A 72,089-nucleotide genomic window follows, 5' to 3' on the forward strand; every position below is an offset into this window, starting at 1 on the left:
CCATACACCTATCCTCACCACAGCAGCGCGATCGTCATGGTATACACTCATCAACCGCAAGACAGTCAACCGCCAACGATTGTACGACATTCGCATGATAGATTCCCCGCTCTGCCTTATATGTGGCATGCAGGACACCGACGAACGTTCTCTGCAGTGCGGTGAGCAAAGGATGTTTGGCGGCTGACGCAACGCATTATGGCCATCCTCCGACGCACCGACGAATCAACGATCACGCCGGACGCTTTATTTTTCCCTGACGCTGTCTTTTTCCCCTCACAAAAAACTTCGGCAATCCGATGGATTGGAGGACACGCATCGCACTACGTGCTCTCGCGGACCTTGATATCGGGCATGGACTATTGGCATTATCTACTAGAACAACACGAAATCATCCGACGCCACTCTAAATATAAAACGCATTTTGAGAAATTTCTAGGCAGCATGTTTCATAACTCCCCGAAGCGTTGGGGAGTCCCAGGTTTACGTTGTTTCGAGGGATAGGATGTACTCCCAGTGAAGTGACGAGGATGTCACTTCAGCCCTATATTTCTTTCCCTTCTTTTATATATATGATTTTTCTTTTGGGACATTAAAATTAAATGAATAAATAAAATATTATTGTTACTAACACAGAAATTACAATGTACAATGTTTCCTTCCTGTTGCCTCTCCCTTATTTATCCTGTCAGGAGACGGGGACACCGTGGCCAGGCCTCCAAGTACGACCTCTGCCCACTCTGTCCCCTGACTGTCATTCTGTCATTAACTTAAAAAAAAAAAAAGTTGGTAGAGCACTTGCCCGCGAAAGGCGAAGGTCCCGAGTTCGAGTCTCGGTCCGGCACACAGTTTTAATCTGTCAGGAAGTTTCAAACGCTATACCACTGTAACTGTCTTCTCAAAAGCTATCGAATGCATTTATAAAACATATACTTTTCATTTTAAGAAAAGGTACTTACTTAAATAACTCAGTTGATATCAGAGCTAAAAAAAATTAACCAAACAAAAACGTACGTGCCCCTCGACGCTCTAACATTTGTCTAAAACCACGTTCCGATATGTGGAATCGTTCATGAACTAAAAGGGGTGTTACGCCTTACGTGACTAACTCCACGTATTACATAGAACAAAAGCAATCCCCTAACACTTCCCTGGGTCACTTCTGTCGATACTCTTCCCTCTACCGTCCACGACAACGTACTGCGACCCAACAAGATGGCACAGTGGTCGGCAAACACTAATCGCATTCAGGAAGACGACGGCTCAAATCCTCGCCCCGCCATCGATATTCTGTTTTTCTGTGATTTCCCTAAATAGCTCCAGTCAAATACCGCGATGGTCCCTTCGAAAAGGTACGGCTAATTTCATTTCCTATCCTTTCGAAAACCCGAGTCTGTGCTCCGTCTTTAAAGAGCAAGCTGTGGAAGAGACGGAAACTCTAATCTTTCTTCCTTTTTCAAAGACGTGCTGGGCCCTATTACTGAAGAAGTCTTTCAACGCCGGCCGCGGTGGTCTCGCGGTTCTAGGCGCGCAGTCCGGAACCGTGCGACTGCTACGGTCGCAGGTTCGAATCCTGCCTCGGGCATGGATGTGTGTGATGTCCTTAGGTTAGTTAGGTTTAAGTAGTTCTAAGTTCTAGGGGACATATGACCACAGCAGTTGAGTCCCATAGTGCTCAGAGCCATTTGAACCAAGTCTTTCAACCACTCATATATCTGGGAACCTATTTCCTGTGATCATACTTCTGTTAAGTGCCTGAAGTGGGGCACTATGTCAAACACTTTCCGGAAATCTAGGAATATGGAATCTGCCTGTTGCGCTTCGTCTATGTTGGCACCGTATCGTGCGAAAAGAGAGCAAGCTGATCTGTAACTTCTTCCATAGCCTTCTTCCTTTGTCTTTCCTCCTAGTATCTAGTAATTCAGGCAGGGACGGCAAAGGACTTAAAATGTCAATTGAAAAGAATGGATAATGTCTTGAAAAGACGTAGGATGTAGTCAGTTCATCTTGGGGAATTAAATTAGGAGAGAAAGAAGTTTATGGGTAAATTTGGAGAGGATATGGAGGCTAACAGGAACGGGAAGCAACTCTTGGACTTCTGTGCCAGTATGGGCATAGTAATCACAAACTCCTTTTTTAAACATAAGAACATTCACCGGTATACTTGGGAAAGCAGGGGAACCAGATCTGTCATTGACTATATAATAACAGATCAGGAATTCAGGAAGGCTGTGAGGGACACACGTGTATTCAGGGAATTCTTTGATGACACTGATCATTATTTAATCTGTAGTGAAATTGGGATTGTGAGGCCGAAAGTGCAGGAGGTCAGGTCCATATGTAGGAGGATAAGAGTGGAGAAACTTCAGGATAAGGAAATCAGGCACAAGTACATAACAGCGATCTCAGAAAGGTACCAGTTAGTTGAATGTAGTCAATTACAGTCATTGGAGAAGGAATGGACAAGGTACAAGGACACAGTACTAGAAGTGGCTAAAGAATGTCTTGGAACAGTAGTGTGTAAAAGTAGGAGGAAGCAAACAGCTTGGTGGAATGACACAGTCAAGGCAGCCTGTAAAAGGAAAAAGAAGGCGTATCAAAAATGGCTACATACTAGAACTCAGGTAGACAGAGAAAGTTATGTTGAAGAAAGAAACAAAGCCAAACAGATAATTGCAGCATCCAAGAAGAAATCTTGGGAAGACTTTGGAAACAGGTTGGAGACATTGGGTCAAGCTGCTGGAAAACCATTCTGGAGTGTAATTAGCAGTCTTCGAAAGGGAGGTAAGAAGGAAATGACAAGTATTTTGGACAGGTCAGGAAAACTGCTGGTGAATCCTGTGGATGCCTTGGGCACATGGAGGGAATATTTTGAAGAGTTGCTCAATGTAGGTGAAAATACGATCAGTAATGTTTCAGATTTCGAGGTAGAATGGGATAGGAATGATGATGGAAATAGGATCACGTTTGAGGAAGTGGAGAAAATTGTCAATAGATTGCAGTGCAATAAAGCAGCTGGGGTGGATGAAATTAAGTCGGAACTCATCAAATACAGTGGAATGTCAGGTCTTAAATGGCTACACAGGATAATTGAAATGGCCTGGGTGTCGGGACAGGTTCCATCAGACTGGACAAAAGCAGTAATCACATCAATCTTTAAACATGGAAACAGAAAAGATTGTAACAACTACAGAGGTATCTCTTTAATCAGCGTTGTGGGTAAAATCTTCTCAGGTATTGTTGAAAGGAAAGTGCGAGTATTGGTTGAGGAGCAATTGGATGAAAATCAGTGTGGGTTTAGGCCTCTTAGAGGTTGTCAGGACCAGATCTTTAGCTTAAGACAAATAATAGAGAAGTGTTATGAGTGGAACAGGGAATTGTATCTATGCTTTATAGATCTAGAAAAGGCATATGACCGGGTTCCTAGGAGGAAGTTATTGTCTGTTCTACGAGATTATGGAATAGGAGGCAAACTTTTGCAAGCAATTAAAGGTCTTTACATGGATAGTCAGGCAGCAGTTAGAGTTGACGGTAAACTGAGTTCATGGTTCAGAGTAGTTTCAGGGGTAAGACAAGGCTGCAACCTGTCTCCACTGTTGTTCATATTATTTATGGATCATATGTTGAAAACAATAGACTGGCTGGGTGAGATTAAGATATGTGAACACAAAATAAGCAGTCTTGCATATGCGGATGACTTAGTTGTGATGGCAGATTCGATTGAAAGTTTGCAGAGTAATATTTCAGAGCTAGATCAGAAATGTAAGGACTATGGTATGAAGATTAGCATCTCCAAAACGAAAGTAATGTCAGTGGGAAAGAAATATAAACGGATTGAGTGCCAAATAGGAGGAACAAAGTTAGAACAGGTGGACGGTTTCAAGTACTTAGGATGCATATTCTCACAGGATGGCAACATAGTGAAAGAACTGGAAGCGAGGTGTAGCAAAGCTAATGCAGTGAGTGCTCAGCTACGATCTACTCTCTTCTGCAAGAAGGAAGTCAGTACCGAGACTAAGTTATCTGTGCACCGTTCAATCTTTCGACCAACTTTGTTGTATGGGAGCGAAAGCTGGGTGGATTCAGGTTACCTTATCAATAAGGTTGAGGTTACGGATATGAAAGTAGCTAGGATGATTGCAGGTACTAGTAGATGGGAACAATGGCAGGAGGGTGTCCACAATGAGGAAATCAAAGAAAAACTGGGAATGAACTCTATAGATGTAGCAGTCAGGGCGAACAGGCATGGGAGAAGCAAGGTTACCCAAGAGACTCATGGGTTCAGCAGTAGAGGGTAGGAGGAGTCGGGGCAGACCAAGGAGAAGGTACCTGGATTCGGTTAAGAATGATTTTGAAGTAATAGGTTTAACATCAGAAGAGGCACCAATGTTAGCACTGAATAGGGGATCATGGAGGAATTTTATAAGGGGGGCTATGCTCCAGACTGAACGCTGAAAGGCACAATCAGTCTTAAATGATGATGATGAGAAAGAAGGTTGGACTTTAACCTCTCGTCGACAGCGCGGTCATTAGAGACTGAGCACTAGTTCGAATTAAGAAACGACGGGGAAGGAACTCCGCTGTGCCCTTTTCACAGGAACCACCACGGAATTTGGCTGTAGCTATTTAGAAAAATCATGGAAAATCTAAATCTTGGTGGTCGGACGGGAATTCGAACCGTCGTCCATCCGAGTGCGAGTCCAGTGTGCCACCTTGCCAGGTTCAAATTAGGAAATTAAACGCTGAAAGTTGTAGACCGGCTTTTCTATCTGGATAGCAAAATAAGAGACGATGGGAGAAGTAAAGGGGATTAAAGTGCAGAATGATAATACAGTAGCAAGAAAGCTCTTCGGAAAAAAGATATTTTAGCAGTGAACGTAAGTCTAAGTGCTGAAAAGTGCTCTCAGAAATTATTTGCCTCGAGCGTAGTCTTATATGGAAGTGAAACGTGGAAGGTAAACAGTACAGACAAGAAGAGGATAGAGCCATTTGCTACAGAAGATTACTGAAGGTGTGATGGGTAGAGCGAGTAACTAATGACGAGGTACTAAATCGATTCGGGAACAGTTTTATGGCACGATTTGACTAAAGGAAGAGATAACGATTCCGAGAATTCAAGGAATAGTTCATTTGGTCTTGCAGAAAGCAGGTCGAAATGTGTGCAGTTTGCAGTAGTTATGGAGAGATGATGTGTCTTCCTTAGGATAGACTACCGTATAAAGAGGCATCAAAGCAACTCTCAGACTGAAAATTATAACAACAACAATGACGAGGGTGACGACGACGACAACAACCTCTTTATTTGCCACTTTGTGTCATGACTTACTTTTTAGTACTCTCCTTAGTAACACATTTTCTATAGGTTCAGTTTCTTCTTCTCCAGTTTTCCATAAACCACCATTCAGTTCTGTGAAAAAAGGTGTTACTAACACACTGCTTCAGTAACTTCTTCCTTAACCCTTGGTGTACCAGCAGTTGCTGCTGGAAACCACCAGTTTATTAATTTCAATAGGAATTCAACCTTTCAGTCCTATACAAATTCCATTACTTAATACAGCTATTCTTTTAGCCTCGAGGGTAACTGTAACATGACCGCACCACCCAGTGCCTCTTGCGTGAAACCATCGATGCTATTGCAGCAGAGAGACATCTAGTGTTACACTGAGGCACTTCTGCGAATGTAGTGCATTGTAGCAGTGACGTCGTTTAAAGCAACAAGCGGCGCGGTGGCTGCGCTGCGTGGTTGCAGCAGATTGAGCCAGCCACGTGTTTTTTTTTTTTTTTTTTTTTTTTTAATGTGACCATACTGAGGAGATCACCAACAGTGAAAGTGAGTATATTTAAAGCTATTGTAACGTAAATTGGAGCTCGTACTACTGGTGTGGGTGGTTTCGAAATGAAGCCACCGTACTTTAAATATAAATGCATTAAATATTAGGCCCATTCTTGCTTGTTATTTAGGATTATAATTTGTTTTAGGCATAGTGAGTGCATGGAAGTTTCGAGATGCTGCTCTGTGTCTAGGGAAAATGCGAAATTGCTGTCAAATACATCTCATGAAATAAAGGGTGATAGAAAATTGTATACCCCAGTGGTTACAAAGTGAATTCACAATTTTAAAACAATTGATAGTTTGCTTTTTTCCGATAATAAGGGTTGATTTTGCGAAAAATTTTAAAATTGTATTCCAAAGTGAAACGACCTCGTTAAGTAATTGTTTAAATGTTGCCATTTTCTTGTGTGTGTGAATTCGGAAGAGACCAAACTGCTGAGATCATCGATCCCAAGACTTACACACTACTTAAACTAAATTGTACTAAGAACAACACACACACCCATACCCGAGGGAGGACTCGAACCACCGGCGGGAGGGGCCTCGCAGTCCGTGACATGGCGCCTCAAACAGCGCGGCCACTCCGCGCGGCCACCATTTTTCTTCCTGTATTCGTTGCTTATATGATGAAGGAGCTCAGTTCTGTGAAAAAATATTAAATTAAAATGTTTATTTTTACGTTGTTAGGACTCAAAGCATTAATTCCACGTCAAAATTTGATACAGTTGCAGGTTCACAACTTCACCTTTACTGACTTGCATTCATCACGTCCTTGTTTTGTCCTCCATGTTCTATTTGGACAAGAAGTACACAATTATCCTCCATGGTCTATTTGGACAAGAAGGACACAATTATCCTCTGATCTGTGCGTAGGTGGAAGCACGAAGAAGTGCAAGTTTGAAAGCAGACTTGAGAATTCGAATAAAATAATGTATAATATTTACGACAGAAAGAAAGTAGTATAAAGGAACAATCAAGTCGAAGGACACACTGATTAGTTTTTGTGTTTAAGAAATCTAAAGACAACGATGCTATTCAATCTGTATATTGAGCAAGCAGTAAAGGAAACAAAAGAAAAATTCGGAGTAGGAATTAAAATCCATGGAGAAGAAATAAAAACTTTGAGCTTCGCCGATGACATTGTAATTCTGTCAGAGACAGCAAAGGACTTGGAAGAGCAATTGAACGGAATGGATAGTGTCTTGAAAGGAGGGTATAAGTTGAACATCAACAAAAGCAAAACGAGGATAATGGAATGTATTCGTATTAAGTCGCGTGATGCTGAGGGAATTAGATTAGGAAATGAGGCACTTAAAGTAGTAAAGAAGTTTTGCTATTTGGGGAGCAAAATAACTGATGATGGTCGAAGTAGAGAGGATATAAAATGAAGACTGGCAATGGCAAGGAAATCGTTTCTGAAGAAGAGAAATTTGTTAACATCGAATATTGATTTAAGTGTCAGGAAGTGGTTTCTGAAAGTATTTGTATGGAGTGTAGCCATGTATGGAAGTGAAACATGGACGATAAATAGTTTAGACAAGAAGAGAATAGAAGCTTTCGAAATGTGGTGCTACAGAAGAATGCTGAAGATTAGATCGGTAGATCACATAACTAATGAGGAGGTATTGAATAGGATTGGGGAGAAGAGGAGTTTGTGGCACAACTTGACTAGAAGAAGGGATCGGTTGGTAGGACATGTTCTGAGGCATCAAGGGATCACAAACTTAGCATTGGAGGGCAGCGTGGAGGGTAAAAATCGTAGAGGGAGACCAAGAGATGAATACACTAAGCAGATTCAGAACGATGTAGGCTGCAGTAGGTACTGGGAGATGAAGAAGCTTGCACAGCATAGAGTAGCATGGAGAGCTGCATCAAACCAGTCTCAGGACTGAAGACCACAACAACAACAACAACATAGACAACGGTTGGTAGGACAGGAAAAGATTTAACCAGAAGAATAAACGTAGCTTGAAGTATCTTTGGTAAACCAAACGAAGGCTCCACTATGTCTGAAGCCAAATGTTTGCAATGAAGTGTCGTATCATGGCAATAAGATAAGGACTTTTATTTATAAAATATTTAGAAACCGAAGGTTGATCTGTGAGCGATATAGAAGTGATGCACGATGAGTATTACATGAAGAGACAGATAAACAACCAAACGATTCAAGTAACCACTTTCAAATGTCCGTTGTTAAAAAAACCATGAACACATCGTTAAAATATATAATGGCGTAGGCTTCCGCTGCCAGCGTCGGTTAACACAAAAATATCCAGAGTATCGCGTCATAATGTAAAAAACGTCACTGAAGAAACCAATATTTCGAACTGTTGGTTTCTACAATAAAGATTTTTGTTTACATTATGATGAAATACGATTCTCAGAAAACTTTTATATCATCCACATCTTTCAGTTTCCCTGCCATTCGGCAGTAGGGCGAAGGTGAGTTTTTCTAAGTGGCATCCCCAGAAGAGAAAGCCAATTGGGAGTCAATCCAGAGTTAAGCGGCGCCACAATCCCTGTGAAATCATTTCCCCATGAAAATACTGATCTAATAAAGTACCGGTGTTTTCTGAGTGACCAGTAGCATAGTCCCGCTGACAGCACTTGTTCAAGTGCAGTGTTTACAAAATGTTGCACCATCTGTATGTGTCGCTCACTGCTCACAGTTCCACGAAAGAATGTGACAAAAATTCGCCTACGTGACATTGCACAATAGAGACCTACTTTTTTTACGTGCGGAGGGCGTCGTGCAACTGATGTGGAATTTCCCCCACGTGTGAATTCTGCGCAGTCACATATAGATCGAGATGGAAACACGCCTCGTCAGTTCAAAAGCAACTGCTGAGTTCTTTCCCATAGGTGTAGGGACCACGTGGAGCGTTCGCAGTAGCAAAGTGTGACGCTGACGTCACAGCCACCCTGTCACGGCTCAGGACACCACCACTACTATAACGTGCTTAGGTGTCATTGCACTATTGAGTGACTCCAAGGCTGAAACTAAAAAAAACGTACGATTCGATTTCTGTTGCTAATTCTTGTGTGTGCTCAACAAATTTCGCTGATTCAGATCATGAAAAGGATTTTAAAAGTGAACTGTTGGAACTTCCTCCGAAACGCAAATTGAAGTTTGATGTTGCTCCAGCTCTCTATCTCCCACTATAACAGTTGACTTAAGGAATTCTAATGAGCCTAATAATGAGAGACATTTTCTGACACGAAAACGAAATTAGCGTAAAGAACTAGATTTTACAGGTACAGTTATTGAACTACGTGAAATAAAACCGTCGTAACTTCTGTATGCTTTGCGTTAGTGTGTTTAAACAACTTGGTTGGCCGCGGGGCGTGGTGGGAATTAGTATGCGCATGTGCATGAGCCTTGTTCTTGTCGGCCAGTTGCACGTGAAAATGTCACGTGAACGTATAGCGCTTGCGAAGGCCAACTTTCCGAGCAATAAAAGCCCAACTGCGGCTCAAAGGAAGTTTGCGACCGAGTTCAAGTTGAAAACCGGTCCAAGTGTGCTAACAATCAAGAATTTGATTCACAATTTTGGGAGTACGGGTAGTGTTCGTGATGACAGCATTGGCAATTTCGGTCTTCCAAAAAAAAGTGAAAACGCCTGAAAACATCGAGAAGACACGAGCTGTCTTCAAACCAGACAGAGGAAATCGATGAGACGAGCTGCATAGCAGGAGAGAATCAACCGAGAGACACAGCGACAAATTGTTGGGGAAGACCTGCATCTCTTCCCATACAAAATTCAAACCCATCAGCCATTAGTCCCCACGGTCATGGGACAGCGATTGTGTTTCGCATGCACCATTGTCCACAGAACAGACGAACAGGACTTTGATATGAATATGGTTTGGTTAGCAACGAAGCCCGCTTTCATTTGGATAAGTTCGCCGGTAAGCAAAATTGACGCATTTCGGGAACTGAGAATCCGCATCTCGCGGCAGAGAAATCTCTTCACACTCAACGGGTGACTGTGTGGTGTGCAATGCCCAGTCACGAAATAATCCGTGTGATATTTTTTGAAGGCATGGTGATTACCGAACAGTACGTGTTGGCTTTGGAAGATGATTTCATCCCCATTATCCAAAATGACCCTGATCTGGTGGTGTGCAGCAGTAACCCGAAGACCACTGATGAGCTGAAAACAGCCATTCAGAAAGTCATCGACAGCGTCATGTTCTGACACTTCAGCGGGTCATGTTGAATTTCGCTATTTGTCTACGCCACATCATCGCCAACGATGGCAGGCATATCGAATACGTCATATCCTAAATCTGAATAACTGCAGTGACTGTTACATGTTGAATAAAGTGTGTGAACGCCGTAGTTTGCAACTAATTTACGTTTCTTTCATATAGTTCAATAGTTGTCACCCTGTACGTACAACGAAGGAGGAACATTGTTCCATACAATCTTCGTTGATGCGTTATGGACCATGCGACAACGGCTGCCATGTACTTCTTGATTCAATAATTTACCAACAGCCGTATGTATTGCAGAAATTTATTTTATAAACTTCTTATGTGCTAGCAGTTTCGGCATTACAAAATGGCTCAAATGGTTCTGAGCACTATGGGACTTAACATCTATGGTCATCAGTCCCCTAGAACTTAGAACTACTTAAACCTAACTAACCTAAGGACATCACACAACCCAGTCATCACGAGGCAGAGAAAATCCCTGACCCCGCCGGGAATCGAACCCGGGAACCCGGGCGTGGGAAGCGAGAACGCTACCACACGACCACGAGCTGCGGACTTGGCATTACATTGATGCCCATCCTCAGGCGCCACATCATAGTCGTAAAATCGCTATACACGATGTTTGCTAACCGCCCCAGTCTGTGTCGCCTGGCCACGATGTTATGCAGGTATACCACTTTCTTTAGCTCTTCAGTGTACATTACAGTTGCATAACTCTTATTTTTTGTGTATTGTCATGACTAATATGTGGAATTAATTTCATCGCAGTCAGGTGTCACCTTCTTGGTGTCGCAGTATCACAAACATGGTGTACTTACCTCGTACTCGTTTGTTTCCTAGGGTTGCAGGTCCACGGTTTCGTATGTTGATTGTACGTATTCAGCTTTATATGTATATGGTTCCGCATCAGGTGTAGAATGTATGCTGTTGCATAGCGATTTGATTCACGGATCCAGTTATATAGCTCCGTCCGTGTATAGCGATTTTACGGCTATGTCGTGTGAGGCCTGAAGATGGCATCAATGTAATGCCGAAACTGGTAGCACATAACAAGTTCATAAAATAAATTTCTACAATACATACGGTTGTTGGTAAATTATTGCATCAAGAAAAATATTGTTCTATACGGTTGCGATACATTTACAAAACGCTATATTTGTGTTCTGTTTCACTTCTTACGATTTTAAAAAAGAACGCCCGTTTTCATAGATTATCTGTGGGAAATGTCCCACGATACTGTGAGCTAATAATAGGATGTTTACTCTGTGCCAGGGGCTGCAACGCTTGGGTATGACAGCGCGTAATTGAAATTGCCCTTACTACTCAATTTCTCCGGCAGTGGTTGAATGGGCCTGGAGGGTGGGAAAGGGGCCCGCAGTAACGTTGTGCGCAGCCCTCCTCATTATCTTGACCCTCTGCGCCACAGGGAGTCAGCCAGAAGAGTCCATTCAAGAGGGGCGCGTACACGGTTTCAAAGGGAGGGAGGCAGGGCCGACTTCTATGGCACACAGCGAAACGATCGCGACTGCCCAAGTCCTTCGCCTCGTGTCGAAACACGTGGTACTACTGTGCAGCGTTTTGGCATGCGACAAACATGTGATATTTTCCTGTCGTGTATTGTAAGTGGTAAATATTGGAGCTCCCCTTAATAATGTAGATTCCCAAATCCACAGCTCTCACGGATATACCCTGTGTAAGGTGTCAGGCAAATCCAACACCCTCCATGAAAACCCTGACATGATAAGCAAATCCAGTAGTATGTCACATACCTCCGAATAAATCGTGACATTAAATTAACCAAAGTAATACGAGTAACGAGTGAGCAAATGGAATACCACAGACTAACACAAGAATGCCTAAATGCATGTCATACCTTCCCACCGTGGGACAGACGCAGTTCCGAGGGTAGAAACGAGAAGCCGAGAGCAGAACCGTGTTAAGCTGGAAGGCCCTACGATAAGGGACGGACGGACACCCACGTCGCCAGCTAACCGCTAGGACCACACCACCCGCAAGTTTTAGCGTGAGACTTTTCCGCGTCTCTGTTACGTTAGGACCACCCCCCAGCCCATGTTAGAAGATAGAGCCCTCCAAAATAACAGTATAGATGTTACGATAACACTAAAGGACCACACCAGCTGCAAGTTTTAGCGTGAGACTTTTTCGCGTCTCTGTTACGTTGCAAACTTTAAAAACATTGCCCCACCACGAAAAGTATAACGTTTCTCATTGGATAGACAGAATTTTTGTAGGCGGAGCTTAAGGTTAACATTGAGACCCTGATTGGTCAGATGAAAACACAGCCAGATAGTTTTTTTAAACCAACTTCGGTAAATTGTAGTAAGGAGAGGTTAGAGAGGAGAGTGGCTTCCGAGACGGAGAGGTGAGCGGAGCTGCGATGTCCGCCGTCCCCTGACGAACACCAACAAGGTAATGAACGCACGCGATGCCGCATAACAGCGCATAAAGCTTCACTCAGAACTGCAGAAGTCTCATCTGTTACACCCCCTTTTAGCGTAATTCTAGTGTCGATCGTCAATTAAAGCTCATGGTGTTCACATTTGCCACTTGAAGTAAAAATCTGAAACGCGATGATTTTTCTGTTATATAGTTATTGAGAAGCCACATCAGCCAAATTTACGACAAGTTAGATAAGTAACTAAAGATAATTGAGGGTCACTGTAGACCATTTTGATAGTTTTCTCTTTTGTGAAACTTAATTTAAACCTAGATTATAGATGTGATATGGCATAGGTCATCCTTCGATTCATTGTAGAACTTGGAAACCCATTCAGGGAATATTCGTTCACATTTTTGTTGAACGCAGTTGGTTTTTACCATCCTGTATCAAAACATTTCCTTTTATAAATAGTGCAATTTATAAACAATGTTTTGTGAGTAGAATAAAATTTCCAATGGTAAACTTAACTGCTTTTTCGACGTTATTTTACCACCTAACTAAAAATAGGGAAGCCTTGAACCCCTTCCACTAAATTTAGTTAGTATTAAGATTCTTTTACAGGGAGTGCAGTGGAGCTGACGCTGAAATCATTAAGTATTTCGTTATATCATCGCTAGTCTCACTGAACTCTTCTGAATTCTACATGTCATGTGTGGTCTGGCGTCTCCTTACCAGCAACAGGTCCCAGGTCCAAACTAGTCAATTCCCTAAAAAACACGCTCAGAGCGTCGTTGCGCGAAAGTGGTAGGGAGACACGATATAGAACAAACAGACACCACGCAGAATGTTTAGACCTGCTGTTTGTGAAAATTGCAGCACCCAGTAGGAAAGGTATGAATTACTCCAAAATCGAAGGATGCGTAGCCGGCCGAAGTGGCCGTGCGGTTAAAGGCGCTGCAGTCTGGAACCGCAAGACCGCTACGGTCGCAGGTTCGAATCCTGCCTCGGGCATGGATGTTTGTGATGTCCTTAGGTTAGTTAGGTTTAACTAGTTCTAAGTTCTAGGGGACTAATGACCTCAGCAGTTGAGTCCCATAGTGCTCAGAGCCATTTGAACCATTTTTGAAGGATGCGTAGAACAGTAGAACCATAATAAGTGATCAACATCAATTTATGATTATCTTTTGCATGGACGAGGGACTTCAAATCATGACATATGCGAGAAAAAGTACCACCATAGCTGTAACTTAAGAATATCTTTACTCCATCACGCGACTAGTTTCGGCGGCACATTACCGCCATCCTCAGGCCCCTCACTGCCAAAAGAGTGTTTGATTTCCTTGGCGCATTTATTGTGGGAACCTTGTTACCAGCCACTGGCGCTGGGAACAACACGGTGTGCAGTATAGACCCCTGATGAAAACTAGCCCACGGGTACTAGTGACAAGGACCCCGCAGTAAATGCACCGAGGAAATCAAATACTCTTTCGGCAATGGTCGGGCCTGAGGATGGTGGTAATGTGCCGCCGAAACCATTTGTGTGATGGAATAAAGCTATTCTCAAGATACAGCTGTAGTGGCACTTTTTCTCATATGATTAAGAGGGTAGAGGGACGGCGTGCACATAGGCTCAGCAGCGTCTTCTTTTGAGAGCCCGGATCATTCATTGTTATGCCACACTCAGTCGGTGAACACCCACCAAATTGAGGGTAAACGAGCAAGCAAGTGCCAGCCAGTGTACCTGATCGACGCCAGAGAGCGTAAAATCAGCATTTGAGTGCGTTTGAAAGACTGACCGGGACGGTCTCGCCGGTATGGCAGTGATGCTTGTGTGGAACTAGTGGGTGGAAAAGGATCGCACACAGTCACGATGTAAGCGTACTGTCATATCGCTGGCTTAGTTGTGGAGTATCTTTGCGGGCAGCCGCGTCTGTAAAGAGTCGCGCACGGGACACAGAACTGTTATCTTGTGTTATGTGTAGCTCTGCATGTGAGAGGCATTGTTAGCATGGAAGTTGAAGTGTTGCTACAAGTGTTATTGCAGTAAAGTGATAAAATATGCAAGTGATTCAGAGGAAAGTGCGTCAAGAAGTAATTTAAAAATGAACAGTGCTGCTGATAACGTACTTGTGTATCCTCTCATTGCGTGTCGTGCCCTACAGTATCAATCATACGCGCCGTGTTCGGTCTCTCAGAATGAACAAACGTGAATCAACAAAAATTAGTTACCATAAAAGAATGCAAACAAGTGCCAGTGTCTTGTAGCGAGCGTGAGAACGTGCGTTCGGCCACCGCGTTTCCGCATCATCAACAATCAGCCGCGCCGCGACGCTTACGCGCACGCTCGTACAACTGAGAACTGCGAACTGTAAATTTAACTTTACAAACAGTGCCATATCATTACTAGTGTCAAGGAAGACTGGTACCAAATACCTGTGTTAAAAAAAAATGGTTCAAATGGCTCTGAGCACTATGCGACTTAACTTCTGAGGTCATCAGTCGCCTAGAACTTAGAACTAATTAAACCTAACTAACCTAAGGACATCACTCACATCCATGCCCGAGGCAGGATTCGAACCTGCGACCGTAGCGGTCGCTCGGTTGCAGACTGTAGCGCCTAGAACCGCACGGCCACTCCGGCCGGCCCGAATGTCTGTGTATGCGTGACGAGCGTAAGAACTTTCGTGCGATCATTAGGCTTCCGCATCATCAACAATCACCCGCATCGTGTCGGTTACGCGTACGCTCGTCCAAGTGATATTGTGGACTGGTAATCATCTATTATTTGGGATAAACAGTTATGAATTAGACTGTAAACAGTGCAACCTGCGATTTTCTTTAATCGTCTCAGAATATCGTTGTTCATACCAGACGTCGAACAGTGTTGTGTTTTAACGTTGAGTGGCTTCCCTAAACGCGCTTGCATATTTCGATAGATAATTTCAGGCAAGCCAACAGAAATGTGGAGCAGGACAATGCAACCGCCGCTGGAATATCAGGTACGTGGTGTGGACAGGGTGCACGGTCAAGGAACCCCACCCATTTGCACTCCCGGGCTTGTTACAACGAGAGTGAATCCTTGGCCACGAGATGTGACCACAGGACGGGATGACCGCCATCTTGTCTGCATTGCCGTCACCGCTAGAACAGTACCGTCCGATCCGACGTTGGAGTGCTTGTAACGTTCCCTGGCATTTTCACAGTTTATTTGTGCCATATACGCCGCTCTGGGCAAGTTGTATATACATCGTAATTATTCAACAAAAATATTACTGAATGTGGTATAAAATACGTTTGTTATTTTCATTATGTTTTATTGTAATATTTCTCTGTATTTAGGATAGGAATTTTTCTGAATTTAATATGTGAATGTAAAATGTGTCAGTATTTGCGGTATCAGAGATATAAAAATTTGCCAGAAAGGAATAATTTACAAAGAAATGTTAATAGTCGGGAAATGCTATATAAGGACTAAACATTATGTATTCTTTGGTCGTCTCTGATCAGACGCTGTCGAGGTAGGTCGCTGTGAAGAAGCTTTTAACGAATGTGTAGACTTCTTTTGTCTCTGTCTGGACTTAGCCGCCATTAGACGATGCGTTACGAATTAATGTGAGTTGAATTGTTGTTTGAGATAAATATATCAGTATTTATCAAAAGTGTGAATTATTTATGTAAATTAGCTTGCCCACGTCATCTATAAAATTTCTTTAAGAATTTTTCAGCATTTTTTAGCGGTGTTGCTGGGCTGTGCCGCGACCAACAATCGCAGATCTGAAGAGGCGGCACATTTAAAAAATTATCAAACCCGTAAATCGGGAACAGATGCATAAAAATCAATAGTGAATTAAGAAATTGTTCTTCCTTTTCAGTGATCCTGTAGCTGATAAGAATTGAATTAATTATACGTTTGTGCATTCGTAGGCGGATAGTTAACGTTAGTTAACATTGAAATTTAAACAGTTTGGTTCTTTAAAATAACTCAAATGCGTAGTGAAGTAGGTTTGATCAGTGATAAATGTCGGCTTGGCAATAATTAAAACATTTTCTGCTGATAGGGATAATCTTGTGTTCTATGGCTAGTGCCGGGATAAAATTCAGTAAAAATATTTAACAAAAAACCCACTGCATCTGGAAAGTGTATGCCAAGGCCGAATGATCTAAAGACTCAATTCTCAACTAAATATTATTATCCAGTTAATATGAGTGCACGTAATATTTTTCTTTAAATGTACGTAATTCTTAAGAAAGTAAAATTTTTTATTACCACACGAAAATAAGAGAGTGGTTCTACAACAAAGTTCGCACGAAAGAAAATTAACTTAAAAGCAAAAAGAGAAAATTTATTATTCATTCTTTAACGAAATTTAAAATCAATTCGATATTTCGACGATTTCGTTAAATTGGCGCCCAACGTGGGGCTCGAATATGCAGTGGCCACTAAATACCCGTGAGATAACTAGGGAATTAATATAGTCGAACTTTGTTGGAGAACATTTAATAATTTTTTCATGTATTGTATGTATTGCTTAACCAATATTGTGTGGTAATACCTGTGGATGATTTTTTGCATGAGAACACTATGTATCCAGAGGCAAGCTGAAGAAGAGAGCTCATTATTTCGAAAAATTAATTACCTACCACAATATCAGGGGGCAGCTGCACCCAAGATAGATCACCAAAAGGTAAAGCTACAGTGTAGTTGTCCTGTGGGTAGTAAAGTAGCCTCAGTGCAGTGTTCTCGGATCATTAGTGGTGTGCTTGTTGTTAGTACTTTGTTTTAAAATAACAGGACATTTAGGTAGATAGTCATTGTAGTATATAGTAAGTGTGTATTAGTTAATGTCCATTTCTTGTGTGATTATGTCAGTGAAACCTGAGTGTTAGGATATTTAGTTCAGATTTTATTTCTTTTGTTTACTATGGTTAGATTGCGTAGTCAGAAAGATATCAACATGGATAATGAGCAACAGTCAGTAAGTAGTGATACCGAGTTGGAAAGTGGGACACAAAGTAATGTTAGTGACGTAGTTCAGGAAGTACAATGTGAGAATCTGGGGGCAGAAGGGCAAGAAATGTTGCCACTGACACCCAGTGATTCAGTTGATAGCGGAAATACTGTGCCATCCGCAAGCACTGGACACGGACCAGAGAGTGGTGTGATGTCAGAAGTGCAATCATTAAGAGTTATGTTCGAGCGCATGCTCAATTTCCAAGCTGAATTCGTACGTGTGCAAGCAGAGCGTGATAAAGAACGTGATGCTGAACAAGCAAAGCGTGACCAGAGATTGGTAGCTGAATTTGCATGTATGCAAGCAGAACGTGATAAAGAACGTGAAGCTAAGCAAGCAGAGCGTGACCGACGCCTGCATGAGAGGGACTTACAGTTGATGCAAACTTTAGAAGTTATGCAAAGTGAGATTGTTAGTTTGAAACAAAAATATGAAACCATACCCAAAACAGTGCAAGAATTAAGCGAAAGAGTAGACAGTATTCAAGTGGCTAATGCCAATATCGTAGAGGAAATCAGTGTCCTGACTAATAGGGTCGAACAACTAGAAATTGACACAACCCAAGTAATTGAGGACAAAGTGATCGAACAAGTGCACAAAGTAGAACGTAAATTCACAAAGGAAATAGATGAGAAAGTGCACGCCGCAATTGAGGCCAGGGAGGTGGACTCAACTGCGGATGTGCAAAATCTTAAAAAGATAGTGCAAAAGGACATTCCGCTGTGGCAGCGGAGTGTGGACCGCCGTCTTGCCGAAATGGAGCTAAGCTTGCGGCATGACGATGCGCAGGCGTATGTCACGCCAGCCAGGTCCAACAATGAGAGGCATATAAATACTGCAGTAAAAAATTGCGACTGCGAGACAGAACAGGCAACCAATGTAAGCGGAACAAATAAATGTCATTCCAAAGTAGTGATTGAAGAAAGTCTGATTAGGAACCGACAGTTTCAAATCTTTACAACGGAGAAGAAATCTGTTCACCCTGTAGTGTTTATCAAGGGATTTAGAAACATTTTGCCTAGCGTTTGGAGTCATACCCAGAAAATACAGTTTGTTATGTCTTACATGCAAGGAAATGCTGCATTATGGGCAACCGAAGCAGCTGACAGTTGTGATACATATGAGCAATTCGAAAAGGCATTCTTGGCCAAATATTGGTCAACATGTATTCAGGAGAGATTACGGAAGGAAGTATATAATCCAGAGCCGTATTCTCCACGACTAGGCAATTTGCGAAAATATTTTGAGAAGTACATTAACAAGACCCGTTACTGCGACGAACAGATTTCATCCCGGGATTTGATCAGACTTTTGAAATCACACTTGCCGATACATGTAAAGGAAAAGCTTATACACGTGCCTGAAAATGATATGGAACATTTCTTGTCTGTTCTGGACTCAATTGACCTGATTCAGGAGGACGTTAAGGCAGCCTCTGAACAGGCTAGAAATAACGGAAACGGTTATAGAAATGGTAGAAATAACACGCCTCCACCAAGTAATGGAAACGGCGGAGGTAATAATAGGAGACAAGAGTATGCACAAAACGGAAATAGAGGTAGAGACCGGAATGGCAATAGTCCGCCGGTGAATAATGACCGAAAGAGGAGGTTCGATGACCGGTATGAAACTGGCCCACCAAGCAATCATAGATGGAAAAATGCCAGGGGGCCGTACAACACTAATACTTATAATGATGCAAACCGAACTTGGCCACAGAACCAGAGGCCCAGTCCGGACCGGCAAAACAGTGATAGATATGACAATAACCGACCGCCACCACAAAATGCGCCAATTGCGCAACCGTGGCGGCCGACGCAACACAACGTGCACATAGTGGAGGTCAGTGACACAGAGCAGCCACGCCCATCCACTAGCAATAATTCAACAAACTAGATGCAGCCGAGATACGCTCTCCATCGTCGGCTGAGGTTTGGAGTGAGAGCAGCCCGACACAGAACAAAACGCCGAACAAAATCTGTATCCTTAGGTACAATGACGGGGTACAGATGGGAGACGAACTAATAACTGAACCATCCACATGCATAAAGGAGCACAAAGACAAAGTACAAGCGATAATAGAGATCAAAATTAATAATATTGATGTGCAAGCGGTTGTAGATACAGGTGCTACTGTCAGTGTTATGAGTATGGACTTATTCAAGGTACTGGGGAAGGAAAGGCGTATGCTGACTTTTCCCGTGAATAATTGTAAAGTCACTGGAGCCATAAGTGCACAGCGACAAATAATTAAACTCCAAGTGCGGGTAGAGATGTATATAGGGGAAGAAGCCATAGCGAGCTCATTCCTGGTAGTAAAGGGTTTAAAGGTAGCCTGCATTTTGGGGGTAGATTTTTTGAGAGAAAGGGACGCAATAATCGACCTTTCTCGGGGAAAATTAAGTTTGATGAATGCTGGTAGGAGAATAGAATTGTCCATGCTCAGATCTGGAGAGGTACCTGTACCTAAATGTAATGCTATTAATATAAAATGTAGGAATCAGTCGATACTACATTTAGACAATCATTGTCTAGGACAGAATCTCTATTATCCTGACGTACAAGGTGAACAGTTAAAAGCAAATGTGGATGCACTTGTGAACAAAGTATCACAGTCCGAAAATTTAAATTCAATGCAACAGCAGGATTTAGTACAGTTATTATTTAATTATACAGATTTGTTAAGGGATATCAGTACAATATCGAGGTAAAGCCTCACAAAACTTACTGTCGAGCCTCATACTCCATTCCTTGGTCCGAATAGGAAATAGTAGAGAGAACATTTGGAGAGTTAAATACATTTTTCAGGTTATACATTGCATATAAACACACGAGATGGAAGATAAGAAAAGCAGGGTGCAACCTTACCAGGTGCGCTCAGAAAAGGAAAGAAAAATATAACCGACATGTGACGAATAACCAAAAATTTAGTGTTGGGGACTTGGTACTCTTACGCAATCATCGTAAGTCCTCGGCATCCTTGAAACAGAATAGCAAGTGGCAATTGGTGTACAATGGACCTTTTAGAGTAGTAAGTGTGCCACATGAGTGTAGCTATCTCTTAGCAGATCCCCACTCAGGGAGAGTACGGGGACTGTATTCGCGTAAGGATGTAAAAGCATTCCTACAATAAAAGACTAATAGTCCTATGTGGACACCGTTCTTTTGTAAATAATGAACATTAATAGTGTACGTACTAGTGTAGAAGTGTTTAGTTATAAGAATATGATTGACTTTCTTATGTGTATGGATATTTATGTTATGTACTCTTTTAATTTGTGTTATCTAAACCATGCTCTAAATGTTTGCACAGATAATCTGATTAGTGCAATTATTTGTAGTGTTAAGCTGTGACAAAGTTCAGTCAAGAAGAACATTTTAGTAAGGATTAGTTAGTGTACTACATAATTTCTAATATGTGTGTCAAATTTGAAATATTTCTTGGCACAATCTTTTCTATTATGTGTATGTATGTATATATATATGTGTAGCTGTCAGATTGACAGACTCGAACCCAGAATAATATCAGTAATATGATGCCCTGAGAACTTTATTATCTCACCAATTGATTGGCGACTCCATGTCTTGTGCACAACGACCAGATAACAGGTATACTTGAAAAAAGAGACAGCATTGGTCGTATAGTTATAAGTGCTGTCTCTTTTTTCAAGTATATCTCACCAATGTTATCAGAGAAAATAATGCACCCAGTAGTGACCCGAGGGCACCACGGGAGGCAAACTTGTTGCAAATTTATGTAGCGCAAAGTTACGCACAAAGAAGCTTCAATTGAAGCATGTGCATATTCAATCAGTTAAAAGGAGCTAGCCAGATACAGTCCAAGTAAATTTTTGCCTACAGAGACTACACTGTAGTTACGTAGGACGTTGATAGTAAAGTGTGACATGAGTACAAAGGAGTTATTGAACAATATGCCTGAATCCGGCTGGAATGCACAAATAAAATCTAATCGAACACGAATATAGATGACTTTGGGCAAACTAATACGAATTTTGAATATTTGTTACCATGTACGCAAATCTCACACCTTGGTAAAGAGTTACGAATGTGCTGTTACAAACAAAATTGAGCAGCGGACATTGTAAATAGAAATAAAGGAACTTTAACAAAAGTGCAGTATTGTGCGGCAGAGACAGACAGTGACTGTTAAACCTGCAGCAATACGTCACGGAGTAGTTGTGTATAAGTAATAAAAAACTGTATCATCACCGTGTGTGCAAGTGGACAAGGAACTAGCACGACACGAACAGTGAACCGATAACGGACGGTGGATCAACTTAGTGTCAAACTTTAACTCTTTGTGTGTCAAGGGACGCTAGGAAAGCGCATTGACTACAGAAATACATTTTGATTTTGTCCTAAGGTGAAAACTTGCGTGTGACTAATGACAAGTCATGACATGGTGAAGAATATTGTGTGCCCATAAAAGTGTTACTGTGACAACGAAACATTGTGCAAACCAGACTAGTGAAGGCCTACTGAGTAATAACTACCACTAACTGTGTGCGTTCTTTCCCACAGCAGGAAAAATGCCTATAAGGATAGTACACTGTTTGTGAACTTGTTGCATGTTTCCTGGAGCACCGCGAGAAGACGTCGCACGGGCGAGCTGATATCCAACGCGCATCCGGCTACATCAGCTATGCAGCGGCCACAGCAGCCCGTAGCAGACCAGACAGCCACGCCCCTCCGCGCCGTAGCTGTCAACGCCGGGGGCGGTGACCTACACGGAGTCAGCGCGCCGCGCCGAGCGCCGCCCAACAATCACTCCGCACCGCTCACCAAATACAACATTATTGACTTTTTTTGAAATGTTCACATAAACTGAATAACATGTTAATGACTTCATTTCGATAAACATTGAACATTTACTATGTATGTCCGTGAGTGATATATCCTAGGACAAGTGACCTTGTAGTGTATCACAAGAATAATAGTATCACACACAAAAAACCTTCCATTGAACTGTATGTGACTGTGATATTGTGTAATTGTGTAACCCCGTTTGTGACAAACTGTTAATTTAATTCAAATGAATAACTGTTAAAAAGACAATATTGACTATAAACCAACTGGGATGGCTGGGCTCCGGCACAGTTTTGCCCAGGTTTCCTGTTTGCCTACGCCCAAATGGGGGAGCCATGAACTTATATAACCCTGGGACTAAATAAAAGAGCCATTCCGTAAAACATACAGAAGTATAAAGAACGTTACTGGCACCATTGTGTCAAAGTGTAAAAAACTCTTTGCCAAATGCTGCCAGGGGGCAATGTAACGTTCCCTGGCATTTTCACAGTTTATTTGTGCCATATACGCCGCTCTGGGCAAGTTGTATATACATCGTAATTATTCAACAAAAATATTACTGAATGTGGTATAAAATACGTTTGTTATTTTCATTATGTTTTATTGTAATATTTCTCTGTATTTAGGATAGGAATTTTTCTGTATTTAATATGTGAATGTAAAATGTGTCAGTATTTGCGGTATCAGAGATATAAAAATTTGCCAGAAAGGAATAATTTACAAAGAAATGTTAATAGTCGGGAAATGCTATATAAGGACTAAACATTATGTATTCTTTGGTCGTCTCTGATCAGACGCTGTCGAGGTAGGTCGCTGTGAAGAAGCTTTTAACGAATGTGTAGACTTCTTTTGTCTCTGTCTGGACTTAGCCGCCATTAGACGATGCGTTACGAATTAATGTGAGTTGAATTGTTGTTTGAGATAAATATATCAGTATTTATCAAAAGTGTGAATTATTTATGTAAATTAGCTTGCCCACGTCATCTATAAAATTTCTTTAAGAATTTTTCAGCATTTTTTAGCGGTGTTGCTGGGCTGTGCCGCGACCAACAATCGCAGATCTGAAGAGGCGGCACATTTAAAAAATTATCAAACCCGTAAATCGGGAACAGATGCATAAAAATCAATAGTGAATTAAGAAATTGTTCTTCCTTTTCAGTGATCCTGTAGCTGATAAGAATTGAATTAATTATACGTTTGTGCATTCGTAGGCGGATAGTTAATGTTAGTTAACATTGAAATTTAAACAGTTTGGTTCTTTAAAATAACTCAAATGCGTAGTGAAGTAGGTTTGATCAGTGATAAATGTCGGCTTGGCAATAATTAAAACATTTTCTGCTGATAGGGATAATCTTGTGTTCTATGGCTAGTGCCGGGATAAAATTCAGTAAAAATATTTAACAAAAAACCCACTGCATCTGGAAAGTGTATGCCAAGGCCGAATGATCTAAAGACTCAATTCTCAACTAAATATTATTATCCAGTTAATATGAGTGCACGTAATATTTTTCTTTAAATGTACGTAATTCTTAAGAAAGTAAAATTTTTTATTACCACACGAAAATAAGAGAGTGGTTCTACAACAAAGTTCGCACGAAAGAAAATTAACTTAAAAGCAAAAAGATAAAATTTATTATTCATTCTTTAACGAAATTTAAAATCAATTCGATATTTCGACGATTTCGTTAAATGCTGCAACGAGGCACAGACATGTCTGCATCGGCGGTTAGACGCATTCTGCTGACGGCTGGATTGGTGGCATGCACGCCACCGTGTCGGCTTCCATTTTCCAGAAACCATCAACACCTCAGACTGCTATGGGCACATGAACACTGTTATTTGAGCGCTGTGAACAAACTTTAGCGATAGTAGTACATGTTACACACTACCATGGTGACAGCTACTGTGTAGACTTCATTGTTGAGCAGTCTAACTGACAAACACGAGTGCAATGCCATGGGACGCCATTGGCTAAAACTCTCTCTTCCTACGTACTTACGGCAATCTGAATAGCAGCTGTTACATCAGGGATGTCTTAAAGCCCGAGACAATACTGCTGTTCCGGGCAGCTCCATGTCCCACATTTCAGCAGGACAATTCCCAGTCACATATGGTGAACAATGAGCAAACCTTCTTCGAAGAACGATGGGTACTGTTATTTCTGTGACCTGCACGTTCACCTGACGTGTCATTCACGTAACATATCTGGGATACAGTCGGTCAGCAATATCTTTGTCCTGGTGATTAAAATTCTTCTGGATACTATGCCGCGTCATTGCTAAAAACTAACAACAATAATAAACTAAAACCTACGTTTCGGCCGAATTGCAACGGCCTTCCTCAGGGCACGACACCATAATGGCCCATCCGTGCAGGTGCATCTAAAAGGTTCTCAATGTTATACTGACGTCACATGGCTATGTAAATAAGAGCCAAGTCGACCTCTCGGAAATTGTAAAACGCTTCAGGAATAGTTAACGGTCGCGTTTATAGGAGCTTTCGAGATGTCTTAGCTTCTCTGTATGGAAATTCTTGTCATAACAGCACCTGTTTACTAAAATAGCCCAGAATAATGCCAAATGCATTCATCCTAATCGTCCTAATGTGCCACCCCATTCATCATGTGTTACCCTTCGTGGAAATCTTTAAGTCTTGCTTTCAACAAACATCTCCGAAAAGCAAACGTACTCACCGCTATGTACAGGCTCCAGTGTCCCAGCACAAAGAATGTCTTGCGAATAAGTGGAGCATTCTGATCGGCTCTTACTGAATTTACCCGCTAAATAACTAATGCTGCTGGTGTGCAAGCACTGTCCGCCTTTTTCTTTCTGCAAACGAGACATTCACTGGAAAAACTATTTTGCAAAAACAGGCATAATGTCTAATAGCATAGCAGCCATCAGTGAAGGTTCTGGATGAACCGAAACGGTCATATGAATAAAAATTTTGCAATCAAGACGGGTTATAAGTAACATTTTAAAACTATTTTGAACAGATTGAAATATTGCATTGACAATTAAACTCTGCAAACGTGGCCTACAGATCATCAAACATTGAAAGACTCTTACTCAATTCACTGCTCTGCCACTGAGGATGGAATCTTGAATATTAGAGCATGAAACCGACCTCCAACTCGGTAATATATCACTTTGTATCACGTCGATGTAGTAAACATACAAAATCACCCCGTTTGCATCATGCATATAATTACAGACCCTGAGACACTCGTACATATATGACGGCATAAGCATATGCATCAAATATACTCCACGCAGCACTAGATATTTTCCTGCAAGTTTGGGTGTCATCCACCATAGCCGACAGTCTCAAGTCAACATCCTTTGACGCGTGAACAGAGCGCCCTCAGTGGACCGAAGTAGCTCTTGGAATTGTAGTACGAAGATGGGCTCATTTCTCCTTGGCACAAAGGTGTTACTGTTTCTGGCCCCTACCTGCATGCTTGCTTGTTTTCTACACCAAACTACAGGCTCTGGGATTACAAGAACACATGTAATTTCACATGGTTTGCCAGAATATTATACCATTTATGTGATACTACTCGATATCAAGCACACAGCAATATTGCTTTCGTAGCAGTAGTATTGCTCTTGCAGTATAATTCAAAAGACATAGACTAGAAATTATTTCTCTAGAAACACGAAACTTTATCGAGGTGGAGCGTGGTGTAAACCACTGAGTAACTTGCCTCCTGTCCGCAAAGACCTTTACGTGAGAACTCGGAAAAAAATAGAGAAAACTTATATTTCCGCTCTCGAATTCCGATGTCGGTGCTGTAACAGATTCCAAATCATTCTTATAATTTACAAAGTCAACTAAGGTGTTTCTCATGTCTAGAGAATTAGCAAACGTGTCTTCCACCTGTCTTTCACCTGCTAGATGCGCACACCACAATCAATGTTCTCTCAACCAAATAGAGATGGGAAAAGTGAAGAAGCAGTCAATTGGACAATTTACATGGGAGAGAATGATGGTCCAGTGCAAACACATATCTTCTCAGATTTCCACGCGATCACGAAAGCTGCCCAACACATACTATTATTCGCTATTCGGCCCTCTAGAGGACGACATAGTTATGTCAGCTACATTCCTGCATCCCAGCAGGACTCTCCTATCCGCGACACATACACAGAGACATACAGAAAACAGAGCATACGCTCTGCAAATGTGGAATATGTGGGGTGGAGGCGTCTGGATGAATTCGAGTACAGTGCTATACTATCTATGCCTCCTGATCAGAAAAATGGCACGTTTGTGTTAGGTGTTGGCAGCTGTACTGCATTTACAAGCAATTTTGGAACACGGAACGAGAGGTTATGTCATGACTACATAGGTAGAACTGACATAAAATCGCCGGCCGCGGTGGTCTAGCGGTTCTAGGCGCGCAGTCCGGAACCGCGCGACTGCTACGGTCGCAGGTTCAAATCCTGCCTCGGGCATGGATGTGTGTGATGTTCTTAGGTTAGTTAGGTTTAAGTAGTTCTTTCTAGGGGACTGATGACCACAGATGTTAAGTCCCATAGTGCTCAGAGCCATTTGAACCATTTTTTTTACATAAAATCGATAGAATTGCAAAAAATGATGGGAAAATACGTACACGTGAGTTTACTACTGTATTTGACGCATTTCAGGAAGGTAGAGAACCATCTGCCTCGAAACTTACATGCATCTCCGTTAAAGGATAACAGAGACTGGACGGGGTGATCGATTGAGATGGAGCTGTAACGGGGTACGATCTAATGGCAGACTGATGATGCATTCTAGAGAGAGTGCAGGTCATTTGACCATTTTTTCCGGTGATATAGCCTGCGTTCGACTCGTATACAACCATATGTTCTTTATGTGATTTAGACCAGTGTCTACGTGCGATCGTTAACAGCACACCTGTCTGTCATCAGAGGACTTCCATCTAGTGTGTGATGAAACGTGACCTTCCTGTTTCGACACGTTCCTCTAAACGAACGAAGATTTATGCGATGTACTCCATCCCCCAGATGCATCTTGGGTGTAAAATCAAGACTTAAGTTTCATAACTAAGATGATCGTCAGTTAGCGATAGGTGTTGGTGAGACACTGCAATCCCCATGTGCAGATCTGCTTGACAGATGTGCTGTTTACAGAGTTAGAGGTGGCATGACTTTTAATTTCACTTGGCGGACTCTGCTGCTATGCACTGATCTGTTTCTTGTAAGAGGTTTTCTCCGTTACTAACGATCTTTTTATACAGGACTGATGTGGGCATAGTATAATTTCTGAACTGTGATCGGATGTAAACAGTGGATGCTATACATCTCTGGAAAGCTATATTGTGCATGTATCCCACAGACCCAATGTTTTAAGAAAGTAGTTTGTTTCCTTTTACAGTTTGCTACCATAGTTCATAGTAGAGAAAGAATGATGTATGTCATGCACTGGCAATATATTTCTCATAATGGAATATTAACAGCACTGCATTCCACACGACTGATATGTGGGAAACTCAAGCGATCTAACATTATAGCCTGTTTTAAGTTCAGAACCGTGTAGCCTTAGGAGTGCATGTGTTTAAGTTCTCTCTTGCCAGTACCCTTCTGGTACTGATCCCAGACACTAGAACAATACTTTAAAATTGATAATGTAGTTGATTTACATAAAATGCTTCAAACTCCATCCGTCTGGATCTCCATCATGCATAAAAATAGCCCATTTCTTGTTCTTCTTGTCTGCCATTACATCGCAACACTTTCAAATATTTTACTATACACTGGTAAGGAGTGCTAACCTCCTCGACATGGGCACATCTGGAGAAATCTTATGCACTTGGATGGGCGAGGACTCAACAAGCTCCATTCATTCACGAGACCTGGAATGCAGCGGTCTGCTTCTAGTCGGGTGCAGCTTAAATCTGTAAGGGTGCTTCAGGGTGGGTTGGTCAGAGACAGTGCGATGGGGTCTTTCAGTCACTAATTTTATCCTAAGACTGCGAGAATGCTTTGTGACTCCCATCCACATAGAGATGGATCGTAAATTAAACATTTGGCAGTGATACTGAAATTGGGAAACATGTTGTTGCATCATTGGTCGATGTTGAAATTACTGTAAAATTGCTAAAATTGATCACACTATCAACCGTGATGCTTATTATTACACTGCATCAACGGTGTCTCTTCCATCCCATACGTCCACTGGTACACTGTTGGTTACCAAATAATAATTGACTGACATCGCTTGTTTGAGACGGAGAAAGAGTTTTGGCGGAGGGGCAACACCTTCTGGGGTTGACTAACACCAAAACAGTGATAGTGTATATGACTGCAATATGAATAATCAGTCGACATGGAACACAAAGCCATCAGCTATTCCATCGCTGTCAGATGAGTTTAAATGTAGAGGTCGTCAATCACCTTCAGACAGCAGTATGGAAACACTCCACAACGCTGTCAAACTTTTTCCAGTTTCCTTAAATTGTAACTGTCTTTTATTTAAAATCATCCAGTTTGCATGGTGTGTTATGATAGCAGAAGTAACAACATGATTTACATTGTGCGATGTCTAGTCTTCTGTGAGAACTAATGTATTTGAACGTGTTAATGTCAGTTTAGAACCTGACATAGACCTCAAAGTCCTAGAGGAAAAAACAAAATGTATGGCAGAGTACAAAGCGTGTTACAGAAGAAAAAGGAAAACAATGTTTCAAACCAAGACAGAGGGTCACAGGGATTATCTCTTGCGACTTAACAGTATAGTTTGTGGGATACAGTCATTGTCCTACAATATAGGTGATGCAACTTTACAATGGTCCGTGCAATGGCTCAGTACCTGTATATTTAATAGGATCATCATATCTGCTCGATGCCGGCATGCAGACAGTATTTGTTTTCGATATATGGCAGAAGAGAGATGCAGTAAAAATCTTATCGAGTTCTATAACGGATGAAGTTTGTGGAGCTTTTATTGTTCGCAATTTTTCTCTGTTGGATGGTACAGAATAGAAAGTAATCAGAAACTGCCAGTTCATCTTCGCCAAAGCAGTTACAATCCCATTAGTATGCAGTATCAGTTATCTTTATTACACCAGAACATTCCGGGACTTAGAAATAAAGTTGATGAACTACTCATTTGTATCGATGAAATGAATTCATCTAACCAAATTGACATAATCTGCCTCTCTGAACATCAAGTGACCACTGATATAGATATGTTAGACATTTCAGGATTTAAGCTAGCTTCCTACTTCTGCAGAGTGGATATGGATGGAGGAGGAGTTGCCACATTTATCAAAAACTGCCATAAATTCAAGAACATTGACATTAATAAATTCTGTTTAGAGCAGCATCTAGAAGCATGTGCAACAGAAGTAGAGTTCCATAACAGATCCTATATAATAATAACTATTTACCGAGCACCTGCAGGAAATTATAATCTATTCTTAGATCATCTAGAAGTTCTTTTGGGTTATTTAACAGGAAGAAACAAAGAAATTTTGATTGCTGGTGACTTTAATACAGATTTTCTAATGCAATATTCCAGTAAACATTCACTGCAGTTAGTAATGTTGTCCTTCAATCTAACTCACACTGTAAACTTTCCAACTAGGATCACTAAATCCTCAAGGACAGCCACTGATAACATTTTTATAGACAAATCAAAGGAACAAAATCATATCATAAATCCTGTTATAAATGGACTATCAGATCATGACATGCAGCTCCTTGTTTTAGATGTAAATTCTAAGCATATTATCAAGACTGCTAAATCTGAGTACAGGAGAGTAGTCAATCAACCAAAAATTGAGTGTTTTAGAAAACTGCTCAAAGATATGAACTGGAAAGATGTTTATAGTGCTCATGACATGAATGAAAAATATAACACATTCATGAACAATGTCAGTACCATGTTTGAAAACTGTTTTCCTCTAAAAGTTACTCAAATTAAACAGAAGTCTATAATAAAACCATGGATTACACAAGGAATAAAGATTTCCTGTAAGACAAAAAGGAAAATGTATCTGTCGACCAAGAATAGCTCCAATGCTGATGATTTAGCTAAATACAAGGAATACTGTAAAACATTAAAAAAAGTAATTCAGACGTCTAAACAAATGCACTATGAGAAGAAGATAGCAATGTCAGGGAACAAAATAAAAACAATATGGGATATAGTGAAAGAGCAGACTGGTAGAACCAGAAAGGAACAGGAGCAAATAGCACTAAGGGTAGACGACACATAAGTAACTGATGGGCATAGTGTGCCAAATCTATTTAACAAGTACTTTATATCTGTTACTGATAGAATGGGACTTTCAGGATCAGTAAATAATGCCCTTGATTATCTGAAACTAGCCTTCACAAATAGCTTCAAGTACATGAATATATCACTCACTTCACCAAAAGAAATAAAGTCCATAATAAAATCATTAAAAACAAAGCATTCTAGTGGGTACAACGAAATATCAACAAAGTTAATTGAGGCATGTTCTTGTGAGTTTAGCACAATTCTAAGTTACTTGTGTAACCAGTCAATTATAACTGGGACATTTCCTGACCGGCTAAAATATGCAGATATTAAGCCTCTATTCAAGAAAGGGGATAAAGAGATACCATCAAACTACAGAGCGATTTCACTTTTGCCAGCATTCTCAAAAATTTTATAAAAAGTAATGTGCAGTCAGCTGCTCAACCATCCGACCACAAATAACATATTATCAAGAACACAGTTTGGATTTCTGAAGGGTTCTGATATCGAGAAGGCTATTTACACCTACAGTGAAAATGTACTTAATTCATTAAATAACAAATTACAAGCAGCAGGTATTTTCTGTGATTTGTCAAAGGCATTTGATTGTGTGAACCACAACATCCTTTTAAGTAAATTAGAATTCTATGGTGTCACGGGCAGTGCTGCAAAATGGTTCAAGTCATACCTCACTAACGGGAAACAAAGGGTGTCAGTGCAAGGGACTAGTGAATTAAGTCATCAGTCATCATCAGAATGGGAAGAAATTACATGTGGTGTCCCACAGGGATCCATCTTAGGGCCATTGCTTTTTCTTGTGTACATTAATGATCTCTCATCAGTTACACTGCCAGAAGCAGAGTTCGTTTTGTTTGCAGATGAGACAAGTATTGCAATAAATAGTATGTCAAGTGTAGTTCTAGAAAGATCTGCTAATGATATTTTCATGGATATTAATAAATGGTTTAAAGCCAACTCACTGACATTAAACTTCGAAAAGACTCACTATATGCAATTCAGAACCTGTAAGAGGTTTCCACCCAGCATATGCATAAAATACAAAGAAGAGCAGATAGAAGAGGTTGACAGTCTTAAATTCCTGGGAATACAACTTGATAATAAATTCAGTTGGGAAGAGCACACCACAGAACTGCAGAAACGCCTTAACAAATCTGTATTTGCAATTCGAGTGTTAGCAGACATAGGCAACATAAAAATGAAAAAGCTTGCATACTTTGCCTACTTTCATTCCATAATGTCATATGGTATAATATTTTGGGGTAACTCTTCAAGTCAAACAAAAGTTTTCAGAGTCCAAAAGCGTGTAATACATATTATTTGTGGAGTAAATTCACGGACGTCCTGTAGAAACCTCTTCAAAGATCTGGGTATACTAACTACTGCCTCTCAGTATATTTACTCATTAATGAAATTTGTTCTAAATAATATATCTCTTTTTCCAACAAACAACTCAGTTCATACATACAATACCAGGAACAAAAATGATCTGCACAAGGACTTAAAAGCACTTACTTTAGTTCAAAAAGGGGTCCACTACTCAGGAACTCTCATCTTCAATAATTTGCCAGTAAACATAAAAAATTTAGTTACAAATAAAGATCAGTTTAAAAGGAGCCTGAAAGACTTACTAGTGGCCAACTCCCTCTACTCCATTGACGAATTTTTTAATAGAAACAAATGATGTAATGTATATATTCATACTATTAGTATTGTTATTTCAGCTTTAAAAAAATTGACATGTTCGACATCCACGAGGATCTCCTCAGCACGGATCTATGGAACGAAAACTAATCTAATCTCTAATCAAACGAGCAGACTTCGTTTGGCACTGACCTTAGACATCGTACACTGTTGGCAGAGCTATGGCAGCATGTTTCCATTTCCACTGAATGGTCAAAACATGGTCCTGTCGCACTAACACAGGTCACTCTGTTTCTATACGGGTTGCAAAAGGTGGTACATACAGCTTACTCCGACTTCTGCTCAGTTCCTACTTAAATTGGAACGATCACATGCTCAAAGCTGCAGAAATGGCAGCGATTGCAAGAGGCATAGTGACTATCAAAAAAGGTGACTCATTTCCGGATATGAGACTGCCAAAAATTTGATTCACTAGCGGCTGTATTCATTAAAGGACTTATCCATCGGATATAATGCAGAAATGTGGTTGAATGGAAAGACCAGATTCCAAATCATAGACATCATTTCTACTAGAAAGCGTAGCACTAGACATCTGAAAAGCTAGTGTACATTTCTTACGACTTCAATCAGCACACCATCTACTACTGTTTGTGATCCTTCTCCATCAACCGTCGCCATAACCCAGTCGATACCGAACCTCTGACCTGGCATCGAGACAGAATGTGTTACAAATACTGCAGAAATATCTAGCGGTAGCGTGAGGGAAGTGCAAATACTGGCTTCACACCACGTTCCTCAGCCGAATCACTTTCTAAATTAGGTGATTTTATCACGAGAATGCACTGTCGGCGACGTGCAACCGCACTGTTGGTCTGACAATATATACTCGGGCGATCACCGTTTATATTTGTCCGAAAAACCACTTCATTCGGAGGTAATGCCATACCTCGATTTATAAAGCCAGTATAGCTTTTAACATGGATGCTTGTCTGTTCCTGTAGAATCAAGACTGCTTGTGACAGTAATGTGGCAGTTGCGATCGCGTTTCTTTAACATCTGGCGGTTTGTAAGACGATTACGCCTCTCTTTCTAAGACACAGTGGAAGCACTCACAAGATAAACTTATGAGACATGTACACCCATCGCTAATTTTCTCTCCAGTATTATTACGTATTGCCACTAGTATTATACTTAATAGTATTGGGCGCGTGATAGGTTCGGGGTGAGCATCAGGCTTATAAAGTATGTGTGTCTGTTCCGACATGTGCAAAGGAAATGACAACGTCCAGGAAGATATGGATTCGATGTGGAATACCTTGATAAAAAGGAAAAGTATGTCAAGTCGTAAGAGTGGTACAGGTATTTCTATTTCCAGGGCCACAGCCGTCAGCAGGGTATATTTCAGATACTTCGCTCATTGCCAAATGTCGTTCAATTGAGATCGCGATCGTAACATTTAACTATCAAATATGTATGTGACTGGTTTCCTAGGGTAATTCTGTCTAGCGGTGCGTGGCGCGAAAGCGGTGGCCTGTGGCGGGAATGATTCACGTTTCCAGCTGACAGCAGGAGCCGTCCAAATGGAGAGGCCTGTCGGGATGCTCGAATGTAGCTGACGTAACCGTGTCGTCCTCTACACGGCCGAATAGCGAACTAACACTTGGTATGTGTGGGACAGCTTTCGTGATCGCGTGGAAATTTGAGAAGATTCAACGTGAACATTTGTTTGTTGGACCATTATTCCCTCCTATGTAAATTGTCCGATTGACTACTTCCTCACGTTTCCCGTCTTTATTTAGTTGACATAACATTGACTGTGGTGTGTGCATCTAACAGGTGAAAGACAGGTAGAAGACGCGTTTGCTAATTCTCTACACATGAGAAACACCTTAGTTGACTTTGTAAATTATAAGAATGATTTGGAATCTGTTACAGCACCGACATCGATATTCGAGAGTGGAAATGTAAGTTCCATCTATTTTTTTGCGAGTTCTCACGTAAAGCTCTTCGCAGATGGGGTAAGTTTCCAGTTACTCAGTGGTTTACAGCACGCTCCACCTCGATAAAGTTTCTGGTTTCTAGAGAAATAATTTCCTCTCTATGTCTTCAGAATTATACGATACTACTGCTATGAAAGCAATATTGCTCTGTGCTTGATATCGAGAAGTATCACTTAAATGGTATGATATTCTGGGAAACCATGTGAAAGTACATGTTTCCTGGTAATCCCCGACTCAGTATTTTGGCGTAGTAAACAAGCAAGCATGCAGGTCGGCGCCAGAAACAGTAACACCTTTGTGCCAAGGGCAAACGAGCCCATCTTAGTACAACAGTTCAGAGAGTTACTTAGTTCCACTGAGGACACTCTGGTCACACATCAAGGGCAGATGACTTGTGACCATCGGTTTTGTTGGATGACTACCCAACTTTGCAGGAAAATATCTACTGGTGCATCGAGTATATACGATGCATATGCTTATGCTGTCTGTCTTTGTGATGTTTACTACATTGGCACGGAGGCGGTCATATATTGCCGGGTTGGAGATTGGTTTCATGCTCTAATATTCAAGCTTCCATCCTCAGTGGCAGAGCATGGAATTGAGCAAGAGTCTTTCCACATTTGATGACCTGTAGGCAACTTTTGCAGAGTTTAGCTGTCAGTGCAATATGCATTCGCTGCTGAATGTCTAATCTGCAGAAAATGAAAGGCGGACAGTGCTTCCACACTGGCAGTGTCAGTTATTTGGCGGGTAAATTAAGTAAGAGCTGATGAGAATGCTGCATTCATTCTAGCGACATCCTTTGTGCTGGGACATTAGAGCCTCTACACAGTGGTGAGGACGTTTGCATTTTGGAGATGTTTGTTGAAAGCAGGTCTTAACGATTTAAAGGAAGGGTAACACAAGATGGATGAGGTGCCACGTTAGGACCATTAGGAGGAATGCATTTTGCGTTATTCTGGGCTATTTTCGGTAAACAGGTTCTGTTAGGACAAGAAGTTCCATACAGACAAGCTGAGACGTCACAAAAGCGCCTACAAACACGACTGTTAACTATTCCTGCAGCACTTTACAGTTACCGAAAGGTCGACCTCACTCTTATTTATATAGTCATTGAAAACATTTTAGATATGCCTGCGTGGGTGAGCCGCTATGCAGACATCTCTCGATTGATGCTGGACTTGCAGGTAGACGTCAGTCATAGTGAAATGTGTGCAACCAGAGGCGTCTCATGTGTCGAGATAGAATCGCTAGGAACAATGCACCCTAAGCTGTTCTGGCAAGCATTGCAACAGATTTCTATAGCGCAACCTGTGATGTCAGTAGAGAATTGAGAACCTTTTAGCTCCGTCTGCGAGGGTGAGTTCCTTGGAAATTAGGCCTTCACTGGACTGCACGTAGAGACGCATCACGCCAGCAACAGTAAATATGTTTGTGTCCAGAGGGTGACTTGCATCTTATTTACATAGACACATGACATCAGTATAACCCTCAAAGAATTATAACCACATACCTGAAAACAGACGCGACTTTGACCTACTGGCTGTATGCAGTAGTGGCCCAAGAGCAATAGCACCCACCACTGTATTCGTCCATCAAGCAGTGACTCGTGGCGGCGTCAGCAAAGGCACGCGTTGGAGCCTCTGATATGTTGCAGTTGACGATAGTCCGAAAGCGTTATATACTTGAAGTGAGTGTTTGTGCACTACATTATTTTCGGCTGTTTAAGCGTTGTAAATGTGTTGGCAGAGTGTTGTGTCTGCATTATTTTGACAAATTACAAGTTGTTTGCATGTCTGCACATCAGTGTACTGCATTATTTAGATTATTTAGGAGTAGTTTACAGGTCTGTAGGGTATGTAGCGTGACCCCAAGCATGTCAGAGCGAGCGTTTTGTATCAGTGTAATAAATGAACTACGTGAAATCCATCTGTAAATAAATTGTTCAAAATAAATAAAGTACACTCCTTCCTCTATCCAGAAGCCCAGAACAGGCTGAGTCCTTTCCCCGCCATATTCCCCCCAGACCGCCATCTTGGATTATGTCAAGGAAGGGACGACAGAACTCTCTGGTGGCAGTACTGTTTACTAGGTCAGTTGGACTCTGTACCTTACGGTGAACACACTGGATGGAGGTACTGCTTCAAATTGTTTAAATAAAGACTGCCAGCCAAATAAAGACTTATGTCCGTGCTATCCAGCAGCCCAGCACCGGCTGAGTCCTTTTCCCACCAATTCCAAGGCAGAGGTGGCGGTCGGGTGACTTAGGTTATTGGATGTAGCCCAAGTGACTTATTTTCCCGCCACTTTCTTAGGTTAATGGAGGTAGCTGTGGTGTATTCTATTGTCCTGCTGGAATTTTAACTTCCTGCCATTTTTTGGATGAGGGAAGGGGGTAGGGGGTTACCAGAGGGTTAGAGGTTAATTAATTGATCACTAATTAAGTAGTTAGTCAAACTGATAAGAGAGGTTATTCCAATAACTGAGATCTGAACGTACCTGTAGCAGCGCTGGGGGATGTTTTCTGAGGGATGGGGGGGGGGGGGAGGGGCAGGGGACAGTGGAACAATAGGTTAAGGACCTGTCAGTCAAAAGGAAGGATCCTTTTAGCAGAATAATTAGTCAAGCACCTGTCAATCAAAGGAAAACAATAGGAGAATGACATGTCAATCAAAGGAGGACAATAGGTTTGTCACTGAGTGCATACCTGCCGCCGATGTAGGTAACTTGCACTAACAAAATGCACTGGTGCTGCCCTTGTCCGCCTACTCCAGTTGTGTGCTGGTCCCCCAACTCGCCAGATCTGAAGCGGATCAAATAGATCTGAGATGTCATTGAACATGGTATCAAAGCTAATCGCCCCCCTCGCCATTATTTACAGGAACATGGCGACTTGTGTGTGCAGATGTGGTGCCATCTCCTTCATGCGACCTACCAAGGCCTCATTGCTTCCGTGCTACGATGCATCCCCACTGTTATCGATGCCAAAGGTGGACATATCGGCTATCATGGGGGTTCATAATGTTCTTGCTGATCAGTGTAGATTGGGGAACGATACACAGAAAGCAGTAGATTAGTTGGACACTAAAGCAACAGATGATGACAGATGTAGTGAGGACAAGAAATGTTGACTGGCAATGTCCACAAAAGGGTTTCTAAAAAAGATAAATTTGTTAACATCGAATATAGACTAAATCGTTAGAGAGTTTTTACTGAAGGTATTTGTGTGAAGTGTAGCACTGTATGGAAGTCAAAAGTGGATGATCAACAGTTCAGACAAGAAGAGAACAGAAACTTCTGAAAAGTGGCATTATCGAAGAATGCTCAAGAATAGATGGATAGATCATGTAACTAATGAGAAGGTACTGAATAGAAGAGGGAAGAAAAGAATTTTGTGACGCAACTTGACTAAAAGAAGGGTTCGGTTGGTAGGACACTTTCTGAGCCATCAATGGACTACCAATTCAGTACTGGAGGTAAGAGTGGGGTTGGCAGAAACTGTAGAGGGAGACCAAGAGATGAACACAGTAAGTAGGTTGAGGAGAATCAGGGTTGCAATATCTATTTGGAGATGAAGACGCTTGTCCAGGATAGAGTAGCACGGAGAGTTCCATCAAACCATTCTTCAGACTGAAGACTGTAATGTTGATGCATTAAGCTGTTCTGAAAGCGGTGCTGATATTCAAGACAATAAGAGCAGGTTACAAGCTGTGAGCTATCTGGGGAAATTAACCTTGCATTACTGAGCAACTGTTTCACCAGGTATCCAGTCTAGCTTACCAAATTCCCAACCAGACTAACATTAATTATAATCTTTTAATAGTATCTTACAACAACCTATGATATATATACAAAAAGAGAATTTAAATAAAAAGAAATAAATCAGTTTATATTTGGACATTTATTTTAACATTGATCATTGTTCCATTAAAATTTCAGCATATTAAACCTGATTCATAACTAAACTGGTGCCTTATTATGATTGTGAAAATGTGAGTTTGTAATCTTACGGAACACATCAAATATGGAGCCAAGATTGGGAGACTGCATACAACACTGCATTCATAAAATAACACGTGAAGAAAGTTGAAACATATGCAAGAGGAAATTAACCACAACCAACCAATTGAATTTTCACCCAAAGAAGTTACGTTCGTAGCGCAATCCTGTCCGTGATGAAATTGCCACACACTGGTATACTAAATTCATACTAACTCTCTGTGAAATCTTCCCGAAAAGAATAGCTGATTGCTACTGTGATGATTACACTACATGCTTCACGTGGTCAACTAGATTTACACAAAGAGTGTAACTCCAGAGTAATTTTGATAATCAAAATAAATTACATCGAAACGCAATTTACAAAAGAAAAACCTCGAACTGGTTACTATCATCTTACTATTAACCTGATGGGTCAAACAATTGTATAAGCACGTGGTACTGGTCTCACAAAGTACACCCCACGTGGGTTAAACATAAAGAAAAGTTGCTATATTGAAAAATATTGTCAAGACGAAACGTTATAATCTCACCCACATTCGCATTTAAGATTGATGATCTTAGTTAGAGTTACAGATCCTCAACACATGGTTCCACTTTACTCACAAAGTAGTGACAAAGCTACTACTGGAAGATATTCTGAACTTCACATTCGAATTACACTGCTTTGCAATTTAAGATAACATATTTTAGATCTAATCCTGAAACAAAGGTGATTAAATTTCCAGTTAGGCTGAACTTAAGAAATCCATTGTCCTACGGGCTTAGCAGAGACGCGCTTTGCCGGAGATCTTACCACTTCAGACGCTCGCCACAGACAGACTGCCTGTGGGCCCCTACCAAGGGTGCTTCCAGATACAAAACGGAAGTGACCAGAGAGGCAGCTTCCTATACCAACATGACAAGGGACGGACAGGACCATACTAAGAATAGAAACCTCTTTGCTTTTAGAAAGCTTAGCTACCTGTTCCGACGTTGATCCTACCGTTCTCTAGGAGACAGGCTTGTCTGCTACCATCAAGCATTCAACTAGAAATACATTTGCTCATTCATCCTTTCACACAGAAGGGAAGGGGGGTGACAGTATCTTATCATATACAGTATATAAAAGAAAGCGGATGTAGGTTCCGTATGAGACTGTGTGACATGAATTACATATAAACTGTGTTTTAAAGTGTAGTAGTGTGAGTGATCGTTCCAATGCTCAGTCTCCTCCCAGACAGTCAGAAACACCACAGTAAATTTAGAAGTGGAATGTATGACGTAAATGAGAACAGTTTTAAGAAATTAACATGAAAGGAATCCAACAGAGACCTTTCAAGACCTTAGCTACAATAACAATAGCAGCTTTCCAACAGCTCATCCCGCAAGGCCTGATATAATAGCATTGTTCATCTTAATTGTGATACTCGAATAGAAAAGCCTCCTGAAGCAACTAATGCATTTCAATCTGAACTAGAGGTCAAAATGCCACGATTCGACAGTTAATTTTAGCTGAAAAGGCAATGTTTTAATTATTGTTAATTAATTAAAACACCAGGAAACATAATCGATAACGTTAATAATAGCCTGCAGGACAAAATCCAGTTTCAGTTTCAAAATCCTCTGATCAAACGGAATCATGATATAGTACTGTTTGATTTTCATTTTAACAGTTTACTAGCGATTTTTGTGTTTGTATCTTTTTATCCAATTCCACCACCTTTCATTCTGGTTCATTTAGTTGTAATCAGAACCAGCAATTTCTGAATGTCTTCCATTGTTAAATGGATGCTCTGAATTATCTGTGTAATTAGCCAGTAACATAAATGTGTACCTGTAACAGTGTACAGTAACATGAAGTGTACCTGTAGCAGAGAGGGGGGAGGTTACCTGAGGGTTGGGAGGAAGTAGGAGGGGGCAGGGAACATTAGGTTAAGGACCTGTCAATCAAAAGGCAGTATCCTTTTAATAGAACAATAGGTTAAGGAGCTGTCAATAAATGGAGAACAATAGATCAAGCGCATGTCAATCAAAGGAGTACAATATGTTTGCCCCTGATGTAGGCAACCCGCACTACCAAAATGCGCTGGTGCCGTCCTTGTCCCCATACTAATTGGAACTCGCTACTATGTTTTTGAACCAATCCATCACATCCCCCACCTTGTAACATGGCGCATTATCTTGCTGAAAAATGCCACTGCCATCGGGAAACACCGCTGTCGTGAAAGGGTTTACATGGTCTGCAACCAGTGTACGATATTCCTTGGCCATCATGGCACCTTACACGAGCTGCACTAGACCTGTGCATGCCCACGTCAATGTTCCCCAGAGCATAATGAAGTCGCCGTCTGCTTTTGTCCGTCCCACAGTAGAGGTATCAAGGATCTGTTCCCCTTGAAGACGACTGATTCGCGCCCTCACATCGGTGTGATGAAGAAGGTATCCATATTCACCAGATCATGCAATGCTCTGCTACTGCGCCACAGTCCAAAGGCAAGTGCTGAAGGTCACGTGCCTATTTCAGCCGTAGTTGCGGATATTGTGGCAACATCATTGGCACATGCATGGGTCGTCGCCTTCGTAGGCTCATCGTGAGGAGTGCTTGGTGCACTGTGTGTTCAGACACACTTGTACTCTGCCCAGCATTGAAGTCTGATATTAGTTTCGCAACAGTTCACCTCCTGTCTTGTTTTACCAGTCTGTGGAGCCTACAACGTCTGACGTCTGTAATGTGAGGTGGTCGCCCGTCCCCACGCTGTCTGGGCGTGGCTTCACCTTGGTTTCACCACATACTGAAGACACTCACCACAGCACGAATATCCGACGAGTCGCGCAGTTTTAGAAATGCTCGTGCCGAGCACCCGGACCGTCACAATCTGCCCTCGGTCGAAACTCAGATACATCGAGTGCCTTCCCCATTCTACACACGGACAGCACACTCGATGGTACTACATGCACCATGCTTTTCACATCAGGTGTCGTTGCTATCGGCTGGACGGGTTTATATCGATAGTAGATATTGGTGTTCTGGCTGATCATTGGAAGTCCATCAGCACTGCCTGATTTAATTCCATTACATTCCTTTACCATTGTTCTGCTTTTGTTTATGGTCATCTTACATCCTCTTTTCAACGCACTGTCCATTCCATTAAATTGCTCTTCCACATAGCAAACCTCAAAATTGTCATTTCTTCTCCCTGAACTTCTTTAATTTCTTCTCCTTTTCTGATTGCTCAGTGTACAGATTGAATGATATTGGCTACAGCGTTGTCTTACTTCCTTCTGAACCACTGCTTCCCTTTCATACCTTTCTACTCTTACAACTGCCGTGTGGTTTCTGTACAAGTTTTATATAGCCTTTTTGTATCCCTGCTATGTTCAGAATTTCAAAGAGTTTGTTCCTGTCAACACTGTCAAGAGCGTTCCCCAAGTCTACAAATCCTTGAAACGTAGGTTTGCCTTTCAGCAATCTATCTTCTAAGGGAAGTCGGAGGTCGGTATTGCCTGACGTGTTCCTTCATTTCTCTGGAATCCCAAATGGTCTTCCCCAAAGTCGGCTTCTGCCAGCTTTCTCGATCCTTTGTAAATAATTCTCGTTAGTATTTTGCAACCACGACTTACTAAACTGATAGTTGGATAATATTCATACGTGTTGGAAAGTACCCTCTACATATCGTGTTATGGTATTGAAAATAAGAGGTAATTCTGAATTCCAGTACATGTTAGTGAAGCTGGGGATACTTACTAAAACAGAAGCGAAGTACGTAAAATTGAATAAGAAGAATAAAAATGATATTCTTCGAGTTGGCAACACTGCCGTAAAATGAAGGATGTGTGTCCGGTGGCATGCGCACTGTATGTAGCTAAGGTCAGTTGGAGCAGTGCAGTGAGCGGCGACGGCTGTGCTTGAGTCAGTTGCAGTGTGGACCGTCTGAAAGTGTGGGAGGCCAGTTCAAGCTCCCTGGAAGTATGTTTTAGAAACACGAACAACCTGCGTGGAAATGGCACAAGGTCTGAGCCCACAACAATGCTTTTAGGAGCTGCGTGTGGCGTATCGTGTTGTAGCATTGCTATTATTGTTCGGCGGCTGGATGTGTGAGGGCGTTTCGGGATGGCAGGGATGTCGTTCAAATTCGCCCCAATGAAAGGACGCGTCCTGGTTCTCCTCGCCCACCGAATGTGCCCCGAAACCAGATGGCACCAAAGTGATGGTTATTGTGGCTGACGGTACCCATGGGTTAATCCTGCATCACGTTGTACCGCAGTGGCAGGCGATCGCTGCTGTTTGTTGTGACGTCACTATCACCCCGTATTAAGAAGTAAGCGACGCCACGTCATGGCACTGCATCCCGTCGTCCTTCATGACAGTGCAGGATTCCGCATAGTGACACCTGCGAAGGAATTCCTGCGTAGTTGGGGGTGGGAGATACTGGAACATCACCGTATTCACCAGAAACGAATGTATGCGATTACGACCTGTAGTAAGGAACCTCTTCGCGGCTCGCTCCACAACACAAGAGAAGACGTCATCCGTGCCATAGGGCGGTCCTTGCCAGACATCGACAGAGATGGGTGCGCTGATGGTGTACGGCGCCTTCCATGTGCGTAGGGGAAGGTGACTGAGATGAGGGGGATTATGCTGAGGACATGTAATATAATGAACGTCCGTCAATGAAGTCTGATATGAATTATAACAGTGTTGACACTACTTTTTATCCAACCCATGTAAATGTAAGTAAAATGATCGATCTGCATAGGCAAGAACAATTTCAAACAGTTTTATGTAGTGTCTGAAAATGTGTTTTTTTATGTTACATCAAAACCAAATTTTATTTCCTAGAATTTAGCTTATAACTAACAAAGCGGTTTTCATCTGAAGCAATAGATTTCGAATGAACTCAGTGTTGGCAGTTTATTCCTGACTTACGAAGAAAACTCCTGTTTCAACGGAATTATACTGCTACTGTTTGTGCGTGTCAGCACAAAACTGCTGAGGCGGTACCCGCAGTCCGTTCACCGCTTCTCTAGCTAGACTAGAGGGACCCAAGGGAAGAGGTTCCGCCCCCTGTTGCGACGTCGCGTCGGCTTTTCCTCTATCTGTAACATCTGCTTGTGCCCACTTAAAGCGTGTGTCCACTGGGAAGTAACTTCCGCCAGAAACTTCTGCAAGCACTTGCTGAGGTGTTTACATTAGAACAAAAACTTGCCCAAGTTTACTTCTGCAAGTCGCTGGGGCAAGTTAATTTCAGGAACCTGCTGCAAACACTTGCAGAACTGTTTTCACTAGAGCCGCGTCGTCAGATAGGCAAGTCGCAGTTTAGAGTGTTGTGCCTAGAAACCAGAGCAGACGTCGCCGTTGTTGCATTATTATTATTACTATTAGTATTGATCAAAAATGGCTCAAATGGCTCTGAGCACTATGGGACTCAACTGCTGAGGTCATTAGTACCCTAGAACTTAGAACTAGTTAAACCTAACTAACCTAAGGACATCACACACATCCATGCCTGAGTCAGGACTCGAACCTGCGACCGCAGAGGTCTCGCGGTTCCAGACTGCAGCGCCTAGAACCGCACGGCCACTTCTGCCGGCATTATTGATGAAAAATTACGATAAAAATGTAAGAAAGTAAAGAAATGAGTAGGAGAAGAAATGGATGCACATCTTCATCTGCATCCTCTTGTGCCGCTCTCATATGAAGCGAGGGAAAAAAGCTGTCTGCCTCTATATACAGAGATGTACAATTTTAATTTATCAAGGAACACTACTGAAAGTACATTTTGCACTTACTTGGCTAACGGACGCCAGTTATGTATGTTTAGATATTCCAGACGTATATTCGTTTCGACCCATATGTCTTACTGTCATTCTCATTTTCGACAGCGACGTTTTCGTACCGGTATTGAAAACACAAAACTAATGCAAGTTTGAGAAAAACTTCCAGGAATAGCCAAGTTCGGCAACTCGTTGCACTAAGAAGAACCTAAGAAGAGACTAAGTTGCGGAAGCTCATTTTGGAAGCTGAGAAAACTTGCGAAAGTCGACTTGCTGGGAATGCGTTCACGTCAAAGAACGTGCTGAAGAAGCGACCGCAACGGACTTGGCGGAAGTTTACTTGCTTGTGGACACGCGCCTTTACTTCAGTAAACTGCACAATTTTGGAACACGGTCCAGAGCGAGGAACAGTCGCAGATGTAAGGGTGAGAGGGGAGAGTGAAGGGTGGTCGCCAATGGCTGTCTTGATAAAATCCCTCGGCCCCTCCCCTAATCCTTTCTCATAAATCCTTTTACTAAAGCCACTTACGGTAGATTTTTATGTATGTGGTAAAACGTGTCTAGAGTCCATAATGCATCGCCGGCCGATGTGGCCGTGCGGTTCTAGGCGCTTCAGTCTGGAACCGCGTGACCGCTACGGTCGCAGTTTCGAACCCTGCCTGGGGCATGGATGTGTGTGATGTCCTTGGGTTAGTTACGTTTAAGTAGTTCTAAGTTCTAGGGGACTGATGACCTCAGATCTTTATTCCCATAGTGCTCAGAGCGATTTGAACCATAATGCTCCATGTCTATAACATGAGTTTGTGTACAGGTGAAATACCGGAGAAATGGAAATGCGCTAAAGTTATTTCACTATTTAAAACAGGAGACAGAAGTAACAAATCTAATTACAAGGGAATCAATCTTCTGAATCCTTCTTACAAAATCTGATGCAAAATAATGAGTGCAAGGTTTAGAAAACTCTTTCATTCAATTTTATTAGAACAGCAACAAAGCTTCCATAAAGAAACACCGTGTGCCGATGCTGTTTTCAATCTGAAACAAATTATAAAGAGAAGATGAGAATCACTTTCGAAACACCCCTAGCAATTGTCGACTATGTAAAAGTATTTAGCTTATACACACAAAAAAGCTCCAAGAAAAGAGGTTTCCCCAGGAGCCTGACGAAAGCCACGGTTTATATAAAAACATTATAATAAGAACAGTTACTGACAAAGCTGGCACCACAAATAGAGACGAGCCAGAGACTAAGGCAAACCTGTTGTGTGTCACCTGTACTTTTCAACATCTACATCTGCAACCTGGTCAGGGCAGGGGCGAACAAAATATCTCAAGGTGAATTTCTAAATGCGATGCTTTTCTTGGATTATCAGGTAATTATACAAGGCAGTGAAGACAAATTACAAATAGCGGTATACAGATTAAACAATATAAGGATAAATTACAACCTGAAGACATCGACAACAAAAATAAAAAGAAGGACCCTTTTGAAACAAATCCCCATAAGGAGTATGATAGACATCAGAAACAAACAGTAGTAGAAAAAGTGTCCTACTTTCAGTATCTACTTTTAAAGAAGAGAATGATATAAATCAGCGAATTAGCACCTGTCAATGTACATGTTCCACATTAAAAGGTAAAAAGAGAAGAGAAAAACTTGAGTAAAAAATTAAGTTCCTTAGATCAGTTAAAAGTTGCACAAGACAAGACAAAATAAGAAATTAAGAATTAAGGGAAGAACTGGGGTAGAGCCATTAGCAGAAAAAGCGGTCCAGCTAGAGCAAGATTGGAGAAAGCAGGTATGCATTTGTCACGTCGAAGAATCAAGCAATGAAATACAATCCTACTGGAAGAAGGATTATGGAAAAGCAAAGGAAGAGATGGTGGGAACAGAACAGACTGTAAGGCTTAAGCCTGGATTGGTCGGAGAATTCGAAGAATAAAGTAGCATGAAAATTTCATTGAACCTTCCGAGCTAATAGGCCGCGGTCGCCTCAGCCGCTTCGGCTACCTGATCAGGACTCACGGCCGGACCCGAACTTCCACAGGTCGTCGTCCATGTCTCATGTCCTTTCTCCCACAGTCCATTAATGCTAATCCCGTACCAGGGACACATTTTGCTTGTAAGTCGCACGTCCGCCGTCGGCCGATAAATACGATACTGCAGTGCCCGTGTTGCCAAGAAGGACGAGGCGTGCACGTCTGAAGGAACACTGCATCGCAACACAAGCACTGCACTCTAGTTTTCTGTAACTGGTTCAATGATCTCTCTGTCAAGAATTTGAGTATGAACTGCGGAGTACACAAGAAGATACATACGTAGACAGTTTACAAAATGCCTTTCATGCAAGGTACGCACCCACTATATTATTGCCGAACACTATGTTCACACTCAAACATACGTAACTCCTTACATTATGTCATCAAATGCATCTGGTAACCTATGACATTGTAATTCTGTCAGAGACAGCAAAGGACCTCGAAGAGCAGGTGAGCAGAATGGACAGTCTCATGAAAGGAGGATATAAGATGAACATCAACAAAAGCAAAACGAGGATAATGGAATGTAGTCGAGTTAAATCGGGTGGTGCTGCGGGAATTGGATTAGGAAATGAGACGCTTAAAGTAGTAAAGGAGTTTTGCTATTTGGGGAGCAAAATAACTCATGATGGTCGAAGTAGAGAGGATATAAAATGTAGATTGGCAATGGCAAGGAAAGTGTTTCTGAAGAAGAGAAATTTGTTAACATCGAGTATAGATTTAAGTGTCAGGAAGTCGTTTCTGAAAATATTTGTATGGAGTGTAGCCATGTATGGAAGTGAAACATGGACGAATTAGTTTAGACAAGAAGAGAATAGAAGCTTTCGAAATGTGGTGCTACAGAAGAATGCTGAAGATTAGATGGGTAGATCACATAACTAATGACGAGGTACTGAATGGAATTGGGGAGAAGAGGAATTTGTGGCACAATTTGACAAGAAGAAGGGACCGGTTGGTAGGACATTTTCTGAGGCATCAAGGGATAACAAATTTAGCATTGGAGGGCAGCGTAGAGGGTAAAAATCGTAGAGGGAGACCAAGACATGAATACACTAAACAGATACAGAAGGATGTAGGTTGCAGTAGGTACTGGGAGATAAAGAAGCTTGCACAGGAAAGAGTAGCACGGAGAGCTGCATCAAACCAGTCTCAGGACTGAAGACCACAACAACAACAACTTATGACTGGACATTAATATGAGGTGTGTCCACCCTTTGCCTTGATGACGTCTTCAACTCTGCTGGGAACACATCCAGTGGTGTATATACAACGATCAGCCACAATATTATGACCACCTACATATCAGCAGGTACGTCCACCATTGGTACCGGTAACAGCGGTGACGCGTCGTGGCATGGCAGCAGTGAGGCTGTAGTAGGTCGCTGGCACCCACAAGTCACCCAATTCCCGTAAAATCCGGGGAGGGGAGCGGTCAGTTCTGACGCCACGTTCAGTCACTTCCGAAATGTGCTTGATCGGGTTCAGATCTGCGGAGTTGTGGGCCAGCACATCAACTGGAACTCGCCACTGTTTTCCTCGAACCACTCCATCATACTCCTGGCCTTCTGACATGGTGCATTATATGGGTTGAAAATGCCACTGCCATCGGAAAACACGATCGTCATGAAGGGGTGCACGTGGTCTACAACCAGTGTACGATACCGTTTGGCCGTCATGATGCCTTACACAGGCTCCACGTGAATGTTCCACAGAGCGTACTGGAGTCGCCGCCAACTTGTCTCCGGACCGCAATAGAGGTGTCCAGGAGCTGTTCACCTGGAAGACGACTCATTCGCGTCCTCCCAACGGCGTGATGAAGAAGGTATAGGGGGTCATCAGACGACACGACGCTCTCCCACTATGCCAAAGTCCAGTGCCAATGGTGAAGCGCGCATTTCAGTAATAGTTGCCGACGTCGTGGTGTTAACATTGGCACATGCATGCGTCGTCTGCTTCCGAGGCCCATCGTTCGGAGTGTTCAGCGCGCTGTGTGTTTAGACACACTTGTGCTCTCCCCAGCATTAAATTAGGATGTTAGTTCCACCACAGTTCGCCGCCTGGCCTGTTTTACCAGTCTGTCCAGTCTACGACCTCCGACATCCGTCATGAGGGGTGGCCACCCAACCCGATGACGTCTGGACATTCTTTAACCTTGATTTCACCTAGTGTTGAAGACATTCACGACAGCACTTTTCATTCACTCGAAAAGTCGTGGAGTTTCCGAAATACTCGAGTCGAGTCTGTGGGCCATCATAATCTGACTTCGGTCAAACACAGACAGATCGCGCCTTACCCATTCTACAGACGGACAGCACTCTTACTGATACTACTGTGTCTGAGTAGCAGTCATTCCTCGCTAGGTGACGCTGCTATCGCCTGGACGGGTTTATAGCGATAATAGGTCGGTGCTCATGATGTTCTGGTTGATCAGAGTAAATGTCTGTGAACAAATGGCAGCCCATTCATTCTTCTCCAAAAGCCGAAATCAGAGAAGTTAGTGATGTTGTACGCTGGGATGTGCAGGTAGGGAATATCGAGTGACCAGTCCATTTCGGGAATGTTATTATCTACAGGCCATTGCCTCAAAATACAATAATTTGTTATCTGGTGCACTGCCAAGCTGATACGAACAATTATCATCTCCGAACAGTGCCCCTGCTGTTTGCAGTACACAGTAGTTTAAAATGTGTTGATGTCCATCCGCATTTAGCCCATTCTTAACCGTGATAGGGGGACCTCACATCAAACACGAAAAACAGAAATGGTTGAAATGGCTGTGAGTACTATGGGACTTAACTTCTGAGGTCAACAGTCTCCTAGAACTTAGAACTACTTAAACCTAACTAACCTAAGGACATTACACACTTCCATGCCCGAGGCAGGATTCGAGCCTGCGACCGTAGCTGTCGCGCGGTTCCAGACTGTAGCGCCTAGAACCGCTCGGTCACTTCGGCCGGCTCACGAAAAACACTTCCCTACCAGAACACTAGCTCCTTCCCACTCCACTACACTAGATGGCAGGTAACGTTGAAAGAAGGTTTGTTTGTTTATAAGCACAGTTATTCTCAGAAGTAGTGACGATTACTCCCTGAAATTATAGTGAATGCATAAATAAAATTATGATATGCATAAATAAAATTATAATGCCCATGAAAAGATTATTAATGCTGTCTGACACTAAATGATATAATTATGCGCAGTGCGTCATTAAGGGCCGGCATAACTCAGTACAAAATATAAAACGTAAGCAAACACATTCGTGAAAGCTAAAAGTGCCACTAGTTTGTTTTAGATTCACGCTAATAGCGATCCACGCTTCAATGAGGTTCTCTTCCCGAATCTGCATTCATCTGTTCACAATGAGCCGGCCGCGGTGGTCTAGCGGTTCTAGGCGCTCAGTCCGGAACCGCGCGACTGCTACGGTCGCAGGTTCGAATCCTGCCTCGGGCATGGATTTGTGTGATGTCCTTAGGTTAGTTAGGTTTAAGTAGTTCTACGTTCTAGGGGACTGATGACCACAGATGTTACGTCCCATAGTGCTCAGAGCCATTTTTTTGTTCACAATGAATGCTGTAATTAAGCATGTGCATAAGAATTATTCAGTCTCATTTCCACATTGTTCGTACATGAAATGAATACGATCACGTGAGCCGGTGCTACCACGTATATCAGGTCGATGTTCACCAGCAGCAGCTTTACCTTGTCCGACGCCTGAAAATGGACTAAACAGCGTGTAAACAGTCTGTGCCACATTATCTTATCAATCCCCACCCTCATGATCGGAGGTAATTCATTTCTGGTATTATTTGTCTAACACAATTTCAGCAATATGGTGGCAGCCTGTGTGCCGTGTATTTAAGCAAAATGTGAAAAAAGGAACTGACCGGATAAAAATGACTGTGTAATTAGAAAGAACATATTGATCTTCAACAAAATTGAAACACAAATTTATATTTTCTTTGTGAGAATCATGATTATATCTATCTTTACAAGACAATCTTACAAAATGGAAGCACAACCCAATATGTACAGTCTTCGATGGCTCAGCTGAAGATGGCTGGTAGGTGTCCAGCCGAAATATCATGGAGTAAAGTTTTCGACAAGCGGCAGCAATCATGAAATCTCTTCGAATGTTACGTACAAAACCAACCTTCTCTTTCTCACATAAGTTAGGGTGCAAGAAATGAACTCACAATTGAATGAAATAAACCTGAAAAATAATGCAGCAACCAACTTCTTCATACCTGATAGTTCGTACTCCCTCATAGCCTACACAGTACATTCAACGAAGGAAAATTAGGGAAAAAATTATTGCAGTTGTTAATTTTTGTGCTGTATTAGAAAGAATTGTCATGAACAACATATTAAAAAATACTGACCGGTGTAGTGTGAACGTACGAGTGCGGGCCTCTAAAGAGCATTTCTTCAAGTTTTTTTAATGTCTCGAAAACCGCGACTTGTAGTGAAAATGTTTTTCAATACAAATATAAGTACCTTAAATATCCTACAAAAATGTCCTGTACAGTTTCTCTGTACGACTAATAGTTTCCACGTTGCAGAGGATGGAAAAATTGAAGATTATTAAAAACAGCGTTTTAATGGTATAAAATTAATATATATTGTTAAATAACGTGGATTAAGAACAAATATTATGTGTTAGTACCACATCTAAGTATAGTAGAACTTTATTAAGCGATAAATTGTGTTTTGAGGGCTGTAGTAGGGTGGAAAGCCTTGAGTAGAAGTTAGAAGTGTGAGGGAAAATGGATCTCCAGATTGTGCCCGAGTACTTCCCCTCTTTCATACATCTGCCAATGAAGAGCGAACAGGCAATCCCTCATTCTTTATGATCCAGTAAGTCACAAAAAGCAGCTACAGAATGTTTCACGAAGCTATACCAACCGTTGTGCAGCTCGCTTTATGAGTCACAGGCGACAATGAGTGCAGGCGTGACCGAGGTGTTTATTCTCCCCAAAGTGCGTTAACACTAAATGCAATACAGACATGACTTATTAATAATACTAACGCAAGAAGCGCCTATGGACAAAATTCACGTAAACCTTTGCACACTGTTTTACAGTACTAGAGGAAAACTGATTCTTAGTCGTCCTGTACGGCACCTGTAGTGTTCTTCCGGGAAAGCCGACTTCTCCCCCGTGAGCGCCGCTCTGTTTTCAGTTTACAAGCGACCTGCCCAGCATTTCCTGTCCAGTTATCTCATATGACAGGACAAAATATTTTTACTGAGCTCGTGTTTATATAGTGAAGTCTAACAAATGGTTCAAATGGCTCTACACTATGGGACTTAACATCTGGGGTCATCACTCCCCGAGAACCTAGAACTACTTAAACCTAACTAACCTAAGGACATCACACACTACCATGCCCGAGGCAGGATTCGAACCTGCTACCGTAGCAGCAGCGCGGTTCCAGACTGAAGCGCCTAGAAATGCTCTGTCACAGCGGCCGGCAAAGTGAAGTCTTTTTCAGTCTATTAGGTGAGTATTAGTCAGGTAGAATCAATACGCAAAGAAGTGGGATACAGAAATACTAAGGAATACAGAAATACGCTTGAAGTTCCCTGAGGCTATGGATATTGCATAAGGAATAGCTGAGTAAGCAGTACATTTGAATTGAAGACTAATGGACATTTCTGAAATGGGCAATTACAGAGGGTGAAAAGAAAAACGTAGGCACAAAGATCTGCGAAGAAACCATCGGTAACAGAAGTACTTCAGTTCATCGACGAAAAGAGGAAGTACAAAAATGGTCACCGACTCTAGAGATACAGAAGTACAAGTCGCTGAAGAATGAAATAGGAAGAGTAGGGAAGCTAAGACGAAATGTCTGCATGAAAAATGTGAAGAAATCGAAAAAGAAATGATTGTCGGAAGGACTGACTCGGCGTATAGGAAACTCAAAACAGCCTTCGGTGAAATTAAAAGCAGGGGTTGTAATATTAAGAGCGCAACGGGAATTATCTATTAAATGCACGGGAGAGAGAGGATAGGTGGAAAGAGTACACTGAAGGTCTTTATGTGGGGAAAGATTTGTCTGATGTGTGAGATGAAAAAACACGAGTATATTTAGAATAAGCAGGAGATCCAGTATTAGAATCAGAATTTAAAAGAGCTTTGACGGACTTAAGATCAAAGAAGGCAGAAGAGAGAGATAGTATTCCAAAATGATAGAGAGGGGGGGGGGGGGGAGAAGTGCAACAAACGACTGGTCACGTTGGTGTATAGAATGTATGAGTCTGGCAACATACCATCTAACTTTCGGAAAAATATGATCCGCATAATTCCGAAGACGGCAAGAGCTGACAAGTGCGAGAATTATCGCACACTCAGCTTATCAGCACATGCATCTACTGACTATGCCAATGTGTAACAGAGTTTGTATTTAACTGCAGCGCTTACAGCCATAGTAGCATATTACGAAATGGGACACCAAAAGCAGTTGATGAGTTTCGTTTTTGGCACCAAATAACTCATCGTGGCCGAAGTGGGCAGGACATGACATGCAAACTGACAGTAGCAAGTATAGCACTTCCGCAAAGGGATGTTTTTATCTTCTAATCTAACTTTAAGCGGTAAAGTATTTGTCTAAGAGTGTCGCATTGTACGAAAGCGAAACGTAGACCAAGAATAGTTCAGACGTGAAAAGAGTAGTGGTAGCTTTTGAAATGCGGTGCTGCAGCTGTCTGCTGCAGAATCCTTGAACACATTCTCAGTTCGAATATAATAAATTTTCTTGAGACCGAGAAGCTTACGTCGACGAATCGGCACTGTTTTGCAAAGCATCGCTCCTGCGAAATTCATCTTGCCTTTTTGTCACACGATATACTGCGATCTATGGATTAAGGGCAACAGGCAGATTCCATATTTCTAGATTTACGGAAAGCATTTGACGTGGTGCCCCAGTGCAGCCGGCCGAAGTGGCCGTGCGGTTAAAGGCGCTGCAGTCTGGAACCGCAAAACCGCTACGGTCGCAGGTTCGAATCCTGCCTCGGGCATGGATGTTTGTGATGTCCTTAGGTTAGTTAGGTTTAACTAGTTCTAAGTTCTAGGGGACTAATGACCTCAGCAGTTGAGTCCCATAGTGCTCAGAGCCATTTGAACCATTTGCCCCAGTGCAGACTGTTAAGGACGGTACGAGCGCATGGGGTAGGTTCCCAAATATGCGTGTGGCTGGAAGATTTATACTGGCCATTAAAATTGCTATACCAAGAAGAAAGGCAGGTGATAAACGGGTATTCATTGGACAAATATATTATACTAGAACTGAATTTGGGTACATAGATCCTGATACGCCTGGGCATTGAGTCAAACAGAACATGGATGGCGTGTACAGGTACAGCTGTCCATGTAGCTTCAACACGATACCACAGTTCATCAAGAGTAGTGACTGGCGTATTGTGACGAGCCAGTTGCTCGGCCGGCATTGACCAGACGTTTTCAGTTGGTGAGAGATCTGGAAAATGTGCTGCCCAGGGCAGCAGTCGAACATTTCCTGTATCCACAAAGGCCCGAACAGGACCTGCAACATGCGGTCGTGCATTATCCTGCTGAAATGTACGGTTTCGCAGGGATCGAAAAACGGGTAGAGCCACGGGTCGTAACACATCTGAAATGTAACGTCCACTGTTCAAAGTGCCGTCAGTGCGAACAAGAGGTGACTGAGACGTGTAACCATTGGCACCCCATACCATCACGCCGGGTGATTCGCCAGTATGGCGATGACGAATACACGCTTCCACTGTGCGTTCACCGCGATGTCGCCAAACACGGATGCGACCACCATGATGCTGTAAACAGAACCTGGATTCATCCGAAAAAATGACGTTTTGCCATTCGTGCACCCAGGTTCGTCGTTGAGTACACCATCGCAGGCGCTCCTGTCTGTGATGCAGCGTCAAGGGTAACCGCAGCCAAGTTCTCAGAGCTGATAGTCCATGCTGCTGCAAACGTCGTCGAACTGTTCGTGCAGAATGTTGTTGTCTTGCAAACGTCCCCATCTGTTGACTCAGGGATCGAAACGTGGCTGCACTATACGTTACAGCCATGCGGATAAGATGCCTGTCATCTCGACTGCTAGTGATACGAGGCCGTTCGGATCCAGCACGGCGTTCCGTATTACCCTCCTGAACCCACCGATTCCACATTCTACTAACAGTCATTGGATCTCGACCAATGCGAGCAGCAATCTCGCGATACGATAAAGCGCAATCGCGATAGGTTACAATCCGACCTTTATCATAGTTGGAAACGTGATGGTACGCATTTCTCCTCCCTACACGAGGCATCACAACAACGTTTCACCAGGCAACGCCGGTCAACTGCTGTTTGTGTATGAGAAATCGGTTGAAAACTTTCCTCATGTCAGTACGTTGTAGGTGTCGCCACCGGCGCCAACCTAGTGTGAATGCTCTGAAAAGCTAATCATTTGTACCGAGGTTGAGTGACTATACGAGGATGCAAGATGCCTTAGACAAAACTTCTAGTTGGTGTGATGAATTGCGGCCAGCCCTAACGGTAGAAAAGTGTAAGTTGACGCGGATGCGCAGGAAAAACAAATCCGTACTGTTCGAATACAGTATTAGTAGTGTCCTGCTTAACACAGTCACGATGTTAAATATCTGGGTGTAATGTTACAGAGCGATATGAAATACAGCGAGCTTGTGAAGTTTATTTCGAGACTTTTGAGAAAGTGTGGTTCATCTCTAAGGAGACCGCATATAGGACGCTAGTGCGACCTCTTCTTGAGTACAGCTCCAGTGTTTGGGATCCGTACCAGCTCGGATTATAGAAAGAAATCGCAGCGATTCGTAGGCGAGCTGATAGATTTGTTAACGGTAAGTTCGAATAACACGCAAGTGTTACGGTAAGGCTTCGGGAACTCAAATGTAGAATCCCTGGAGAGAAGGCAAGGATCTCTTCGAGAAACACTATTGTGAAAATTTAGAGAACCAGCTTTTGAAGCTGACTGAAGAACGATTCTACTGCCGCCAACGTACATTTGGTTAAAGACCACGAAAATAAGGTACGAAACGTTAGGGCTCTTACGGAGGCATACAGACAGCAGTTTTTCCCTCGCTTTATTTGCGAGAGGAACACGAAAGGAAATAACTAGTAGTGGTATGCAGTACCTTCCGCCACGCACCGTGCGGTGATCTGTGGAGTACGGATGTCGGTGCGGACATCGAATACTGTGCGTGATAGGGGTAAATCGAGTAGGCTGTGAGGAGATACCGAATCGAATTGGGGAAAGAAGAAAGTGCGATCAAGAATAAGATTTTTACTCTGCAGCGGAGCGTGCGCTGATATGAAAATTCCTGGCAGATTAAAACTGTGTGCCGGAACGAGGCTGTGGCTAAGCCATGTCTCCGCAATATCCTTTCTTTCAGGAATGCTAGTTCTGCAAGGTTCGCAGGAGAGCTTCTATAAAGTTTGGAAGGTAGGAGACGAGGTACTGGCGGAAGTAAAGCTGTGAGGAGGGGGCGTGAGTCGTGCTTGGGTAGCTCAGATGGTAGACCACTTGCCCGTGAAAGGCAAAGGTCCCGAGTTCGAGTCTGGGTCCGGCACACAGTTTTAATCTGCCAGGAAGCTTCAAAGTGCGATCAGTTCGTAGGAAAGAATCTCAGAAATCAAGGTACTGTCAGTTTAGTAATGGAGGGATCTGTGGGGTACAAAAATTGTAGAGGAAAGCCAAAGCTTGACCACAGTAGGCAAGATGGAGAAGATTTAGGTTGCAGTATCTCTGCAGGGCCGGCCGGGATGGCCGTGCGGTTCTAGGCTTTACAGTCTGGAACCGAGCGACCACTACGGTCGCAGGTTCGAATCCTGCCTCGGGTATGGGTGTATGTGATGTCCTTAGGTTAGTTAGGTTTAATTAGTTCTAAGTTCTAGGCGTCTGATGACCTCAGAAGTTAAGTCGCATAGTGCTCGGAGCCATTTGAACAATATCTCTGCAGGAATCTAGACGTTTGTTCTGGACGGACTAGGCATCAAACCAGTGTTCGGTCTGAACTATTACAGCAACCAGTACTAAGTCTTAACAGCCGCTCCCCTTGCTATGTATCTGCATGAGCGGTTCCCTCCGTACACCCTACAGGTAACGTGGTAGGGCATTTTACAACCAGTCGTGGAGTTGGCTCGCGCCTTCTAGACGAAAATGATCAATATGAGTTTCAGATCCATACCCCCTGTGTCTGGAGACTAGCTGGTGACAACCTTCATGACATTTCTCTTCTTTGGTTCAAATGGCTCTCAGCACTATAGGACTTAACATCTGAGGTTATCAGTGCCCTAGAACTTAGAACTACTTAAACCTAACTAGCCTAAGGACATCACACACATCCATGCCCGAGGCAGGATTCGAACCTGCGACCGTTGCAGTCGCGCGGTTCCGGACAAGCGCCTAGAACCGCTCGGCCACCGCGGCCGACAGTTTCTCTTCTCCTGGAAAGGTGGAGGAGGGTACGGGGTGGCTCGTAAAAATAATCGAAATTAACTGAATATGTGATTACAATGTATACACTGCCTGATGAAAAGAGTTGAGTACCCGAAAGTGGAGTAAGAGACGAAACTAGACTTCAATAGTTGAAGTTATTTTGGTGACTACAAACTTTGAGTCAAATTTACAAAGAACCTGGGACTACGAGCCTCCTTACTAATATGACATTTGATCCCTTCTGCCTTTGATGAAGGCTTGGGAAAGGTATCATAAGGACGTTGTATTCTCTGCTGACGTAAGCTGACCCACGACCGTTGCAGCTGGTCCTTGATATCCTCGGTACTTGTACTGGGAACGGATCTGACGGCCGTACTGGTGACACACACGTTCTATTGCGGACAGGCCTGGGGATCTTGATGGCCATGGGAGTAGCTCAGCAGGAAGCAGGCATTTCAGACAGAGATTGCCACGTGACGATGAGCGTTACCCTGTTGAAAAACAGCTTACTTTTAAGATTTTAATAGTGTGAGAAATAACGAAAGTTTTTTGCAAATAAATAAATAAATAAAGTATCCAAGTTTATAACAAAAATTAACTGCTTAGCAAAATAACGTAAATGAAAGTTTACATTTAAAAATTATAACTTTGCGACTAATGTCCAGTCTTCGTTTATCATTTTATGTCGAGAAACTCATCCGCATAAAAGAAACTTACATCCGACAGCAAAGTTTTCGCAGCAGCGAGTGACACTAGATGTAACAAAATTTACTTTGAAGTTTTGATAAAAAAAAGCATTGACAGTTCCTTTAGATGCTACTTTCATCATAACAACAAAACAGACAAAAGATTATTTAAGGTTAACTGCTTTTTGTAACGGCCAAAACTTATTCCGGTGCAAATGTGATTTGTCGCCTCTTGAGTGTCATCTTTTCTGATGGCTAAAGCCAGACAGTCCACTGCAGCTTTTGCCGGTAGTCGCGTTCATGACTTGACCAACACGGGGATAACGAGCTCCGCGTTCAGTACGGTTCCCACCTGCTGCCCTTTCTCGCACACGTTCCATCACTCACCCCCATCTCCCCTTAATAGCGATAAGTAAACATGTTACAATAAACATATTTTGTATCTGACTACTCTTTTATACAATCCTATCATAAACAATTCCATTTGGTTGGCTCTAGACAAAAAATGCAAGCATTTCTAGCCATAAATTTTAGAATGAAGAGTTGTAACACTTAATCCCATGGTTATGTTTCACTATGTACAAAAAATATTTACTTTCCCCTTTAACTTTATTAGGAATGCCGCCCGCCCCTCCGCCACCCCCCCCCCCCAAAAAAAATATAGAATATACTTTTCATTGGGTCTCTTTCACTCCCTCATCCTAGTGATCATGCTGATGCGCTAGGCAGAGAAATTTTGTTCGGTGGAGAAACGATAGCATAAATGGCTAGTTCCTGCTAGTTATACTAACATTTTGAACTGTCACAGAGAAAAAATCATCTCTAACATGAACGAACATGAAGATCGCCCAGTGCTTCCTTGCCACACCGGTGCCTGAAGAACACGCTCACAACATTCCTTAACACAATTAAAATCGAGGTCTCCCACTGGTGCCGGCCGGAGAGGCCGAGCGGTTCTAGGGGCTACAGCCTCCAACCGCACGACCGCTACGGTCGTAGGTTCGAATCCTGCCTCGGGCATGGATGTGTGTGATGTCCTTAGGTTAGTTAGGTTTAAGTAGTTCTAAGTTCTAGGAGACTGATGACCTCAGAAGTTAAGTCCCATAGTGCTCAGAGCCATTTGAACCATCTCCCACACTTTCCGTGGCAAAATAGCTGCTGATAAAAACTCTCAGCACCTTCCTCAAAACAAATAAAATGAAGATCGCCCAGTTGTTCCTTGGAAAACTGGCTTCTGAAAAACTCTGATCACTGTCCCTACAAAAAATAAAATCAAGGTCTCCCAGCTGTTCCTTGGCAAACAGGTGTCGGATAAAAACACTCACAAGATGTCTCGGACATCTGGCCAGTTGCCCAGAGCGTTCATAAAACTAACATCTACAGAGAGTCCTACTGACCATTCATCCATATCGTCTAAGAAAGACAAAAACGCTACACATGCCATGTGCTCTAACCGTACACCCCATGCATCAATGAATACAGCCTGATCCTTCAAACAAAACTTTTATAGAAACAGAGGAAAGCTTGACCTCTCAACAAATAGAAATCTCAGAATTTACAGTATTCTGAAAGTAACAGGGCTCGAACAAATGAAAATATTTCAAGATTAAAGTGCCCCTGACATCTCTCACTGATCATTGCTGTAGCACGTAATCTAGAACATTTTAGAAAACACGTATCACTACACTATTACCAAGCCGTACGATACTGGTCGATAAAACAAAAAGGGAGCTAACGGTTGACGCAACCATGATACTCTCTCCGAAGAAAAATGTGTTTTTCCTCGAACTCGTTTCTTACTTTGTAGAACTGCGAGTCTCATGTGATTCCGACGCCCCGCGCACGTTTACAAACATAAAATGAAAAACATGTTTGTGCACATGACTTCTGACTGCAGGAGGGCCTGTCAACAGCACCCTGTTCAGTACTTCAGATGTCTCTTGGTTGACACAAAACATAATGTTGTTGCACAGGCACACTGATGTACACATTTCTTAAACACAAACGGCTGAATCTTTAGATTTATGAATAGTAAACGAGACCTTATGATTAACACAGTAACTGGAACTGTTATGCCTTGTCCGCAGCTCGTGGTCGTGCGGTAGCGTTCTCGCTTCCCGCGCCCGGGTACCCGGGTTCGTCGGGGTCAGGGATGTTCTCTGCCTCGTGATGACTGGGTGTTGTGTGATGTCCTTAGGTTAGTTAGGTTTAAGAAGTTCTATGTTCTAGGTGACTGATGACCATAGATGTTAAGTCCCATAGTGCTCAGAGCCATTTGAACCATTTTTGTTATGTCTACACCGGTGTCTAAAATTAAAGCAACAACCGGAAATTTTGCAAGGTTGTGTTTATTTTGCCACAAAACAGTATAAACAGGTGACAGTAAAGTAGAAGCAATGTAAAGAATACAGAACGTAAACAACTGCAATATGTGTAACGGTAGGCAAAAAATTTCGTTTTTTCCAGCTTAACGGATTTGCATACACATTCCGAGGAAGTGGTTAATGCCCTCAGCATGGTTCGTGACCACATCTGGCTGCATTACAGGGCTGACAACGACGGGGCATGCTGTGAATGATATCACCAATCTAATATGGAGACAATAACATCCATTCTTCCTGGAGAACTGCTGGTAAGTCTTGGAGAGTGGTTGGTGGATGCTGCAGTGATGTATCCCGTCTTCCTAGTGCACCCCAGACGTGCTCTATACGATTCAAATCGGGAGAGCGAACAGGCCACGCCATACGTACAATATCTTCCGTTTACAAGGAAACGTCAGTCGCTCTTGCTCTATGAGGTCGATCACTATCGTCTACCAATACGAAGTCTGGGCCTGCATCACCTCGCAATACAGCATATGAGGTCCCAAGATATCGTATACCTGACAGCAGTTAAACCTTGCCCATTCACCCATACAATTTCATGAAGAGGTGTTCGTGTGGTCAACATAATCCCTGCCCACAACATCCTCCTCGATATCGGTCTCTTTCTATAATGTTAGGGTCCCGAAATCGTGTTCCCTCCAGATGCGAATCCGTCGAGAATCACTTTCCAGATCAAATCAACACCCATCTGTGAAAAGAACATTAGCTCACTGTTCGACCGTCGACGTGGCATGTTGACGACTCAACTCTGGATGTTCCCTTCCGTGAAGACGCAAGAGAGACACACATATAGCAGGTCTCCAACAATAAAGGCCTTCTGTACACCGTTTGCCTAGATACGAGGGCTATTCCGAAAGTAAGGTCCGATCGGTCACGAAATGGAAACGACTATGAAATTCCGATAAAGCTTTGCACAGATGTGTTGGGTAGTGTCTCTAGTATAACCCCAGTTAGCATCACGTCGCTCTTCTCATTTCTGAGCTCGCAGTGAGTGCGTAAAGATGTCTAGAAAATAGTGTCTGCCGCCAAGTACGGGGGCCTGGTGAGAAATTTCCCCTGAAGCTATGCAGCTAACATTACATAACTGTCGTGCTGTTTCGTCTTCAAGACAATTCTCAGCCGCATTCTGCAGGGGCAATGAAGATGCTCCTGCATCGTTTTCAAATGGAAATGTGAGAGTACCCACAATACAGCCCGTAATTGTCTCCCTCTGAGTTTCAGCTCTGGTCACATGAACCGCTGGTTATGAAGACAACATTTCGGCACAAGACAACGAGCCGTAGGCCAGCGTAGAGAATTGGCGGAGAGCACTGGCGGCTGCCTTCTATAGCGAGGGTATGGGAAAGTTGGTACAACGCTACGATACACGTCTAAGTCGGGTCGGCGACTATGGAGATAAGTAGCTGCAAGGTGTATCTAACTGTTGCAAATAAAACATTTTTGATTTTTACCGTGGTTTCCATTTCGCGACCTATCGGACCTTACTTTCGGAATAGCCCTCGTACATCACGTCCAGTGGGTGCTGCGAGGTCAGATGCCAGTTGCCTTGAAGTACTAAGGCGGTACCGTTGTACCCTTACAGCCAAATAAAGGTTCTCTCTTTTTGATATCACACGTGGTCGGTCCTGCGCTGGTCTTTGGAGTACTGTTTCAGTCCCTATAAATTGTTGCCACATCCGAGAAACAAAGAAAGATTCACATTAAGCCATCGGACTTCACCAGTTTGTGACTATTCTGCTTAAATTCTTCCTATGTATCTCCACCGCAGAGAGCCTGATAGCCGTCTTCTCTGTGCCATACTGCACTGTCTGTGACCGTATACACAGCGACTGTGGGTGTGGGACTACCCGGCAAACGTCACCCCACTTGAAAGGTGCCCTGACGTCATCGTTGACGTGGTTGTCCGTTGACCGGAATGTCATTTTCCGTGCAGAAGACGATTGTGCGGACATCTGTTGACAGTTTGTATGATTATAAGATGAATTAGACACAGGACGGAGAAATAGCGGTTCATTGCTTTAATTTTGGATAACAGTGTGTTTCCAGCACCCTACACTTTCGCAACATATACATGGCACGTAAACCTAAATACCTATTGCCCAGTTTTATAGTGCTGACGGGACATGTGACAATACTGTCGTCACCCGTCCTGGCCAGTAGGTCACCTCTCATCTCTCTATGTTTCAACATTCTTTATGGGACAGCCCTAGGCCTTGTCTACACCTGTTCCTCACTCGCACACATCTCAGGCGTGATGATGCCACTTTGGGCTGGAGTATGAATTTGACGGATTTCCGTCCCTTCAGTTTTCCCCTCTTGCCATTTGCCTTGTACGAAATCTGGTGGACGGATTCCGTCATCACCATTTCGTTGCTTCTCATAGGACCAAGTTCTTCTGTCATTTTGGAGTAGGCTACCGCTACTTCTCTCCACAGAATTTTCGTTTGCGTGCTCATCCCAATTCAAACTTTCGCACTGGTTTCTTCTTGGAGAAAAAGATTTCCTTCCTGTCATCAAGTTCGCTGTTTATTAAGACCTTGATTGGTGCCGTCTTTGTTAAACTGTGTGGTAGGTGATTCAGTAGCAATATGAAGTCCTATAGTAAAAACAACCCAAGTGTCATGCTGCTTTTTGCAGTGCACATGCACTATTCTTTTCTCTGGGCTGGGCTGTAGATGGTATTTTACTTGAAATTAATTTCTGAATTTAGTGGCTGATATTGATGGGGCTCTGACGATAGCTATTCGCACTCTGTTTTGCTCCACTGTCGACTTGTGTACTCCTACAATTTCCGTTTCAAAGTCGGCGAACGTTTAGCAGTCTCTGATTGCTGGCAGAACTCACCTTTGAATTACTTCGCTGTGACTTATCACGAATTCTAGTTTGTGCTGAATCAGCCAGGAATTCGGCAGACTTATCCAAGCCGTTACGTGCCGATCCCCACATGCCGCGTAGTAGAGAAGCGTGTGCAAAGAAACTTGATGCGTCTCATCGAAATCTTTTCCGACGATTGACACGGAGTCCAATGTAACATCTCTGTCTATCGAAATTTGACTTTCTAATACTGGCATGTCCTTATCACCTACTTGCTCAGGGCGTGCCTGCGCTAATTCGTCTATGCCTGACGCTGTTGGCATCCTGATACCCTGATCTGCTTTCCAGTTTTTGGTCATCCGTGTCTCATCGAAACGTGACAAACTCCTCAGATTTGGAGAAGGAAACTGTCTCAGACACCTCTGACAACTGACTCTTCCAGTGTCTGAACCTTCTGTTAAAGTGAGCTGCTTATTTTCTCTGCTTCCCTTCTGTAAGCCTCCGCTCTTTGTCTACACTCTTCTCCTTCTCCATCTCATGCACCATTTGAAACGTCCCCATTGAAAAATTGTACAAGACTGTGCTTAAACTGACACACAATATTTTTGGCGCAACGCAATCTGACTTTCAGTAATCCCTACAAAAGAATGGCCCTGACTAACATTAACCTATACGTTTCACAAATCACTTAACTCACAAAAATCTTCGTTACTCGAACTACTGCAAAACAGCGAGCGCCACTACTGCCAGCTAAATAAAAGATTCAAACTACAGAAGGCACTAACTACTGATAGGCATAGTTAGCAAATGAAAGATTTTAATAGAGAACAAAAAATGTATTTACCTTAATAGTCATAATATATATAGCAGTTGATGACATCCATTCTTACAAATCTACTGTTTCTGATGGACACATCCCAGATTATCCATTCTTAAAAATCCGCCATCTCACATCCCCACATCCACCACTGCTGGCGGCTCACCTCCAACTGCGCAACGCTACGACCTGTTAACATCCAGTTGACCAACACTACAATGGGAGACAACAATGCAAACTAGCCACAGACTGCACACAGCACAGCCAGTGATTTTCATATAGAGCGCTACGTAACATTGCCAATAAGAAAACATAAACAGCCTACTTACATAGCCCCCATGCTCCCCACAAAAAATTTTACAAGTTGTTTTGTGCAGTGGCCAATAATGATTTGATAAAATTTTTCATAATTACAATAACGAAGAAATCAAATGCACACACTTATTGATACAATGTTGGTCAAAAGGTAAAATTTTCTCACAGTCCATAAAGACAGTCCTGATCGTTCATCACAGTAAAATAGCAGTGTTTTTCTCAATATCTGAGCAGTAAAAGAAAATGCACAGGGAAGTAGTGGATTTCAATGCAGTCTTGAAGAAGTAGTGTTGTCCTTCCAACGGAAAGACAGTGCTGACTCTTGACATGCAGACAGGTAATGGGCCACAACAGAGCAAACCCACAGCAGAGTCAGTCGAAGTTTTGAAGAATATTGGTAGGTAGGTCATCACAGAGTAGACCCACTGTAGTCCTGTTAGAGATTACGGTATTGGTGGGCCATCAAAGATGCAGACCCACTATAGTCCTTGTAGAGATAATGGTATTGGTGGGCCATCAAAGATGCAGACCCACTGTAGTCCTTGTAGAGACAGCCAGCAGCCATCTGTTGCAACTGTGCAGTTGCACAATTACCATCAAAGAGTCTTGCGGACAACATAGCAAGTCCATAAACCACCACTTGTGCATTCACAAAGTCCTTAGAACCAGCAATGCTGTTATCCAGTCCCTTGCTGAATTATTAACACACGTGTGAACACAAACAGTCCCTACTTCTCACATATTGTCCATATACTATGACCAACAGAGACGTGTGCAGTGAAATGTAACTTACAAGTTACTTAATTTGATGAACTGGTGTCAATTACAATTTTATAACATAAGAATACAATAACAAAGGTACAAAATACATCATTAAAGTACATAACAATACAGATAACATTTGTGGTAATGCAGGCTTTACAGAAGAATCGAAATAACGTATACATCAGTGTTACAGGAATTATGACATAAGTAAATACATAAAAGATCAGAATAACTTTTGAAACATCAACTTCATACATGAGCATTAAAACATAACAGAATAAATAATATCTAAACATCTTTACAAAGTAAATAACATAGTATTTGAAAAATTCTACAACATAAATCTTATTAGCTAAACACTTAAAGACAGGAAAAAGACAAATACACAAGGGTACATAAACACATAGCGAAATAATGCAAAAGGAAAGTGCAGGATTTATTTTCAGTGTAACATTTGGTACTGCAGTCCAACCCAAAACTTCGTTCTGTAGATATTTCCCCTTATTTCAACATTTGTTTCCACCAAAAAAAAAAAAAATCCTATCCAAGCATACTTTCTGTATTCTGTTCACATCCTCTTTCAAAATTCTTTTTTGGCCAAACCATTTTCTTATAGCTTCCCAATGCATGTCTTCCAATTCTTCACAACTCGTTCTCACATATAGCCTACCCCATCTTAAGCTAACTTAAATCTACTGAGCTCAGATGCTAAACTAAGGGATGCGGCAATGCAGCAGCACAAAACAATTAACACAAACAGCAATGAAAAAAAAATGGAAATTGTCAAAGCAAGCAGCAATATTACAACTAATATAAGGCAATGAGCGGCAAACAAGAAAAATAAATCAGTAGTAAAACTGGCTTAACAGAGTAATGCAAAGTGAAATTTAGTAGCGCTATGCCTGGCAAACAGCAGCAGCAAATGCAATGACTTATATCTAAACATGACATAGCTCCAGCAGAAAAAATAGTACACTAAAGACAACAATGCAGATAAGGGAAATGTATATTCACATCTTAATGTCTATATAATTAAAGTGGTGCTCCACAAAAACTAATTTTATAAAAAATTATCGAGTAGTTGAAAAGAAAATTATGTATGCAGTTCCTGTGAAGGGAAATGTCTTTTTGTGCTTCCTCATTTTTTTTTCGAGTATATCATAAAATTATTATTTACTGGATCTGTAGACAGAAAATATTTATATTAGCATGTGTATTAAATTTTGTTTTAACCAATGCTGCAGTGCACTTAGAAACTAGATATTAAACAAAATGAGCAATCTCTCAACTAGAAAAACAATAGATGTAAAATGTTTCTCATCATTTCATAAGGCATTTTAGTAAATATCATAAATTAAATGCTCCACAGTATAATCATATGTTTTCAAGTTTGAGCGTGTCGTATTTGCGATGCTTTCTACAAAGGAATGTCAATAGCGAGGATAATGGCCTCCTTTTTTTTTCTCCATCTGTGCCTCTGAAAGTCACACACCAATGCTTTTTTCCAGGCGACTTTCGTGCAGCTGGGTGCCCACGACGCATTACGTGCAGGTGGTCACTTAACTTTCTTACCGAAATATTTACGACACCAGTTTGCACTACAGTGACAGCCTCATATACAAATAAAATTTCACAAGTCGAGAAATTACAGTAGAAATGTGTAGAAACAAAATCCTATAAATATAACAGTGTCCAAAAAATTTTTGACACCATTGTAATACATTCACGCATGTACACACATTTCATAATTCTTAAAGTACGATTCTTGGTTTCCAACATCCTTTTTCACACATCAGAGACCCTAACCACTATTCATTACTCCTTACTTTATTACACATATACATATTCGTCGACACTTCTTCAAAATTTCATCATAAGAAATACGTAGCATAATCATATTTCTCATATACGGTAGCATCATCTTATTGATCATAAACATACCTCAGCAGCATAATACACATCGTCGTCATAATAATAACATTATAACACCTCAGTCAAATCTCAAAAACATCGTAGCTTTCTGCAATAATTTCAAAACCTAAAAAATTCTCTGCCCATTTCAATAGTGTCATCTACCTCAAACGTACTTTAAAAATCATGATCCCATACCAAATACATCATTCAAAGCTCTCATAGTATCACAATGGTTCTGAAAAAATATGAACAGTTCACACAGTACAGACAAAATACAGTTTCATAAGTGTGAAGTTATCCAACTGTGTAATTGTGTAAACACGTGTCACTGATGTAGTAAAAAAAAAAGTTTATCTCTCAGTTAAATGATCAGATAGCTGTGTAATTTATGTGTTAGAAAAATATGGTACCGATGTGTAAAGTTGTATAAGCAAAGACCATATTAGCTAGGGCTCCTTGTGCTTGCCACACACATGGTACACAAAGTAAGCGTGTACCCCCCTGAGGATAAATGTAATTATCCCCTCAGGTGTTACTGATTACAGCAATGAAATGAAATGTATCACGGAAAACTTTCTTTGTAATTCAAAAATCTTGAAAAATAAATGGTTTAAGTACAAAATTAATCACTCAAATACGTGTCCTGTAGCGCTAAATGTGCGTCTTGCTGTAAGATAATTCTGTGGAAGTGTCATAGTTATCATCCTCTGTAAGCAAAGTTCTCCTGAAGTCAATGCACTTACCTCATCATAAACGAAAGTGAAATGTTTTGCGTATAGATATCGTAGTTATTACGTATCTTACCGTGATCAAGAAAGTACTGTAATGTAACGTATTGTTGTGCTACGAAAAAGGCTGTCTCATTGTAGCTATACCACAAAAGTTACTACTAAAATTTGTTTTACTTTCCAGAATAATACAGAAAAACTGTGCAGATATAAAACAGATACAGCACAAAAGCAATAATATAAGTTGTGTCACTCATTAGTAGCGTCGTGATATAATCGTGTAGCTGTCAAATAAACTAACCACTGTGTCATCTGATATCTCTCAGAAAGTACTTTAAAACCAGAATGCATTTTCAAATAAACCAAAATGTTGCATTAAAATCTCATTAGCAGTACCGGTACATGTTATAAGTACGTGAGCCTTATGGTCGTTACGTAATCGTGCCACTAACAAGCAAGAATGTACACACACAATAACACTGTGTCGTCTGTTCACTATAACAATGCATTCGTAATTATTGTCTAAATATGTTCCCTAGGTTATAGACTGGATAGTTTATTTTAAAACATAGTTACATGTTAACAGTTTCTAAGTGTGACAAAGAGTACTAGTAACGTGAAGTGAAAAATTTTATAGTAAAGACTAAATTAAAAAAAAAAAACAGATTATCTCTCAATAAACGGTTTTACATGTGAAATGAGGTGCAATCCTTTACTCTTCTTAGTACGCAGAGTTTCAACTTCAACGCAATTATCATGTGGTATACGTCGGATTCTGTAAGGTCCATTGTAAATCAGAAAGAATTTGTGACTCAAGTGTTTCTTCTTATGTGACAATGAATGAGCTTTAATGAGAACTTTCTGACCAATATATAATTTCTTTGCATTTGCTTTACCGTGTAGTTTTTTTCTGTTGTCTGCTGCAGATCTTATATTTTTAATAGCCAAATCATTATGTCTTTGTGTCGAATTTTACGTGTATTCGGGAAAGGTACAAGCTCTCTGATTCTGTTCGGTGGTTCTTCATTCTTCAGTAAAGGAGTAGGTGGTAAAGCAGTGGAGTCATGAGGCATTTCATTCAGCACATTTTGAAATAAGTGTAAATATCTGTCCCAATGCTGATGCTTTCTGTGACAATAAAGTCTGCAAAGCTTATTGATTTCTTTCATAATCCGTTCAGACGGGTTACAATGTGGTGAGTACAATGAAATAAAAACAGGCTTGATTTTATGATTCCGAAGCATGCGTAACCAAACAGCAGATCTGAATTGCGGTCCGTTATCTCAAATGACTTTAGCAACGTGGTCAACTTCACGTAAGAAATTTTTAACAAAGGCGTTGGATACAGACCGTCCAGTGGCTTTACGTAACGGAGTGAAAGAAACAAATTTTGAAGTAAGTTCAACAGCAACTAGAACGTACGAAAATCCATTCGATGTTCTGACAAGGGGTCCCAAGAGATCAACTGCAGTAAATTCTTTTAATTTAGAAGGAATGACAGGAAACAACGGAGCACGATGTGAGATAGTAGATGGTTTCGCCTTTTGACAAAGTTTACAAATAGACAAGACTCTTCGAATTCTCTTTTCCATATTGTTAAAATAACAAGTCGTTCGAAGAATATGATAACATTTTTGTGGACCAAAATGTGCGTAGCTGAAATGAATGTACCAAATGAGCTTATTAACAAAATCGTCTGGAATGCAAAGTACCCATAGCTTGTCATCAACAGTGCAGCGTTTGAAGAGTATGTTGTTTCTAACCAGATAATAATGCCGAATCTTAGTGTGCGTCTTTTCATGCCATTTACTTTTGATGTCTTTCCAAATCGGATCTTTATCTTGCTCATGAGCAATGTCCTTTAAAGATGTGGTGATGAAGTTTTCAAAGGCGACTTTCTGAATGTAAAGAATACTGAAATTTTTCTCGAGGTTGCCTTCTGTGTTACTTTTCTCAAGCCCAGCCGGTGCGCGTGACAGTGCGTCCGCAACAATGTTCTCCTTGCCGGGAATGTAGACTATTGTGAAGTGGAATTCTTGCAGAAACAATGCCCAACGTTTTAACCTGACATGATTTAATTTTGAAGACATAAGAAATTGTAATGCACGATGATCACTGTATACTTTTACGTGCTTACCAGAAAGAGAGAAACGGAATTTGTTAAATGCCCAAACTATAGCTAAAGCTTCTAATTCAGTAACGGAATAATTTTTTTCAGATTTTGTTAGCACTCGGCTAGCAAAAGCAATGGTTTTCTGAACAGTAGTGTCATTTTCTATGGCTTCTTGAAATAAATGGGCACCAAGACCGACTTTAGAAGAATCCGTGCTAAGGCAGAAATCTTATGACAGATCTGGATGAGCTAGTATTGGCGTGTTAAGTAGCGATTCTTTCAAAGAATTGAATTCCAACTGTGCTTGTTCGTCCCAGTTCCAAATAGTATTTTTTCCAGTGAGAGAACAAAGTTTTGGTGTAACTAGAATTTGCATATTCAGAAAACGACGGTAAAAATTTACGAGACCTGGAAAACTGCGGACTTGTTTTTTTGTGGATGGAACTGGAATGGCTCTGATTGCTTCTAAAGTTTCAGGATCCGGCTGAATGCCTTCAGAAGAAATAATATGTCCCAAAAACTTCACCTTTGTCCTACCGAATTCAGACTTTTCCAAGTTAACTGTAATTCCAGATTCTGCAAAAATACGTAACAAACTGTTGAGGATGCGATTATGTTGTTCCCATGAAGCTTCTGCTATTAGAATATCGTCCACATATAAGGTGATGTGACGTTTTAAGAACTCAGGTAATATGGAATTTAGCCCGCGAATGAATGCTGCCGAAGAAATGTTCAAACCAAAAGGAAGTTTCCGAAATTGATAACAAACGCCGAAACAAACAAAAGCTGTGTATATCCTACATTCTGGATGAAGTTCGATCTGATAAAAGCTGGATCTGAGATCAATAGAAGACAACACTTTTACACCACTAAAATTTTGAAGAAGCTCTTCCATCGTTTGCGACCTGTCTGTTTCAGGAATAATGATAGTATTGATTTGTCTCGAATCTAAGACAAGTCTGATCGATCCATTTTTCTTCTCAACAACATGTAATGGATTGTTGTATGAGCTTACTGCAGGCTCAATAATGCCCTCGTCAAGCATAAATTGTATTTCTGTTCTAACACGGTCCCTATAATGTGCTGGAATTACGTATGGTCCAACACGAAATTTAGTATGCTCACGAACACGAAATTGGTATTGAAATCCCTTGATTGTTCCTGTTTTGTGAGTAAAAACTGTGGAATGTGCTTGTAAAATCTCAAAAAGGTCTTGCCTATCAGTGTCATTACAATTCTCAATTGTTTGAATTTTATTCTGAATTAACTCATTAGTATCAAATATGTCGTCGATATCATCTCTGTCAGTACTTGCAGAGTGATTGTTAGTGTCTAGTTCCGTAGAAAATTCCGAACTGTTGTCTAACAGAAGGTAAAGCCGATTAATTTCCTCGTCATGGTTTGAGAGCCAATCTTCAAATTTCAAAGCTATTGACTTACCTTCTTTCTCTAAACTTATTTCAGCATCGTGAAAGTTTAAGATTGCTTTGTATTCATTCAAAAAGTCTACTGCCAATATAATTTCCGTCGACAATAATGGAACAATAAGAAAGTTCATAGAGAAGCTATGGCTTTGACAAAAGAATTCTACGTTGGTTTGTTGGCGTACATCTACACTTTTTCCAACGATCGCACCTTGAAATTTAATCTTACGTAACGGAAGTGTGGGGCAATCGTTCGATTTGTTGCGTTTGCTAAAGGCTGTTTCACTAATTACTGAAATGGGACTGCCAGAGTCAAGTACTGCCGTAAATTTTACGTCATTTACTGTAATGTGAATCACAGGATATGCAATCTTGTTATGTTTTACGTCGTGTTCCTGGAGTAAGATGTCCCTAATGTCTTCCATTCTTACGTAATTACTAGCTACGGCAGCTGCATCGTCAGTTTCAGAAGTACGTTTTGTGGCTGCCAGCGGTATGTGTCACTGCCTATTGTCTCTTTGTTGACGCGCGTCGTTATTGGGATTTGGAGACCTAACTTCTACAAATTCACCTTGTCGAGAGGGCCCCGCCCTGTTTGAATCCCGCCAGTTCTGATGCAATTCAGGTCTGTCGTTACGATCATATCGTCTGTCGTCATGTCGGTAGATTCCATAGTTTCTTTCTTGTCGGTCACATGGTGGAGAATTTCTCCCTGAATCGTAACTGCGCGCTGGACCGTTGCGTCTAAAGTTATTCAAACAAAATCAGAATCAAATTAATACACAACACCAAAGAGAAATCCGTGAAGTACAAGATCAGCTGACACAGGTAATACAAGAGTTACGTATTTCAGAGGACACTCGCGCTCCAACGCGGGAAGAGGGACTTAGAAATACGGAAAAGCCGCAAAATAATAACACAGCGCATTTCGGAAATTATGAAAGAAATTGGCAAGGTGCACCGAATTTTGAAATGGAACCGCCGAAACAACGTAACAATGACCGACATGCGACTCGCCGACACGATGATTTTGACTATTGACTTTTATTCTGTCTCCCTTGATAATAATTATTTTGCTTCCCATATTGTCTGTTTCTCTGATTGTCTCTGTGATAGTCACTACAACGGAGAGGTGATCTTTCCCTGTAATTATTACTACTCTGCCAACGGTTGTCATACGGGTGATGTCTGTTTTGGTCACGATTTGTGTTGTGAGAATAGCCTTGTCGTGTCCAGTTATTCTTTCTTTCATCGTGGAATTGCGACGGATGTGACCTGTAATTGTTGTGTTCCTGTTTTCGCGTTCCGCGATTGTCAGTGTCAATTTCTAATTGTTGTAAGAGTCCCTGAAAAGCTTCAATGTCGTCTTTGCAACGTCCTGCCAAAATAATATGTCGTAAATGTTCAGGTAATTTGATCAAGCAAATGCGGATGAGTTCTGAGGGGCTGTATGGGTTTGACAGGTACTGATTCTTGTGCAACAGGTCTTCAAAATATTTCACAAGACTGGAAAATTCAGATTGTTCGAAATGTTTCATCATTATGATGCTATGTTCTACTCGGTCTTGTGTAGCTTGAGACCAATATGCTGAGAGGAAGGCATGATAAAATTCTCCTTCACTGTGGCAATCGTGAATGACCGATCGCATTCTTACAGCTGGTTCATTCTCTAAATAGCCACACATAAATTCTAATC

This window comes from Schistocerca nitens, chromosome 8 (genome assembly GCF_023898315.1).
Source record: "Schistocerca nitens isolate TAMUIC-IGC-003100 chromosome 8, iqSchNite1.1, whole genome shotgun sequence".
Taxonomy (NCBI): Eukaryota; Metazoa; Arthropoda; class Insecta; order Orthoptera; family Acrididae; genus Schistocerca; species Schistocerca nitens.